At 38.2% G+C, this 72,089-nt stretch overlaps 2 protein-coding genes and 3 pseudogenes across 2 annotated transcripts; 3 read left to right on the top strand and 2 right to left on the bottom strand.

The window, feature by feature from the left end:
• Window positions 1–2,427: 2,427 nt before the first annotated feature.
• On the top strand, window positions 2,428–2,546 carry LOC120596876 (uncharacterized; annotated as a pseudogene).
• A 12,438-nt stretch (window positions 2,547–14,984) lies between these two features.
• LOC120596872 (uncharacterized) lies at window positions 14,985–15,103 on the bottom strand (annotated as a pseudogene).
• Window positions 15,104–16,691: 1,588 nt separating this feature from the next.
• LOC120595263 (putative protein ZNF720) lies at window positions 16,692–39,924 on the top strand. Its single transcript, XM_039853382.1, has 3 exons — window positions 16,692–17,029; window positions 39,213–39,339; window positions 39,707–39,924. Exons 1-3 carry the CDS (start codon window positions 17,015–17,017, stop codon window positions 39,871–39,873), a joined length of 309 nt encoding a protein of 102 aa, XP_039709316.1. The 5' UTR covers window positions 16,692–17,014; the 3' UTR covers window positions 39,874–39,924.
• A 3,942-nt stretch (window positions 39,925–43,866) lies between these two features.
• LOC120596793 (zinc finger protein 678-like) lies at window positions 43,867–46,220 on the top strand. Its single transcript, XM_039855255.1, has 3 exons — window positions 43,867–43,875; window positions 44,684–44,825; window positions 45,328–46,220. Exons 1-3 carry the CDS (start codon window positions 43,867–43,869, stop codon window positions 46,218–46,220), a joined length of 1,044 nt encoding a protein of 347 aa, XP_039711189.1.
• Window positions 46,221–47,164: 944 nt separating this feature from the next.
• On the bottom strand, window positions 47,165–47,452 carry LOC120595247 (60S ribosomal protein L37-like; annotated as a pseudogene).
• Between the last annotated feature and the right edge of the window lie 24,637 nt (window positions 47,453–72,089).

Below are 72,089 nucleotides of genomic sequence, written 5' to 3'. Positions count from 1 at the left end.
TCATATGATATGCTTAATTGTAGATTTTCTTCTATTTCATAGACTTCAATGTGTCTTATTTTATTAGAGGACATTAAATCTAACATAGTATGTTGTCATTTGTTTCATATTGTATCTTATTTTATAGAGATTTTATTTGCATTTTATGTAAGAAAAATAAGTGTTGGGATATTGTTTTCTTCTTGACCTTTTTTCCATATTACATAGTGATGAAATAAATATTAATGTCTTCATGTACTGCATATTGTAAATAATTATATATTTACCCATATGAAATTTGTTTTAGTGCACGTGTGAGTTTGGAGGCTGTTTTCTTTTCACTCCTACTTCATCTGCATCTTGTCTCTCCTTCACCTAACAGCTCTTGTCCTAAGTAGGGAGGGCAGGTTTCATTCTAGTGGATGGAGCCAATTCGATGACATTACAAATCACTTTGAACATTGACATGGCTTCAATATACAGAACAAGTGCCCACAGAAGTACAAAAGTTGCAATAAGCAAGTTATATCGCGAGGGTAAGGATGTAATTATACACAAAAACGAACCAACCTAGTAATGAATCTAACAAAAACGAAGTTTAAATATGAGAAAAAGCATAAAAAATTCCCTTTCGTTCTCTTGAGCCCTGACCCTACTGAGTCCAGGGTCTCTGCATTCTGCCGAAGAAATACACGATTACCTAAAATTTTTGGTTTTTTGAACAACGTGGAGGCATTTATTCATCCATTCTTTAGAGTTTCAGCACTAGAATGAGCAGTCATAAAGAGAAGCTGTGAAAAACAGATCAGCCAGTATCATCTTTAGAATTTACACAGGATACAGAAAAGGAGCTAGTAACTTGCATATTTCAAATAACAAATTATTAAAGGTATAAGTGATGCTATTAAAATGTGAAAAACTAGTTTTACTATGCACTTTTATTGTTCGCATGAAGATCAGACATTTTTATCACTACTCTGAAAATATTTCATGATTAATATTTCACTTTAACAGCAAAGGAAATATCTCTAAAAAGTACACTTTTTACAAGCCTCTTTATCTGCATTTGACACAAAGCAGTAACAGAAAACAAAAAGGTTAAAATATATAATTTGAATTTCAAGTTAAAAATAATTTTCCAAATAACTGAGAATAGTGTTTAAAACTAATATTGAAATTATACTAATGACATCAGCAAATTACAGAATGCCATCCAGTATGTCTCAAATATATTGGGATTTATAATTTATCTCAGAAAGGGTGGTATAGAATGACAAATAAAAATTAATTTATATGTACACAAGCAGAAATTTCTCTTCTTTTAAGGCAGTCTCTGCCCTCTACACTCACAGCCCAGGGCCGGCCCCAGAACGTTCTGGAATCCAGGACACTGTGGCATCTCTGCGTTCAAAGTGAATGGGGAACAGAAGTCAAAAATTATGTTCTGGTGTGTAGTTAGTATAAAGTTGCAGACTCCGCACAAGCAGTTTACATTTCGCATTCCGATTTCCATAGACAACATCGACTCTTGCTTGATTAAATGAGAAGCAGTAACTGGGGCCTCAGCCGCTCTGAGATCAACCACCGCCCCCCACGACCACCGCCGACAAGGACCCGGTCCCCTATCCCCAGGTCCCAGCTCTCTTCCCTTTTTGTCCCCAGGACACGCGCCCCTATCCGATCGCCCAAAAAGTTTTCGCCTAAACCATTTTCACCTCGTTAGGAGGAAATATTTGCGTTTGCAATATAAGCGCCCTAGCCCCTAAAGTGGAGACCAGTTCGGTGGGCAGGAGGACAGACGGAAAAGCGGTCCAGGAGGCGGGCCGAGGCCCAGAGCCCGGGCGTCCAGGCCCCACTCCCACTACGGACACGCCCCCTGACCCCGCAGGCCCCGCCTTTCCGCGCACGCGCGGTTTCCTGCAGTCCCGGAAGCGGATAACGCGGACAACCGGCCACAGTCACGTGTGGGAGTCCATGTTGTTTCTGATTTAGACCTACACGTCGCTATCCTCACGGCCCCATCCTCCACCTCAGGGTTTTGGGGTCTGCCCCGTAATTTAAAGTTCCCGAACCCGCTTGTCCCTCCGGCAGTGAGTTCCTCCTCTCCAGTTTCACCATAAGGCCTCCCAGACCTGTCGCTGCTTGCCACCGGGGAGTCTGCGTCAGTTTCTGGTTAAAGTAGATCTGAGGCAGGTATTGGCAGCAACCTATGTTCCTTAGAGGGGTCCACTTAGAACTGACAGCCTACCTCGTGAATTTTCTTGCTGGAAGCCTTGCTCTCACTCTTGACCCCCTCCTGCAGAAAAACCCGGTGGGGCGAAGTCCTTCCTCAGGAGGGCGATGCATGCCTTTCCCTGGCCCCTCCAGGGACAGAACAGGGAAAACAGGGATGGTGGAGGAAGAGGCACGAAGGTATGGACTTAGAGGCTCATCAGAAAGTTTGGGCTGGTCTATAGCCCTGCTACCCTGAACACGCCCTATCTCCTCTCATCTAGGAAGCTAAGCAGGGTTGGGTGTGGTTAATACTTGGATGGGAGACCACCTGGGAAGACCAGGTGCTGTAGGTGTAAAAGAAAGTTTGTTCTGAAAGAACAGTAAAGATTGAAACAGGTTGCAGCAGGGTGGAGCCTGTGGATGAAAAAGGGGTTTTACTGAAAGTAATCTCTAGGGGTAATCTCACCATAAATTCCTAACTGCAGATTATGGTATATAGTGACATTCCTGTCCTATAACTTCTTTAACGAAAAGCTTATTTTTGCATTAAGCAAGCCTGCCTGTTGTTTGTTTCTGTGCATCTAGGTTAACACGACTTTGAAATGCCTCTCTTCATACCCCTCCTAAAGCTTGAGCACCCTCAAGAGAACACTTAATCTTGTTAACTGTCCTGTAATCCAATCCCCATCTTGGCTTCTCCCACTTTCGTGTAATCTTCCTTTCCCTTCTTAATGCCAAATGCATAAAAGAAACTGAATACTGTCATTTTGGGGAAGCATTTTTCTCAGTCTTGAGATCTTGCTTCCAGGTGTTTCTTCTGTTTGGCTCCAATAACTTTTTATAAAAATTCTCCGCAGGTTTGGAAGTTCTTACGTGGACATAGTGTCATATATGACTAACAGACACAGCATAGCCATAATGAAGATTCAGGGCCCTTCATTGCCACTTAAAGTCATATTCACCGGAATCCCTGAACAAATTCATTACTATTAGTATGAGATTTTAATGTTACTTTTTTCCTACTAAACATTTGTATTTTTTTGACCTTTGCTTGGTGTCATAATCAGTAGTGACCATATTGAACTTTATCTGAGCCTTATCATCCTGGAACACAGCAAAGGTTAAAGGTTAAAATGTTAAAGGTTAAAATGCCTTAAAAATTAAAAGTTAAAATGCCTGTAACAAGTCTTCATCAAAATTAAACTGATCATCTCGGGTTCCTGGACTGTGATCATCCTTGAGCAGAGTAATTGGGAACTGTTCCTCCTCCTAACAGCCCCTCCTAAGACTAGGGGACCTCAGGGACATTTTTTGATGAACTGTAGGTCATGCTACCTGCTCATCTACTCCCCGACCCCCTGCTCTTTTCTAGCCTTGTCAACCCCTCGCTATAAGATAAAAGCCCTTTTCTGTCTGACCTTTGAGACCCTTGTAGATCTTGTGGTCAGAGCATTCTCTCTAGTGGAATAATCTTTTGTATAAACTCGCTTCCAAAGTACAGGGTTTTGTTTTGTTTTGTTTTTGATAGTGCTAATTATTATGTGTTCTGAAAGGAAGCAGAGTTTGCCACCCCAAAATATGCCTTTTGGGTTATTGGTTTTATCCCAAAACCAATAAGCTAGTTATTAAGGAACAAAAGACTCAAGAAGAGCCTTTGCTCCTCCTCCCCCTCTACCTGCCTAAATGAATTTAGACAGAGGAACTGCTCGCAGAAGGGTGATATCCTCAGAGATTACTATAGTGCAATATAAACTAGTGTGTGAGCGAGAGGAACCTAGCAAGGCCCACTTGTTCAAAATCCTGTGTTCAATTCTTAAGATGGCCCAGCAAACATTTATTTACCAAACATTTGCTTTTTCCATCTTCATGTGAATTGCCTTCCTGCCTTTGAATTCCCAAACCACAACCCACCGCTTCTCCTTAGCTCCAAAATGTCATATAAATCTGAAAAATATTAAAACTTCATTTAATTAATCTTAAAGGTGGGAATACGGTAATGCCTTGATCTAAAGGCTGGATCAAGGAAGTTGTATTTTGTGGCAAATACACAACTTTTATATTTGGATGTTCTAAATTATGTGAATGACCAGGTGCATTATCTAAAAGTATTTTAAAAGGAAGACATTTTTCCTTCATATAATTTTCACCTTCTATAGGAAAACATTTGTAAAACCAATCCCCAAAAAAATCACTCATCACCCATGCTTTTTTATTTACCATCCAATGAACGAGAAGATCATTAATAATTGTGTTGGTAAGTATTAGTTCTTTGTATGTTGCTAAGTTAAACTATTGTTTTTTAGAAAGAGTAATTCCCAGTAATGGAATTGAAAAAGAAATTGTTGTAGATTCTCGAACAGAGAAACGGGCCACCCAGGCTATAAGCAGGAAGCAGCATTTATTGATGCTGGCACCAGTTCAGGGGATTCTTACTCAAAGGCTGAGCTCCGATTGTTAACACGTGTTGGCTGGAAGATTACTGCTTAACATTTATTACTTGCTTAGGAAGGTTACTGCTTAAAATTTATTACTTGCTGGAGATTACTGTTTGGCTATTGCCATGAGAAAATAGCCTATTAATTATGGGAACATAAACATTCTAGTAACAAGCTTTCTCCTTCTGTACTCCCGCTTGCACACCCGACCCGTGGGTTGACAGGTAATGAATAAGAGAAAATAGACCTTTGTGTTAAGACAGAATGAGGAATGGGATTTAGGGCTTAAAAACCCTGTACCTCTACATTTCAGGGCTGCTTAATTTGGGGTCTGCGTACCCCTGGCAGACCCAGCTGGCTGAATAAAGAGTGTGTTTCCTATAACTCACTATAACTCATGGTCCGTGTGTCTTTCGGGGGCTGGCGGCTACAAGAATCATGGCGGGCAATTTTATACCATCTTGTACTTCCGCATTCCCACATAGCTATAGATATTCCATATAAGGAAGGAGAACATTGTTTGGCTGCCAGAGTATAAGGAAACCGGCTTAATCGTTTAAGCGGGTTTTCGGACTGCCATGTCAGCTGGAGAGTACTGGGGAAGAGTGGGTGGTGCAGTGAGGAACTAACTAATTCTGGCTGGAAATGGTCAGGCAGGGTCAGCCTGCCACAAAATAACTACATATAATGATACCATCTTAATGTAATATGCATATAAAAAGTCTGCATAAATGGGGGAATATTTACCACAAACTGAAGGATGGATGTACTTTACAGGGTTTATTATCCAACTTTACAGAACATCAGAAGTAGGAAACAAATGATTAAAATATAAACAATTTTCGTTTTAAATTGGTCTTTCTAGTTACTCTTTGATAAATGTAAAGTGATTTTGAAATATTTAGAAGTTTTTGACAAATAAATTATGATGCCACAAAAGTGAGTTTGATGCAGAACAGGGCAAATTTCCCCAAGTGACGTGGAGACCAAGCCCTGTACTGAGAGAAGAGGGCCCTTTGGTGGAGAGTGAAGAAAGAATTCAACATATGCCAATGTTAGAGTTAAAAGGAGTTTATTAGAAAAGTGATAACACTCCACAAAGTGTGGTCTCCTCTCAATTCAGTTTATATATCATTCTTTAGTTCCTGTGAGTTATTGTTTAAAAGACTTTGTCAACTCATTTCCTTTGATATGGACTTACAGTGAGAAAGGGGAAGGGTTTGTAGCATGAAAAGGTAAGATTAAGAGTGACAGGCCTGCTGGCAGTTTCTAGCCTTCAATCCATAGATTCCCTGTGGTTTTAGCCATAGGGAATGACTCTCAGTTCCTGTTTCCCCTTCACAGGTGTGGAGAATGGGTCTTTAGTAATCCAGCAGAAATCTCCCTTTGTTCTGAAGCTGTCCTCCTGGCCTGGCTGCAGGGCTGATTAGCAAATGGCAGTCTCTGAATATTGCTTAACATTTTATTTTAATTTCCTTGCCTCCTCCCTACATTAAGTTTACCATTTACCTCCAGTATAGAATTAAAAATATAAAGAACAACTCGGTTTATATCTCTTTTTTAAGTTATTTTTTTTTAAAAGGAGTGGTTGGTGATGTAAATTGTCACGTGCTTCAAGTAGTTTTGAATATCACATTCAACTTTGCATCCCCTGTACAGACAAATGCATTCCTTGCCTAATTGCTTAAATTCTAATTGCATTTGTTCCTGGATCCAAATGTCGAGGGTAGTCACTTAGGGAAAGCCTGCCGCCAGGGAAGCAAACTTGAGCCATACTTTTCCGGCAATAAAGCACAAATACGTTTGGAACAGTAACCGCAAAAGAGATGTGATCAGATTTAGGGAAAGTTCTCCAAACCGCGCATAGCACCAGTTGAAAGAACTTCTCCAGCGCCACGACAGATTCTGCGCAGCCCATAATACACCAAAATTGGGGGTGGTGACCCAATTCTCAGTAATCCCCAACCCGTTCCAGGATAATTTATGAATATTCCTCCAAGTAAAAGTAACACAGTCCCTGACCCCAAAAGGCCACGAAAAACGATATGCCAATAGGCACATCCATTAGCTCTCCGAGTGTGGATGGCCCTTGGTGCATGAAGCTTTCACTTTAACAAACGTTTCTCGGCAAAACTGTTTCGCCCACTCTTTTGATTTCTAGCATGAGAGGGGCAAGGACGCCTACGCCGGTGACACACCATTGCCCTAGCTAGACTCTCCATCGATTTCCCGGTTTCCAGTTCCCAGACCAAGGAACCCCAGAAGCTTTCTCTCCCAGAAAGTGCGTTTCCACTACTACACAAAAAATTTTAACTAAACCATTTTGAACTCGTTAAAACGTAGACATCTGTGGCCCACAGAACTGTACGCTTTTACCTTAAACTTTTGAAACGTCAACTTAGAATAGGCAGGTTAGCAGACCTCCTTCACAAGACATGAAAGAAAATTACACTTCCATTACGAGGTTCCGAACTATGAAAATGGGGGACCCCCAACCTCGCTCCTGCGCCGGAACTACCCCACCCACCAGCGGCCGTATCACCTTCCCGTTTGCCACACCGTCCCGCTGGCCCCACCCCATCTTTCCGCTCTCAGCTCGGGACCGTCCAGTATTCAGGCCACGCCCATTTCCGGAAGTGCTCTGTCCAGGCCCCGCTCCTTGTCCTTTCTTTCTCTCCGAAAGCGCGCGCGCGCGCGCGCAGTTTCTTGCAGACGTCGGAATCCTGTAAGGTGGAGCGAGTGTCACGCAGCCGTCTGTGACCGTCGGTCTTTCTTGTTTAAACTAGCGGGTCTCAGTCCACAGTCCTCCACGTGAAGCCTGGAGATTGCCACCGGGGTTGAAATCCCCACACGCGCGCCTCCTGAAGCAGTGAGTCTCGGTGTCCGGGTGAGAGGTCCCAAACCCCTACAGCTCCGCTGCGGCGTGGAGTCCGCTTTCATTCCCGGTTGAACTGTTTCTGAGGAGGGTTCCCTGTGGTTTTTCCGCTTTTAGGCCCTTAGACTCTACCTGCTGCGTTTTCCCGCTTAAAACCCTTTACTGGCAAGCCCTTTCACCATGCGCCATTTAAAGTCTTGGGAGGTGATTCCAAACCCTTTGCGTCCCATCCCCCAGCTTCGGCCCATACAGGCCCGGATTCTTCCCTAGATGGGGGTTCTGCAGATGCCCGCCCCACCCCCACCCCCACCCCCGTCCTGAGCCTACCCAGCCCCCCATTTAATATGAGGCCCGAAAGAGCACATGTTTCTGTCCGTGGGATTTAGGAGGGAAGACCACGAGGGAAGGCCACAAGTACACGGGGGGAGTGGCTTTATGGAAGCAGTGACTGCGAAGGGGAGGCCAGGAAAGCGGCAGAACAAGGGTGTGAGGGCGATCCCGAGGAAGAGACGGAGAATGAAAGAGAAATGGACAAGTGAGAAGGCGAAAGATCAGTGAAGGGAGGTCAAAGAGACGGCAAAAAGAGGAGATGTGGGAGGGACTTGTAAAGAGAAAGTGAAAGGGGAAGTCTGGAAAGCACCAAGAGGAGAAAGAAAATAGAGAAATATAGAGGAAAGAGAAGAGCTCCAGAGAGATGGAGGGAAGCAAAAAGGGAGAGGGGGCCTTGGTAGCAGGAGTCGGGGCAACAAAGGACAAGGCACTAAAGACAGAATGATTAGGAGAAAAAGCTTTTAAGAGCCTAGTGCAGGAACAGAAAGTGGGGTAGTGATGCCGGAGCAGAGGAAGAAACAGCACTGAGCTTGGCCGCTGGGGGTGCCAGTGAGTTGGAGCAGAGGGTGTGTAACAGGAAAGGCAGAGTAACGGGGAGCAGAGGGAACGTAGGAATAGAGGGAGAAAGAAGCAGAAATACATGGAGATATATTGGCAGAAACGTTAGGGAGAAAGTGCAACTGGAAGTGAAATGGTTTTAAAGAGTTTCACGGGAAAAGAGGTGGGAAAAGGGATAGGAAAAGAGTAGAGAAATGGAGAAAAAGGGGAGGAGGGTCGGGAAATGCAGGGAGGGAAAATAATGGAAACAGAAGAATGAGACATAGACTGGTAGACAGAAATACATAGTAGTGGAGGAAGAAGGGGAACCCGGATCTGGATGAGTGGTGAATTGATGAGATGTGGATGATTAAATTGTGGTAAGTGGACTTGTGGCTTTAGAATCTGTTTAATTTAAAATTTGCTGAATCGTTTCAGTTATACAGATGAGAATGACAATTGCAAAACACCAGTTTATAAGGCTCGTGCATTTTATAATTGTTTGCATCACCAAATGGCTTCCATTTGCAACCCTTATTCAGCCAGAGGGGAGAGACTTGTCTCAGTCAGTCATGGGTCCCTTCTCATTTCCTGGGTTGGCAAGAGGGAGGTGAACTGGGACAAGAAATGACTGAGTCTATCACTATATGATGCTTTTCCAAGGAATACTAAAAGAGTTGTCCTTTTTTTGGGGGGGGGCTTTTTTCTTTGTGCCTCTTCCATTTAATTCTTTTTTTAAAAAAAGTATTGAGATATTTCTTAGTCTGTTGAATTTCTGCTATTTTGGAATGATTAACTTCTGAAATAAGCTTTGATGACATCTCATAACCAGTTCTATCATTCTTTTCTAAATATAAGGTAGACTTGTTTTTTTTTTTTTAACTTTGAAACATCCACTGGTACTAAAATAACATGCGGCCATGTCAGTGTGTGGATGGTAAGGACGTCTGATCTTAACACTCAGGGCCTAGTTTAGTGAGTCAGTCTAGTATTCAGCAGCTTTGTTCTCTCCTCTGTGATTTGATGAATTAGTGAACTGAGCTACAAGGTAGATGTTCCCCTCAAGTCCCTCTTGTCCGTTCTCTGAAAATGTTGAAGGATGGACTGGATCAAGGTGAAAATTTGTTCCCACAGAGCCCATCTATTCATGGTGAAGTAATTTGATCAGCATATCTCCATAGTTGACCCTTTTTCAAAGTTTCACCAGAGGCTGTGTTTATTATTTTATCCTTTCCTGGAAAAGGGAAAAAAGGAAGATAATACTGGTGTCTCATCATTTGACCTGGCGACAGACAGCTCTGTGGTAGAAGGACTATTATTAGCATCTTTATACAGTTAAGGACACTGACACAGAAGACTGAAAGGCACAGATGCTGGAAATGGAAGGCTCTCTGTGTGGCTTTGGGAAATTATTGACTTCTCAGTGCCTTGGTTTCAGCCTGAGAAATGGGGTAATAATGGTGCCATCTTCTCAATTAAGTGAGTGAATTTGTAGAAAGCCTCAGCAGAAGGCCCATGTCACAGAGGCATTATAAGTGCAAGTGATTATTGCAAAATGTTTTCTTGTAAGAGGCCTCTGGGCCCGTCAGGAACCCACTGGGGCCTCCCTCCTTCCTCTGTCGGAACCACCTGCCTACTGCTTCCACATCTGTTCCTAGGTTCTCTACTCCCTCACAGGCCTCCCTTGGTTTGCTGCTGCCCTGGGCAGGAAGTCCCAGCTCCCTTGCTTGGCCTTTGAGGCCTAGATTTTACTGTGGCATTTTTCAAAACCCCACCCCCTGCAGGCTGACTGGAGTTACTGGAATACCCTGAGCTATTGTGCACTTGGAGGGCTTTGCAGAGGGTCCCCTCCCCAGGCTCTAGAAGGCCACTCTGTCCTGTCTTGCAGATTTCTGCATCCAAATATCTCCCCTGGGGCCCCTCACACCCACAGGTCCTCACTGGACTCATTGTCTTTCCCTAGTTTCCCTCCTTCCCTACGTTCCCTACTGTCCACCCAGTCACTCAGTCAGACCCATGTTCCTCTGTGCCACCTTCCTGCCAGTTCCCCAAACCTATCAGTCCCCAGCCCTGTCCTTTTGTTCCCTGACCTCTGTCTGACGCTGCCCCTCCTCTTCATCCTGTGGTCCCAACCTGGCTCAGCCCTCGTCCTCTTACCCAGCTTCTTCTTTTGCCTTCAGTGTCACTTCTAATCTGTCCCCCTCATGGCCCCAGAGGGGTCTTCCTGCATCCAAACCTGCCCAACCCCATCCCTGTTCACAGCCCTCCTATGGCTCCCCATGTCACCCCTCTTTCTAACAGAGTCCAGCGTTCTCAGTTTGGTGAAGGACTCACCATTGCAAGTCAGTGCTCCACGAGCCACAGGGGTGGCATGTCCTGGAGACTGGAGGTGAGACAACTGCAGCCCCACAGAGTCAGCCACTGGGGTCTCTGTCCACCCTCCTCAGCCCTTCCCACCCCTCTATCCATCCTATGGCTCCCCCACTCACCAGGGTAGGGCGTCTTCCTCCTTGTCTTTCACCAGGCAGCCGCCAGCAGCAGGAGGAGCAGCATGGGGTTTGAGTGGCTGTCAGGGTTGTGGCCGCCAAGACCCCTGGACTCCTTGGGCACAGCAGGGTGGAGGAGTCTGGGGGAGTGAGGAGTGTGCGGACTACAGAGACGAGCTGGGCCAGGGAAGGAAAGAAAGGCCTGCCTGGTGCTGTCTGTGTGGCCTTGGATGGGCTGCTGGCTTCTCCTCCTCGCTGGCTCAGCTGCAGGCACAGGAGCCACCTCACTGTCCTCAGCCATGCTGCCTCAGGGCCTTTGTGCCAGCTGTTCCCTTGTTCCCAGCTTTCAGTGACTTTCCAGCCCTCCAGCTCCGAATACATTCCATCACCCTGTTTCAGTTTTGCCTGTATAGGGCTTTATACACTTAGATTTCTTCTCTTTATTTGTTTACATGTTAATGTCTCTCCTGATTAGCATGTTGACCCCACCTATGCAGATTTGGTCTTGTTTGGTGATGTGTCTCCAAGTGCCAGGCGCCAGGAAATGATTAATAAATTTTGGTTGTGTGAATGAATGGTTATAACTGTAAGTAGAGACGACACACAAAACTAAATATAAATTACAAAATGATTGGAAATGGAAGAAATTGAGAAAAATGTACTTATAGTGAGAGCTTTTTAAAATATTCTTCTTGGACCTTGTCATATCTAGTAGATAAGTATGACAAGGACAGAAAGACTGAATAACACCACAATAAGGTTCAACTTTGATCCTACCAAAAAAAAATTATGATTTTCCTAAAACCATGTTCAGTTACAAAGCTAATTATATACTTGACCACAGAAAACCTTAATAAACTGACAAGGTCAAGTTTTCACAGGGCATAGTGTCTCCTCATATTCCAGTAAAATCATTTCGTGTTCATACATTACTGCTGGCCTGTCCAATATGGCAGCCGCCTGCCCCATGTGACTTTTGAACTTGTGAACTTGCGGGTCTGAATTATGCACTGTCAGGGGAAAGGATGTGGGATACCTTACTAAATAATTTTTAAAATATTGACTCCATTGAAATGGTGCCATTTTGGATTAAAATATATTGGGTTAAATAAAAGATATTGAATAAAACTCAGATTGTGGTTTAAATGATTACTTAAAAGGATAAAATTATTAAAATTAAATTCATTAACATTGTTATACAGAACAGATTAGTGGTTGTCAGGGGTTAGAGATGGGAGTTGTTAGGATGGGATCAAGTCAAGTGTCTTGCTTGTGGTTGTGCTTACACAAAGCTACACGTGTGATGAAATTGCATACACACATTCACACACACGCATTTTTAATGGGTAAAATTGTGTCCCTCAAAAATCATATGTTGAGGTCCTAACCAGCACCTTAGAATGCTACCTTATTTAGAAATACCATCTTTAAAGAGGCAGTCATGTTAAAATCAGGTCTTTAAGGTGGGCCCCACTGCAGTATGACTGGAGTCCTTATTAGGATGGGAAGTCTGGGCGCACAGATATGCACAGTGGGAGAGTGTACTAATTTTTCCCCAGAACACTGGTTATGTCAACCAGAACAGTGTTTCTTTTCAATTTTGTTTCTATTAGAGTTGACATTCAATATTATATCTGTTTCAGTGAGCAACATAGAGGTTAGACATTTCTATAACGGAATGATCCCCCGTAAGTCTGGTAACCATCGACGTCATAAATAGTTATTCCGGTATTATTGACTATTTTCCCTATGCTGTACATCACATCCCTAGGACTATTTTGTAACTGCCATTTTGTCCTCAATCCCTTCACCTTTTCTGGGTGAAAAAGGCCAGAACAATGTTATTGAGAAATAATGGCTTGGGTCTGTTGATCCGTTTATCCGCACCTAAAAGGATAAATTTCACCACGAAGACCCATGGCTCCTTTAAGGTTTTATTGTAGTGAATCTGCGGTGTTCCAGTATTTGTTTTTCAGTTCCTTTCATAATAATTATGTTTGTTAGACGCTGTCACATTTCGGGGCTCATCTGTATTAATTTGATCATATTTCCTCCCTTTAGATTTCATAATGACTGTTACATTTATAGATTTTTAAGCTTATGGGTCATAATAAGTAAGTTTAATGTGTAAACCCTGTATAAATCCAGTTTCAGACACTCAACGATATAGACACACTCACAGGAACAGAGATTAGAATGGTGCTGCCAGAGGCTGGGGATGGGAGAGTTGCTGTTCAGAAGGTACAAACTTTGATTCTACGAGAGGAATGAGCTGTAGAGACCTGCCCGGGCAGCACTGTGCCCGTGGTTAACACTGTTGTATCGTGCACTTAGAAGTCCAGTAGAAGGGTAGACTTCATGTTACCTCCTTACCGCACTAAAACAGTGGTGAGAACCGCAATAAAAATACATTCGTGGGTCATTTGGAGAATGTGGATATGAATGGGCCACTAAGTGATATTAAGTATTTACAAATAATTTTGCATAAGAGTATAGAAGTTTTTGGTGACTTTAAATCTAGGATTATTTATGAGGTGAATTTTTAAGGCGTACCAATAATACATGATTAATGAACAACCTCATATTTCGACAAGCTTCTAGAATATACGTTAAAGTGTTTTGCTCTGTCCCCTGCCCTACCCAAAGAAGGAATCTTGAAACAGATGATATAAGACTGGGAAAATGTTGACAACTTTTGAAGTTGTTTTAAGGGGACTTAGAAATGCATTTTACTTCATTTTATAAATGCCAAAATTTTTCATTTCAAAATACTTAGAGGAAAGAAGGCAATCATGCATTACTGGGAAAGTATGTTTACCATAAATTAATTTAACTCATTGTTGGTTACATATTGATTAAAATTTAAAATCTGGCTCTTATTTCTATAGGTAAATGTACTTGTCAATTGTCCTTCGGGGAAAAAGAGGTGTACCAGATCCCAGGCAGCGTCATCTTTTTTGTCAGGGGAGGAGCCACTGAGTAAAGGGCACCCTTGGTTAATGGTTCTCATCTGGAGAGATGAAATGTACACTTATTCTTTTAAATTTAATTTCTCTTTGGCTTTATGAAATTATCTGAAGGAAGCTATCATTTAATTTTCACTTATTTTTTTGAGCTTTTTACTTTTAAATTACACTGGGCTTTAAAATATTTTTTTTCTCATTTTAATAGTGTTGATATTGACATATAACATGGAGTAAGTTTAAGGTATATAACAATGATTTGATATCTGTATATTGTGAAATGATTGCCACCTTAAATTTAGTTAACATCTATTGCCTCACATAGTTACAGTATCTTTCCTAGTAATGAGAGTTTTAAAAATCTAGTCTCTTAGCAACTTTGAAATAGACAATACAGTAGTCCCCCCTTATCAGCAGGGAATTTGTTCCAAGACCCCCAGTGGATGCCTGAAACTGCAGATAGTAATCAAGCCTCTATATACTCTTCTTTCCCTATACTTACATATCTGCAATAAAATTTAATTTCTAAATTAGGTGCAGTAAGAGAGTAACAATAACTGCTAATAGAATAGAGCAGTTCTAACAATATAGTGTAATTAAAGTTGTGTGAATGTAGTCTCTCAAAATATCTTTTAAATTGTTTCTCAGATATTTCATTTAATATTTTCAGACCTCGGTTTCAGGGCGTGTAACGAATGTCATGGAAAGAAAAACCAAAGCTGAGGGGGAATAAAGTACAGTGTTGATAAGTATAGTAGTCATGTAGTACATTGCAACCCTGGCACTTATTTATCTTACAACTGGAAGTTTGTACCTTTTGACCCCTGTCACCCAGTTGACCCCTGCACCTCCCCCTCACCCTTATCAGGGTACCACAAATCAGATCTCTGTTTCTGAGGTGGTTGTTTTAGATTCCAGATATGGCATATAGTATGTCTTTTTCCATGTGACTTATTTAACGTAGCATAATGCCCTCAAGGTCCATTTTTTGTTGCAAACAGAAGCCTTTCCTTCTTTTATTGCTGAATAGTATTCCAGTGTGTGTTGGTGTGTGTGTGTACTCACACATATGCATATATCTCATTTCTTTTTTTTTTTTTTTTTAAAGCAAGGCATCCCTTGGTTGACCTCACAGATTGCAAGGATCTTGTCAGCTTATTTTTTACGCCTATAGCACTTGGTCTTCCTAGGTGATCTCCCATCCAAGTACTAACCAGTCCCGACCTTGCTTAGCTTCCGGGATCAGATAGGATCGGGCTTGTTCAGGGTGGCCTGGCCATAGACCCCATTTCTCTATTCATCAGGTGAGAGACACTTAGATCATATCCATGTCTCGGCCGTTGTCAGTAATGCAGTGAACGTGGTAGTGCACGTCTCTCGGGATAGTGATTTTAGTTCTGAAAGAAGTGATTTCATAAAAGTGTACTGCATTTCACTGTGATTAGTCAGTGTAACCTTTGTGGTTCAACCCTTTTTGGAGCTCACACTTGTCATTTCATGGCAGAGGAAGAAGCAGAACCTCGGGCATATTGGTGGAAAGTGGCAGTTGTTTACCTTTCCTCAGAATAATAGGGCAAGAGGCCACCTGAAGCAGACCCTGACTTCGGAGTGGTGGGAAGTAACTTAGTCCCAGGACTTACTAGGACAGAGAAAGTGTGACTTTGTACAGTGGGACAGAGATGGACTGTACTGGAGAGAGTTCTTATTGCTTGGTCGTCCACCCTGTCCAAGTTGCCCACCTGGTGGGGAAAACTGGCAGTGGTTTTTCTGTCTCAGAATCTCTGCCCTTCATTTGCTTGTAATTTCTCTGACCCATTGTGTGCTCTGCAGTGGACACAGGAGCGCTCCCCAGCCTACTCTCCTTGGAGAAGTACAGGCACAGAAAGGTCCTGGCAGAGACTAGAGAGGGTAGAGGGGCCAGGAAGTTTGTCCCTCTCATACTTTGCCTCAGGTGGCATCTAAATTGGGGCTGTGTCTTTGTCGAGATGATGCCCTTGGTTGCTGGGATCCAGGAATCTTCCCCCCCCTCCCCGACCCTGTAGTTAATTAGTGTATGTAAAAATTCTGTTAGAAAGATTCTGCTATATTGTGGAAAGATTTACTTTGAGAAATATCTGCTTCGGAAAGATTTTACTCTCAATTTTGCTGTGAACCTATAATACTATTAAAAAGGTCTTAAAAAATTGGTATTACAGTGGTACGTGGATCATCAAAAATGTTAAATGATTCAAGCCGTTCGAAGAATGTTTAAAAAATAAACAGGCTTGAAAAAGTGTACGTTAAAGATGCAAGAAAACACAGGTACCTAAATTGGAGGCAGGGGACATCCATCTGTGTCACCTCAGTTCATAAAAATACACACACACACACACCCCCCACCCTCTTCCTGCACCTGAGCCCTACCTAACACCAGCCATGCTTGTTCCTGGATGAGCCCCGCCCCTTGGAATCCGCCCAGGGAGCCTGGTCTTCTAGAAGTGCCTTTCCCAGTCTCTTACACTGCTCAGAGGTCTCAGGTGTGCTGGTCTGGCATCTGATCCTGGCACTACTGAAGACAGCCTGGGGGGGACTAACTGCAGCACCACCAGGAATTAGTTAAAGATGCCATTTCATGGGCCGCACTGCAGACCTAGGGAATCGTAACTTAAGTGGGGTCCTGATCCCCAAGGGATCTGTATGCACATTAAAGCTTCAGAAGAGACCTTTAGCTAAATGGTTCCCTTCTGGTTTCCTGTCAGATCACATGAGGCGTTTTAAGAATTAACATCACCTGCACCCTCCCCACAGCGTTGGTCATCTGGTCTGGGTGGAGCGTCATTAACAGGTGTTCTAGGTGATTCTGAAGTGAGGCCAGGGCGTAGTGGGGCTGGAGAATACTTTTGTGAGAGTTGAGGGCAGACTGTTGGAGGGGAGTAGCTGGGTGCTCTGTTGGGGTTGTGAGGGGTAGGAGAGCAGCCCACATTCTTGTTGCTGTGGCGGAATTTGTGCATGTGGTGGCGGGGAGCAGGGAGCATGGAGACAGGAAAAAACTCACATTTCGGTCTTCATGTAGGAGTTCATTATTCCTGAATCTTTCCTGTGACACAGGACTGGAGAGGGTGGCCTTTTCAGCAGTTCAAGGTCCTTCTGCCTGTGAGTGTGGTGGAAGCAGACACAGCCTGAGAAAACAGCCCAGAGCTGGAGGACGCAGACACAATGGCTGCTTCACAGGTAACCGTTCTGTCCCGGGTCAGAGGTTGGAAACCTTTAATTCTGGATTTCTGATGTTCCTCTTTAGCGAGGTTGCTTTTAAGTGCTTGTTTTTTATTCCTTTTCTTCTTATGATTGTCAGGGTCAGCTCTGTAGAGTAATCTCTCCTTCGTCCCAGAGCCCTCTCTCTGTTCTTTCCATCCAGGCTCCCTGCAGCACACAAAGAATTCTCACTATGAATTTTTGACCTTTTGAGGAGAGCAAGAAACTTTCTTCTACCTTCAAGGTTCTTTCAGCTAATCTAATGATCAGATAGACTTGAGACAGATTAGCAAGAGAAAATATCCAAATTTATCACATTCATACATATGAGAACCCCACATGCGGGAGAAGTTCATGGGTAGGAACATGGGAAGGGAAGGAACATGGGTAGATGAGACTTTCTGAGCCTGGGATGAGGTAATGCACCCGTGGCTTCAGTAGGTCGTTGCAGGGAGGGCCTGTGCTCAGTAATCATTAGTTTGTCCGCTCATGTAGATGGATAGACAGCCATTTCTGCTTTTAACCGAGCATAGGCCAGGCTCCTGATTTAAATTCTTCTAGACAGTAGAGGGAGCGAGGGGAACGGAAGTTTCTCTTGAGCCCACAGGGTCTGAGTTGCCTTTAGCTTAAAATAATCCACATACCATTGAGTCACATCTTGGGTTGTCTCTTTCTGAACCCCTACACCTTCAACTATTGAAACATTTCTTTGTGACAGATCAACATGGGAAGGCATTGATACCCAAGATTCCTGTTGGATGAGGTCAGACGCTAGGATATCCGTGAAGAAGGGAAATATAGGTTTTAGATTCATCTGGATGCAACATCAGCTCTGTAGAACAGGGTTGAGAAAATGCGTTTAAGCAGCATGACATTAATCAGAATAGCTCAGAAAGTTCCGAAAGAGAAGAATAATTAGAAGAGACTCGCTCACTACATTGGCAAGAAAGAACTATTACACTGTCAGATTTACAGAATATGGAAGGTATATGTGGATTGAAATATGTGTAAAACTGATGTTAGCAGAGATGATGCTTCAGTCAGCCAATGTCACTTCCATTACACCTGATTTTCACTTGGTTCAGGTGCTCTCTTCACTATAAAGTTTATATTTTTTTTTCTTTCCCACTAATAAGAGTCTTGGAGGGATTTATTGAGAGAAAAGCATAAACCATCACATTTCGTCCGGAAACTTATCTTCTTAGTTTTTGTTTTTAGTTGCTTTGCAAAATGAAGGCTCTCACTTTTGTTTACTGTGGAAATGGGCCTTTGGAAGTTGGCACCTTAATCAGTCGGGTGTCAGACCTGTAAGTTTTCATTACATTCCCCGCCATGTCACAGACAGACTCTTCTTTACTGCTTCTTTGTATTTGCAAAAAATTTACAAGAATTATTACTAATGGATGTTCAACTGTGTTAAATTTCTAAAATATTGCCACAGAGGATAAGGAAAAAGTTTCAAAGCCATAAAAGACTAAAACAATAGATAGCTTGAACTGATATCGTATATGTTCATCGCCCTTGTGAGTTTATCTACAAAGAGATTTTTGAGACACACTTGAAAATAATCTTTATCACTCAAGTAAAATTTTCTGTATGACATTTAATATATACATAGTTCCCATTTTTGACTGTCTTTGTGCATAAATGTTAACACTGAGGTTCTTTTTCTTATTTCTATTCTTAGTTACAGAAACAGCATTCATGAAGTCTTTCTCTGTATTGGTCTGTGTTTTGAAAAATTCTATAAAGTTTGGCGTAAAACTAGGCTATACTATATACTGGATGTTTCACAGAAGAAAAAAGAGGAAGAATAATATCATTATTCTTAGGTCACCTGTGTGTATTATGAATTAACATAAAAACTGTTAGAACAATATCTATCGTATATTTTAATTTCTTTTTTAAAATAATTTTTATTTTTAAATTGCAGTTGACATATAATATTTTACTTATTTTAGGTGTACAACATAGTGAATAGAGATTTAAATAACTTAAAAAGTGATCACCCCAATGAGTTGAGTACTCACCTTACACCATACAGTTATTACAATATTAAGTATATTCCCTATGCTATACTTTATATCTCTGTGACTGTTTGTAGCTACCAATTTGTACTTCTTAATCCCTTCACCCTTTTTACTCATCAGCCCAGCCCCTCTCCCATCCGGCAATCACTAGTTTGTTCTCTGTGTCTGTGCATTTGTTTCTGTTTTTGTTTGTTCACATATTTTGTTTTTTAGATTCTTCATAGAAGTGAGATTATATGGTATTTGTATTTCTCGGTTCTGTACTTTCTTTTAATTTTGAAGTGGTTGTCGGTTGAGGCAAGTGCAGCGTTTTCCTACTCAGCCATGTTGACTGCCATATATTAAAATTTTAAAAAAGATTGTGGTTGCTATGCTTACTATTACTTGAGACCTGTGAATTCCGTTAAACTCAATGAATTCTAAGGCCTGTATGAATCTTCTGTTTTCTTCCGTTGTGATATACAAAATTGTGGTACACGGACGAGAGTCATTGGTGTCAGTCGTTAAAAGTGAGATTGTTAAAAATGTGGAAAACCCTACCCCACCACTCCTGAATCAGAATCTGCATTTTTACAAGATCTCCAGTTTATTCCTATACATTAAATTTTGAGAAATACTTTATCCTTCTAACTCACCATGACTTTTCCATCTAAGATACATGTACCCTTTATCCTCTGTGTAACAGATAGAACACTCAACTGGATATACATATGCTAATGTCTTAATTTTTAAAATTTATCTTTCAGAAAAGTGAAGCCTTTACATTTGTTTTATAGATCATATGTCGTCCTGTTTTCTCAGAGTTAGAAAATATACTAGGCAGTATTACTGTGTCAGTAATGATCTTACTGGATAATTCAGGATACTCTCCTGGGTCAAACTGGTTCTCTTAACTCCGTTTTCATATTGGGTCACTTTATGAACTCTGCCTATGGCCACTTGGTAAATCTGTCTTTTATTTCAGAGACTGTTGACATTCACGGATGTGGCCATAGAATTCTCTCAGGAGGAGTGGGAATGCCTGGACTCAGCTCAGCAGGAATTGTACATGGATGTGATGTTGGAGAACTATAAGAACCTGGTCTTCCTGGGTGAGGTTGACTTCGTTACAGAATTTCTACTTCACCAACAGAGTTTTGTTTCCTTCATTAGTACAGTGTCTCCAGGGAGCTTCAGCTTTGTATGACAGTTTCAGGTCCCTGCTCTCAAGGAACAAATTGGAGTTTGCTGGTTTAGAAAAAAAGACTTGATAATGTACTTGGAAGTGAAACTCAGGATGTGAAAACTTTAAATGTTGTCTAGTATAATAAAGGTGCTGTCAGAAACAGTATTTTGAGAAATCATTTCTAGAATATTCTAATATTCTGCATAGTTCTCTCTTTTCACTTCAGCACAATATTGGATTAGATATTGGAGAATCTCTGCCAAGACTTATGTTTCTTTTCCTAATAAACAGGTCTTGCTGTTTTTAAACCAGACCTTGTCACCTATTTAAAGCAAATGAAGGAGCCCTGGGATTTGAAGAGAAAAAAGACAATATCCGTCCACCCAGGTAGGTGGGAATGAAGGACGCAGGTGACACAGAGGAGAGGGCCAAGGTCACTGAGGAAGCCAGACCTTGATGTATGGTGGAGGAGGCTCTGCTTCAGTGGAAATGAGTTTCGAGAGGATGAGGTTTGCTTCCGATGCTGCCACAGACGGACGGCTCCTCTCTGGCACTGACCGTGCACTTCTGGTGTCTAAAGCAATGGTCCCCAACCTTTTTGGCACCAGGGACCAGTGCTCCTAAGAGAATCTAACACCTGATGATCTGAGGTGGAGCTGAGGTGGTGATGCTAGCACTGGGGAGCGGCTGTAAATACAGACGAAGCTTTGCTCGCTTGCCCGCAGCTCACCTGCTGCTGTGCGGCCTGGTTTCTAACAGGCCATGGACGTGGTTCGTGGTCCAGGGATAGAGGACCCCTGCTCTAAGGACTCTCCTGCCCCAGTAATCTTCCATCACATGTGCAGTGAGAACCAAAGTCCTGCCCTTGGACTGTGAGGGCCGGCGTGGTCTGGCTACTCTTCGTTGCTCTGGGGGCCTGGGAAAGTTTGTGCACGTTGCTGAGGAATTCTATTAACAATCTTTGAAGTTCTGTTTTTGCCTCATGTAAGTCGTGTGCGAAGGGTGTCGTTGAGATAGCGGAGTTTGGTTCAGAAATCGCAGGAACACTGGCTACAGATGTCTTATGTTCTGCTGTATGAATTCTCATCCTGTGGAGGCTTCAAGCTTGACCCTACAAGGTAGACTCAGAAATGTCATCAGAGCACAGTGCACCTCCCTTAAATGAGGAATCTACTTCTGTTTCACTTCACAATGTCCTTTTGCTTTGTATGAAGTGACATTAAGTAATTTTAAGTCTCAGTGTTAGAATAGTTAATGTATCCAGTTATCTCATGGAATTCTTAAATATGCCAATGCCATAGAGGAGCACAGATCAATGTCCACCGTGACGTAAAGGCGCCTTTGTTGCCTTATTTCTTGATCGCTTCATTTTATAATTCTGTCTTGTTTAGTGCATAGCTTCCTGGGGATGTGTCCTATATGTTTTTCCTTTTCGATTAGATCTGTGTTGACTTTGTGCCTTTAAATTAAAAAATGCTGATACAACATTCTTAAATGTAATCCTTCAGTAAGAAATGAGTTCTAGAATTATTAGCCACTGTATATTTGGGAAAATGTTTGGTTCCTCCATTTAAGTCTACTTCAGGCAAAAAAGTAATCTTTAGATTTTTCATCTCCTTTCTTCAACATGTCTCTTAATCTTGTTATGCTTTAATCTCAAATGTTTATTTTATAAATCATAGATTCTCATGATCTCTGCGTATGTTATAACTTTCTCATTGTTTGTTTAGAAAAGGACTTTTGCACTGTAAGATGGTTTACAGCCTACACTTTTTGTGTAAGAATAGCAAAAATATATTGATAATAAATTTCTCTAGTTTTAGTGAAAAGCTTATTTAAATTAATTAGTGTCATTTATGCACGATTCTAATGCATTTTCTGTGACATTTTCCTCCTGTACACAACATGGCAATGATTCAAAATGCTTACTATTCATCGGTACAGAGTCACAATTCAAAACTACAGTTATACAAGGTGATTTTTTTTAAAAATTTGTTTTTCAATTAGAGTTAACATTCAATATTTTATGTTCAATTCAGGTATTCAGCATGCTCGTTAGACATTTGTATAATTTACAAAATGATTCATGTGATTATTCTGGTACCCACCTGGCACTACACATTGTCATTACAATATATTGACTGTATTCCCTGTGCTGTGCTTCACATCCCCGTGGCTATTTTGTAACAGCCAATTTGTACTTCTTAATCCCTTCACCATTTTTAACCAGCCGCCCCAACCCTTTATTCCATCTGTCAGTCACCAGTTTGTTTTTTTGTATCTATCTATAGGTCTCTTTTCAGTTTGCTTTTTCATTTATTCTGTTCCTTAGATTCCGTGTATACATGGGATCATATGGTATCTGTCTTTCTCTATGTAACTTATTTCACTTAGTACATACCTTCTACGTCCATCTTTGTCATTGCAAATAGTAAGATTTTATTTTTTTATGGCTGAATAATCCATCGTGCATGTGTTTCATAACTTCTTTATCCATTCGTCTATTGATGAGCACTTAAGTTGCTTCCATATATCTTGGCTATTGTAAATAGCTGCAGTGAACATAGGGGTGCATATATCTATTTGAATTAGTGTTTTAGTTTTCTTTGGATAATACCCAGAAGTGAGATTGTTGGTTCATAAAGTCATTCTATTTTTAATTTTTTGATGAACTTTTAAACTGTTTTCCACAGTGGCTGTACCAATCGGCAATCCTCCAATTGTGCATGAGGGTTTCCTTTTCCCTACACCCTTGTCAACCTTGTTGTTGTTTGATTTATTGATAGCCATTCTGATAGATGTGATACACATAGTGGTTTTAATTTGCATTTTTCTGATGATTAGTGAAGTTAAGCATATTTCATATATCTATTGGTTGTCTGTGTGTCCTCTTTGGAGAAATGCCTATTCAGGTCCTCTGCCCAGTTTTCAATTTTTTTTTTGTTTTTGTTTTAAGTTGTAGGATTTCTTTCCTGTTATTAATAAAAGAACCTGAATTCAAATTACATATGCTAGATTAATGATTAAGGTATTGGTGGGTAGGAGAAAAGAACTCTTGAAATTTATGTACTTGATTAAAACATAAGCATTTAGTAAAACTATTACCATAACACTATATATCATAATGAAAAATACATGTCAGGAAAATAATGAATTTAGGGCTTAAAATTTTACTTTATAACAAGGCACTTAACACATTGAAATAGTAAATTTCCGAAAGAATGCAATTGGTTACCTCTCAAACCTAACAATATTTCTTATGTGAATATACTATAATGTAACCATACATTCATTTTGCAGTATTAATCATTACATTGATGGTAAATTAGATAATAAATTCCAGCTTGGCAACCAAATAAGCTTGTTTATAGTTTCTTTTTCTTTTTTAAAGGACAGATTTAAATAATTATATAATAAAGAGCTCTGATTCACTTAGAACACGACATAGTTAGATTAGTGAATAATAAAATAAAGCACAACTTACAAGGTGTGTATCTATGTAAAAACTTATCTTTGGGTACGTTTAACATGGTTTTCAGTGTTTAGGTATCGAAGTCAAGAGCACTTCTTAATAAATGATATATTTTTAGCAAGTAAGTCAAATGAGTTAAATTATTGCAACACAATGACGTTAAAAATATACAAGGAATCTTTATACATACAAACAGAAAAGCCTTCAACACATGGCATATTACTTATAATATTCTTGTCTTAAACTTATAAACCTTTATTAAAAACCTTCTTACACATCCTTACAGAATTGTATTAAGACTGGCTTAAAGTTTTAATCAGTTTTACAGTGCAGAACAAAAAATAACAAAAATAATTTAAAAATAAATATTCAAAACATTCAAATTAGAAGATGTGAACCTTTAAAAACTGCATGAGTCCTGGCATATTTTTAAAAAAGGCAGCTAACTTGGTGTTTCACAGTAAACAAACTGTCAGTAGTTAAAGATAGAAACATACATTAATAATTATGACTGTGAGAGGTAAACATAGTCTGCCAGTTTTCTCAGATCAAATGGATGAAAGATTAGAATTGTACCTCCCTGTCATCTAAGTAAATTTTCCCTTCCAGGAAAGGTTTAAAATGACATTAAAATTCTTTCTGCATTATGTTTTCAGATTATTGGCAAAAACATTGGTTGATACAGTTATATAATTTTCAGGTGTACATTATAATTTGGCATCTATACTATTGTGTTTGCCACCCAAAGTCCATTTCCTTCAGCTACCATATATTTGATCCCCTTTACCCACTTCACCCTCCCTGTAGCCCCCTAAATTTGACCCCTTTACCCCATCTACCTCCTCCATCCTCCACCACCCCCTACCCTCTAGTAACCACTAGTCCATTGTCCATGTCCATAAGTCTCCATTTGTTTGTCCTGTTTCTTTGTTGCTTTTAGGTTTATATCCCACATATGTGATAGAATGTGATTTTCAACTTTTTCTATCTGGTGCATTTCGCTTAGCATAATTCTCTCGAGATCCATCCATGTTGTCACAAATGGCAGTATTTCATCTCTTCTTATGGCTGAGTAATAATATTTCATTGTATATATGTACCACAGCTTCTTTAGCCAATCATCTATCATAGGACACTTTGGTTGCTTCGATGTCCTGTGAATAATGCTGCTATGAACATCGGTGTGCAAATATCTTTTTGAATATGGCTTTTCAAGTCTTGAGGTAAATACCCAGTAGAGGGATTGCTGGGTCATATGGTAGATCAATTCTTAGTTTTTTTGAGGACGCACCATACTGTTCTCCATAGTGGCTGTACTAATTTGCAGTCCCACCAGCAGTGTATGAGGGTTCCTTTTTCTCCACATCCTCTCCAAAATTTGTTATTATTTGTTATTACTTTGTTACTTATAGCTGTTGATGACAGCTATTCTAAGAGGTATGAGACGGTATCTCATTGTGGTTTTGATTTGCATTTCCCTAATAGCTAGTGATGTTGAGCATCTTTTCATATATCTGTTGGCCATTTCTTTGTCTTCTAGGGAGAAGTGTCTGTTCAGGTCCACTGGCCATTTTTTGATTGGATCGTTTGTTTCTTTGTTGTTATTGAGTCGTATGAGTTCTTTATATATTTTGGATATTAGGCCCTTATTGGAGGTGTTGCTTGCAAATATATTTTCCCATTCTGATGGTTGTCTCTTTACCTTGTTGACGGTTTCTTTTGCTGAGCAGAAGCCTTTTAGTTTGATGTAGTCCCGTTCATTTTTTTTTTTGCTTTTACTTCCCTTTCCTTTGAGGTCAAATTCATAAAGTCCTCTTTAAGTCCAAGGTCCTTGAGTTTAGTTCCTATGTTTTCTTCTATGGAATTTATTGTTTCAGGGCTTATATTCAGATCCTTAATCCATTTTGAGTTAATTTTGGTGTGTGGTCATAGCAGTCTAGTTTCATTCTTTTGCAGGTGGCCTTCCAGTTTTCCTAGCAATTGAAGAGACTTTCCGATCTCCGCTGTATGTTTTTGGCTTTTTTGTCGAAAATTATTTGCCCGTGTAAATATGGGTTTACTTCATGACTCTCAATTCCAGTGGTCTGTGTGTCTGTTTTGCTGCCAATACCATGTTGTTTTGATTACTGTTGCTTTGTAGTATAATTTGAAGTCAAGCAGAGTGATGCCTCCAGCCTCATTCTTTTTTCTCAGGATGGCTTTGGCAATTCGAGGTCTTTGGTGCTTCCATATGAATCTGATGATTTTTTGTTCTATTTCTTTAAAAACTGCCATGCGATTTTGATGGAGATTGCATTAAATCTGTAATATGCTTTAGGTAATACGGTCATATTAACTATCTTGATTCTTCCAATCCAAGAACACGGAGTATCTTTCCATTTCTTTTTTCTTTTTTCTTTTTGTATTTCTTTTAATAGGGTCTTGTAGTTTTCATTATATAGGTCCTTCACATGTTTTACTAAATTTATTCCTAGGTATTTTATTCTTTTTGATGCAATTGCAAAAGGAATTATTTTTTCCACTTTTTCTGACACTTCGTTGTTAGAGTATAGGAACACTATGGATTTTTGAATGTTGCTTTTGTATCCAGATACTTTCCTGTATTTGCTTATTGTTTCTAGTAGTGTTCTTGTGGAGTCTTTAGGGTTTTCTATATAGAGAATCATGTCATCCACAAATACTGACAGTTTGACTTATTCGTTTTCTATTTGGATGCCTTTTATATCTTTCTCTTGTCTGATTGCACTTGCTGTGACCTCTAATGTTATATTGAATAACAGTGCTGATAGTGAACAGCCTTACCTTGTTCCTAATCTTACAGGGAAAGTTTTTGGTTTTTCACCATTAAGCATAATATTGGCTGAGGGTTTGTCATATATGGCCTTTATTATGTTAAGGTACTTTCCTTCTAAACAGATTTTGTTAAGTGTTTTGATCATAAATGGGTGCTGTATCTTGTCAAAACTTTTTCTACATCTATGGATATGATCATAAGATTTCTTATTTTTAATTTGTTTATGCGGTATATCAAATAATTCGATTTGCATATGTTGAACCATCCCTGTGCCCTTGGATGAAACCCACTTGATGGTGGTGTATAATCTTTTTAATATGTTGCTGTATTCGATTCACTAGTATCTTATTTAGGATTTTTGCATCTGTGTTCATGAGAGATATTGGTCTGTAGTTTCTTTTCATGTGTCTTCTTTACCAGGTTTTGGTATCAAAGTGATGTTGGCCTCATAAAATGAGCTGGGAAGTATTGCCTCCTCTTTGATTTTTTTGGAAGAGTTTGAGGAGAATGGGTATTAAATCTTCTTTGAATGTTTGGTAGAATTCACTGGTGAAGCCATCTGGTCTTGGACTTTTACTTTTTGGTAGGTTTTTGATGATTGTTTCAATTTCCATACTGCTGATCGGTCTATTTAGATTTTCCAGTTCTTCTTGATTCAGTATAAGAAGATTGTATTTTTCTAAGTACTGGTCCATTTCTTCTAGATTATTAAATTTGGTGTTATATACTTTTTCATAGTATTCTTGGATAATCCTTTGTATTTCTGTGGTATCAGTCGTAATTTCTCCTCTTTCATACCTGATTTTATTTGTGTCCTTTCTCTCTTTTCTTTAGTGAGTCTATCCAGGGGTTTGTCAATTTTATTAACCTCAAAGAACCAGCTCTTCGTTGTATTATTTTTTCTATTGATTTTTGTCTTCAATTTCACTTATTTCTGCTCTATTTTTAATTATTTCTTTCCTTCGGCTTTAGGCCTCATTTGTTCTTCCTTTTCTAGTTTTTTAAAATAAGCATTAGGTTGTTTATTTAGGCTCATTCTTGTTTTTGGTGATAGGCCTGTAATGGTATAAACCTTCCCTTTATGACCGCTTTTGCCGTGTCCCAAAAGTTTTGATATGTTGTACTATCATTATCATTCGTTTCTATGTATCTCTTGATCTCTCTTTTTATTTCTTCCCTGACTCAGTTGGTATGATTTCAACCCTCTTATATTTGTTGAGGCTATCTCTGTCTCAGTATGTGGTCGATTCTTGAGAATGTTCCATGTGCATTAGAGAAGAATGTATAAGCAGCTGTTTTGGGGTTTTGAACTGCGGTAGCTCTTATGGGCGATCCCACGCTCAGACCTGCTGGTATGCAATTTGGGTGTGTTTTGTTGAGTTTTATATGTTCAACTTATTGTTGTTTCAAAGGTAGAGATCTGGGGACATCTCTCACTTCGCCATGTTTCCCAGAATCCTCCCAATTGTCTTTTAAAAAGTAGAAAATACACTTTAAAATGCGGCGTTTGTGTTCCAAGTCATACAACACACTTCCACAAGGGGGCGCTGGTATACAGCAAAGAATCTGAGGCGATGTCATCCATAAACCAGACTGGAGACACCCTCCCTCAAAACATTCTTGTTTCCAAAGATGCCAGGTAATTAAATAACAAATTAAAAATTACGTCTGGCGGAATTGGGGAAGAGTGCTTTATTTTCCGAGTTAATGGAGGAACTCAAAAAATAGACTCTGGGAGGAATTTATTTCAATTTTTAAAAATTTAGGGGAAAAGTATCATAATCTATAGAAATTTTAGTTATTGCACAGAAGAACTAAATTATAGGAGAAGCTTCAAAGGGGAGTGCAAGTTTACGAAAACAATAACTGAGACAATCTTGTATCTTGATTAGCAAGAAAAAGGAGCTCCAAAAAATTGTTCACAGTCAAGATTGTAGTTTTTAAAAATTGAGACATAATTGACATCATTATATTAGTTTTAGATGTACAACATAATGATTCACTAATTCTATATACTGTGAAAGGATCATCACAAGAAGTCTAGTAATTGTTTTATATCCCAAAGTGTCATGTTGAGTTAAACCTCAAGTTTGCTTTCTTAAATGTAAGTTTCACTATTTTATTTTCCCATCTTGAAACTTTGATATTCCTGCCCCGCTCCCCTTATTTTGATGCCACATGCTTCCACAGCATCTATGCTAGCGCTGTGACATGTGCTGTAAAGAACACGGGAGCAGCAGTGTTCACATGTGAGGTCATAGACATTTTTAAAGTTCTTTCAAAGGTGATGGTATTATATTTTAGAAAACTGGATTACCTGACTGAAATGTAAGATTTACTGTTTTCAGGGTCTCCAACAATCAATACACCATGATTTTAAAAGTTTAAATGTGCTTCCTTATTTAATTTGAAGAAAAGTGGGTTATCTAAATCAGAGGCTCAAGGAATGTACCAGTGGAAAGAGAGCAAAACCCGGACTTCAGTGTCAGATACTTTTCCTCACAGTCAGCAGGAGTTTAAAATCATTGAAGCAGAGCACTGCTATCACAAGTGTTGATAGTTAATAAGTGAAAATAAGTGAAATTATGTAGAATTATGGTTAAACACATTAGGGAAGCTATACATATGTTTCTTGTTGTTTTAATGATAAATGCTGGGAAAACTTGCATTTCAGAGCGAGCCAAAGGAGGTTTAGGGTTTCATTTCTTATTTTAAATAATCAGATTAGTGAACCCTCCTTTCTGGCTTTTGAAGTCAACTACCTTTCCTTTAGTGGGTTTTAATACAGAGGAAGAGCTTACTGAAAACATTTATGGAATTTATTTCAAAGGCTGATGACTCTTCTTAGTAGATTTAAATTCGTAATGTGCTTCTCACAAGCAATTTATTTATTTTTGTTTTTTAATATTTTTTAAATTTTAATTAATTTTTTTGTCAAGTAATTTAAAAGCCAATTTTGTATATAAAAAGGGATTTTTTTTTCATTCTAAGTGGAAGGAAATTTTTACCTTCAATATAAATAAGCTATCTCTTTCCACCTCAATTGGCCTCTCTGCCCTCTGACCTAGTGTTGCTGATTTTATGACCTTAAACCTTTTTCAAAGGTTACTAGAAGTCTTAAGCCAAGAATTATCCAAAGGATGTTGAATTAAACAATGTAATAAATCTGATAGCATTAAAACTGATCAGATTTTCAAAAGTTCAGGTTTTCTTGCATCACCGGAAAGAACTTTAGAAACGATGACCTCCCCGCTCTTTATTGAGTGGTTGTAACTGTAACACTCCGATTTCAACAGCACATTATCGTGCGGACCGTGGTATAATTTCAGGGTCAGAGTAAAATGACTCACTTGTGGTCCATGTCCTTAGTCCTTCTTATAAACACCCAGTTTATGGGAAGCTGGATCTCTTCCTAAAAGGCATGACTCCATCTTGGTTTTTCAGTAAAGCACAGTGTAACTGGAAAGAAATAGTTTTCAGTGAAATGTGACCAGGTGTATTTCTGAGTTTCAGTTAGCAGCTCTAAAACATGTCACACAGGGTGAGACCGGGGAGAGACGCAGACTTGCTGTCCATGTGGCAGGAACATCGGTTCAGGTAGTCCCCTGTGTTGTAGGAATGAGGTGCAAATTCCCCAGGCAGACAGCGGGTAGGTGTGCACACGAGGACCACTCATTAGCAGAAACAGACCTGTTTTCTGTGTATCTGTCGTAGAGATCTTAAAATGAAATATTGACACATGTAAAATCTGTGGAATAAACAATTTTCATGTGTTGATATCGTATCCTACATTTTGCCACATTTGTTTAGAATTTGTATGTGTGTATGAGTGTATTCTTTAGGATTTTCTAATATAAAATTCTGTCTTCTGTCGCCAGATAACATTTTACTATTTTGTGTGTGTGTGTGGCAGGGGAGTTACCATGAGGGTTACTTACTATATTTTAAAGTTATAACGCTATATTTTAAACTGATAGTGTCAGCTGTATACAGAAACTCTACTCTTATCATTCATGATAGTTTAATTATAATGCGTGTATTGTTATTTTTACATCTTTACCTGTACCCATTTGTGATATTGTTTGCACAGTATATCATTTATGTTTTGCTTTTTATGATAAATTTAAGATTCTTTTGCTTTTAAAAAATTTTAAAGAAGAGATAAAATGATTTGTGTTTTCTTCATTACACTACCACAGATTTCAATATTCATGTGTATAATTTACCTTTACTTTTATATTTTTCACATAGTTTTATATTGTTTAGAATTCTTTTATTTCATTTAGAAGGACATTCATTAATATTTTTCATATGGCAGATCTAATAGTGAGAAACTCGTTAGGGTTTTTCATCTGGGAAGGTACTTATTTCTCCTTTGATGAAAGACAGCTTTGCCAGATGTAGTATTCATGGTTGATAGTTTTTGTATTTTAAGCACTTTGAATATTTTATCTTAAATGCTCTTCTTATGAGGTTTCTGCTGAGAATCCGACTGATAATCTTAGAGGAACTTTTATGTAACAACTTGGACAACTTGTTTCTTTTTTTAAATTTTTTATTTTTATTATTATTATTTTTTGCTGCTTTCAAAACTTAGTTTTTGGCTGTGATTCATGATAGTTTGATTATAATGTGTGTCTTTTAGTGTTTTTACATTCATCCTACTTAGAATTTGTATGTTTCTTCAAATGTGGAAATTTTTAAGCCATTAATCTTTCATACAAGCTGTCTGCCCTTTTTCACTTTCATCTTTTCATGGGTTCCACTTAATGTGTATGTTGGTCCACTCGTTTGTGTCTCATGAGTCACTTCACTATTTGACTTTTTTTTTTTTTTTCCGTACATTGACAATTTAAAATAAACTGTGTTTAAGTTGTCTGATCCTTTCTTCTGCTTGATCAATTCTGTTTTGGATGCTTTGACTGTATTTTCAAATTCAGGTATTGTAGCTCCCTGTTTTCCAGCTCCCAACTTTTTGTGGTTCTTTTTTGTATTTTGTCTCTTTGTATTTTCAGTTTGGTTATGCATAGTTTTTTCTCTTTTTTTTTTTAATATTTAGTTATCTGTTTTCTGTTTCCTAATTGAGCAACTTTAAGACAGTTATTTTGAATTTTTTGTCAGATAATTAATAGATCATTAATTTAGGGCCATTTTCTAGACATTCATTTTGTGCCTCTGGACCATGTTTTCCTGTTTCCTTGTCTGTCTTGTGATCTTGCTTTGACATTGGCATATTTAAGAGAGCCCTGTTCCAAGACTTTATGAATGGTTTTGTACAGGAGAACACACATTACAATAAGCCGTGCTCAAGATTCGGAGGGCTGCCTAACCTCTCCTGGGGTGTGTATTCTGTTTTCTCTGTGTAATTTTCAGTTTTAAATGTTTTCTGGTTCTTCCTTAGATCCCGTGATCCATTCCTATCCCTGACGTCTGCCATCACTACTGCAGTCTCTGGTCTTTGAACAATTACCATTTTCTCCGCATCCACATGCATTCTCAGTGTACTGCCATTTCATTAGCAAATGGGTCATGCAAAACAGAAACAAATCCCTCGGCAGTTGCAAAATAGCCAGATCATCAGACATAATTCACTCATTTATTTCTCTCCTGAGAGGAAACTGGGAATTAAGTTTTCCCACAGTCATTTTATAGTGTGCCAGGGAGGGTGAGAACTCCATTTTCAGAGAACCATTGTAAATGTCAGTCTTTACTTGTGGGTGAAGGTAAGCAATTTCTTTTCCTTCCTTTGATGTGACTCTTCCTCATTTTGTGCTTTCCTGGGGGTGGCTTCTGGGGTACTCGAAAAGGCAGTTATGTCAGTAGTTGTTGGTAAGTTCTCATTTCCATGGCAGAGGGAACTTTTGGTGCTTCTTACTCTGCCATGGTACTATAGTCATCTGATCGGTATTTATTTTGTGCATTAGAATGTAAACTGTATTTACCGGAGTGTAATATGTGTGATAATTTATGTGGTATCTTTCAGCTATGTCTTCTCAAAAAACCCAGGGCTCGTCACCACAGCCGGGCTTAGAAGATTCATTCCACAAAATGCTGCCGGTAAGATGTGGGAGGTATGGCCTTGAGAATTTACACTTAATGAAAGACTGGGTAAGTGAAGGGGAGTGTGAAGGGCAGAAGGGGTGTTATGATGGACTTAACCAAACTGGGATGATTACCCATATTAAAATCGTTGCCAAAAGAGATCAGGGATATGAAACATCTTGAGAAAATTCCCACTTTAAGTCATTTACATTTCTAGAACAATGAGAAAAAATTTTTTTAAATAGATATTCTGTGAAAGGAAATTTGACAATTAGGGAAGTCACCTTGTTCATGGTACATGTAATCGTTTGAATCATTTACTATATTGGATATTTAAGAAACGGTCACCGCTCCCAGGCTTTATGGACTTTGTATAGGAGAACACAAGTAACCATCAGCTGTGCTAGAAATTCTAAGGCCTGCCAAACCTCTTCTGGGGGTACATAATGGATGAAACATTAAATCATAAATTTCTATAAATAACATATTTGAAAATCAAGATAGAAATCCTAAATGTGATGAGTTTGACAATCCCTTAACTAAGGATTCATTATTCTTCCATGGCAAAATAATTCCTACTTTTTTCAGTCTGTAGTTTTCATAAACTTTTGGAGGGTCTTTATACAATCATCATGGTTCAGTAGATAGCAGAATATTTAATTGGAAGCAACTTTACATGTGTAATGAAATGAGAGCCTGCACTAAAAAGGTTTTTCTATTTTCATCGATTACCAGAGTATATATAGTGGAGAGAGAAGTTATCAGTGCAGTGAATCTGGGAAAACCTTTAACCACAGGTCATATCCTAATAACCATCAGAGAACTCCATTTTCAGAGAACCATTGTAAATGTCAGTCTTTACTCAAAGCTCAATGATATTAGAATATTCCTACTGGGAAGGAACCTTACAAATGTAATCAGTGTGGAAGAGTCTTTATTCAGTTAACCAATCGACATACACATAAAATTTATATTGGAGAGAAACCTTACAAATGTAAAGAATGCGGTATATCTTTTAAGTAGTGTTCAAGTCTTATTCAATATCAGAGAATTCACTCTGGAGAGGTTTATCAATGTAGAGAATGTGACAAAGCCTTTAATAATTGTTCAAACCTTACTCAACATCAGAAAATTCATACCAGTGAGAAGGCTTATAATTGTAGAGAATGTGGTAAAACCTTTACCCTGTGTTCAAAACTTAGCATCAGAGGATTCATACTGGATAGAAGCCTTATGAGTGTAGAGAATGTGGCAAAGCTTTTACTCAGTGCCTAAAACTTGCTCAACATCAGATAATTCACACTGGAGAGAAGCCTTACAGATATAGAGAATGTGGCAAAGCCTTTAAGCGGTCCTCACACCTTACTGAACATCAGAGAACTCATAGTGGAGAGAAGCCTTATATATGAAGAGAATAGGGTAAAAAATTTAAACAGTACTCAAAACTTTCTCAACATCGAGGACTCATAGTGGTGGAAACCTTACACATGTAGAGAATGTGGCAAAACCTTTACCAGGTCTTAGTTTTTACTCAGTGTCAGAAATTGTATGTAAGAGAAGCCTTTAAATGCAGCTAATTTTGCAAAGCCTGTAATCGGCGTTCGTCTCTTACTTGACATTAGACAATTCATAACTGGAGAGAAACAGTACAAATGTAAGGGTGTGGCAAAACCTTTAGCCAATGTCGAAGCCCCAATAAATATGAGAGAATTCATACAAGAGACAGGCCTTACGAATGTAAAGAATGGGGCAAACCCTTTACCTAGTGCTCAGACTTTACCCAACATCAGAGAATTCATGCTGCAGAGAAACAGTACAAATGTGAAGAGCATGGCACAACCTTTAACCGTTGCTCAAGCCTCACTAAACATCAGAGAATTCATACTGGAAAGAAGACCTACAAATGTAAAGTGTGGCAAAGCCGTTATTGAGCATATGCTCCTTAAACGGCATGTGAGAACTCATGCTGAGCAGAACAGTAACACTGTAAATAATGTGTCGGACCATTTAGCTGGATTTAAAGCCTCGGCATCAGAGAATGCATCCCAGAGAGATTCTCCATTCGTAATAAATAGTGAAAGAGACTTGTACAAAATATACGCTTCAAAAATGCCCACGGAATTCTTATGTGAAAGTGACTTTAAAGATGTAAAACATGTAGGAATGTATATCATCGAAAATGAAACCTAAAATACCAAAATTCACAGTAGAAAATAATAAGTCAATAACACTTTTCAGAAATTAAATCAGAATAGTTAGAGAACAGGTCCAAAAAGATAACTAACTTGTTAATGTGCTTCGAAATACCAAGTAGATAGATGTTTGGAAAGGTGTGTTACTTACAATGTGTCCTTTATATTGACAGTATTCAAAAATTTCTGGAAAGGAAATATTAATGTGCTTCAACTCTTAAACCACTTGTGCTTTGCTTCTACTTCTTGTGTGTATGTGAAGTCACTGGGTTGATTGTTGCTCCTCAAAGATCTGAGTGCCCTAGTTATATAGGTGAGGTTTATTTATATCTACTTTGCAATGGAAGATTAAGGACAATGTATTATATAATTTTTGAGGAAAGGCTAAATGAAGTTGCTGATTTTTAGAACCGGATATGAGTCGCCATGAAGTAGGTGTTCAGGGCATCATCGTTGCATTAGTGTAAGATGGGGAAACAGTTTGAATTTTAACTAGTGTTTCCAATTTCTCTTGAAGAGAAAAAGGTAGCATTTCATTAAAATCCTGATGTAACTTCATAGTAGCTATAGATTGAAGTCATGAATATGATTCCATGTTGTTTAAATAAAGAGTTCTTGAGCAACATCTGAGAAAAGTATAGATAACATCCCTAAGTGCAAAAAGTTATTGTACATCTGTGTTTACTAAATAATCACCTACCCCCTTGAAAACCGTAGAAGGCACAGCTCTCAGATCATTGTATCGGGAGAATAGGAATGCTGCTTTTGAATGCTCGTAATGTGTATTTTAACCAGTGATCATACAGTAGGTTTGTAATTATTTAGAATATGTGTAAACTTGATGTTTTCCTTAATAAAGATGAGTGTATTTGAATGTGTTAATGCTGCTGTATAACGAATGAAGTGTTATCCTGCTCTGAGTATCAACCTGTCCCACCATATTCAAGGTTGTGAGGAGCAATGTCCTATCTGGTCACGCGGTGGAATGACATCATTAGCGATCGCTGTCTCCTGTGCCCTTCAGCCTTCAATAATATGGAAAGATTTCTCCTATAACTTTTACATTATATTTTTCTTCTCATTGTAGATATCGGGGCACTATGATGGTTACAATAAAGATGACACAGGAGTATTTTTGAGAGTTTAGCCAAACTACTTTATGATATTACCGCCTTGACGTTTATTTTGTGTTGCTACGGAGTTTTGAACGGACACTGCCCTCTTCCACTAGTGCACATACTAGAGACCAGCTTACAGAGTCACAAGTAAACGTGAGCTGATGTGTCTTATCCAGCAGCTCCAGTGAGCAGTAGTCTTCTTGCACCTCAGGGCCTTCACCTTGTATGTCCCTTAGATAGGCTCTTCACAGAGTTTCCTAAAACCTTGCTATTTTTGGTTTCAATTGAACAATCTGGACCTAGCCTGAGATCCCCAAAGCATTCCATGTAGGGACCTTAATAACGGCATATACCCTGGATCCTGCCACGTTCTGCCTCCTTCCTGTCTTGGCCTCTTCGTGTAACGCATCCAGGCATGCTGTCTACTTCTTTAGGGCCTGTGAGTTGTCAACTTGTCTTTCTGAATTTCCCTTGTGGTCTTTGTGTAATTGCTGCTCATCATCCAATACTAGCGGGCTTTGCTTAACAAATGTGTTAATTTGACAGAATCCAAAGAAGTATAATTAAAAGCCCTATTTTTATAATTCTGAATCACTATAAAATTTTACCTCATATTTTTCTTTGCATGTTTTTTTCCTGAGCCTCTGTAATATGGATTTTCATGGTTTTGATATACACTGAATGCAGTAGGTAAATAAGGATGTAATTTAGGAATAAGAGGACTTATGAGGAAGGAATGTGTGTGTGTGTTGTCTTCAGAAAGAAAGGGAAATAATGGATCAAAATTGGTAATTTAAAATATTAGATGATTTATTAGTAGGCTGAAACCTTACAGGTTTATAATGCGAATAATTCTCTGTACATTACATTGAATTTATTTCTCCCACATATCATGACTCTTGGTTTGGGAGTTTTCCATTGGAGTTCTGTCTTGTTTTACTTTCCTGTGTCTCATGTAAAACCTACCATATGGTTTCCTTGTTCCATACTTAGTGAAATGTTGCTTATATGACCTGCTCAGGGATTTTAAGTGTGGTTTTCAAGGAATTTAATGGTGTACAAAAATCATGTAGAAAATGGAGGTGATTCCACAGTGAGCATATTAAGTTGGAGTTCATTTGGTACATTTCATTTCTTCTATTAGAGAAAAACTATTTCAATAGTTCTTTAGTTATTGTTTTTGATTTTTATAAGCGATATCACCAAAGTTATTTATTCTTCTTTGCCAATTAGTTCAGGTGACAGCTTGGCAATGTCAAAAGTCATTGGGTTGTTTGGACTTTTATATGAAGTGAACAAACACATGTGACAGCACTGTGTGTGTCATAGATATTCTATAATTAGGCAGAATATATTTCAATAGGAGTGATGTTGTAGCCCTGGGTAAGAGCTAGAAAATATCCAGGATGAGGTTGATATGGATTCTGCATGCGGAGAGAGGTCACCTGTTTCAGGCTGCACTATTGACTCCCTGAATTTATTAAGATAAATTCTACATGTTTAATTTCTGAATTATTTCCAGTTCATCAATTTCTTTTAATTTTCATTTCTAGCTACATATATGTCACAACCATTCTCATTTGAAGTGTGATGGCTACTGTGTCTCAGTGCTCTCCCCACCCCACATATTTCTTGCAGGCCATTTTAAGTTCTGATCTATAGTTTGGAATTTTTCTAGCACAAGGACACATCAGTTATCAGTGAAGATTTTGGATCTCTTTTTTTGAACAAGGGAGCCCCTGATTCACGTTTTCATGCTGAGTCCTCTATTTCTGAATGTGGATATTGAATGCTAGGAAAATAAACAGAATGGCATCTGTGTAGTTGAAAATTGAAATGTTCTTCCTGATCCTGATTTTCTTTGGAATTCTGAAGAATTTCTGTTATATCATCTCTACTGCAGTGGAACCATCACAAGTTCAACAGGTTTTATTCTGAGTCATCTGCATGTAGCCACTATTTGTCATTCTTTCTCGAGGAATCCCAGGGACCATGGCAAATTTTGATTTGAAACATTTTCATCATGATTTTGGTTGCAAACTTATTGTCTGTTTACATCATGGCCCTAAGTGTATTCATTGGCACTTACTTTAATCAGTCAGGCCTTGGACCTGTAAATTTTCATTGTATTTCAGTCATATGACAGACATACTCTTTACCACCTCTTTGTATTTTTTTAAAAAGTTCACATTATATTAATGGATGTCCAAGTGTTAAATTTATAAAATATAACTCAGCACAAATGAGAAGCAAAATATTTCAAAGAAATAAAAATAAGAAAGAATAGCTCTTTTTTTTTATGTCATTGTATGTGTTTATCTCCCCTCTGTGTTCATAAAACACAAAGAGTATCATCCACAAACAGATTTATGAGATTAACACAGTTGAAAATAATCTCGATTTCATTTCAGGTAAATTTCATTAACATTAAAACTTTCTTGTCATTTCTAACGTATACATAGTTTCCATTTTTATATCTGCATATTATTCGAGTCACTTCATCTTGTTTCTATTCATCTCAGTTACAGAAATTGCTATGAACGTTCATGACAGTTTGCATATTGGTCTGTCCTTTTTGATAAATTCAAAGTAAAGTTTGGAGTAAAACCCAGGCTCATCCACTAACTGGATGTTTCACAATATTCTCATTAAAAAAGGAAGAATAGCATCATTATTTTGAGATTACTTATGTGTTTAATGAATTAAGATATAAAAACTATTGTTAGAACACAAGTACATAGTAAGTATTAAAGGATTATGGTTGCTATGCTTACTTCTCTGAGACCCGTAAATTCCATAAAACTCTTCAAAGTACTGTATGAATTTTTCCCTGTGTTTTCTTCCTCTTTGTTAGTTAAAGGTGTGACACATGGACCTGAGACACTGGTGTCCCTAGTTAAAAGTGAACTTGTTAAACATGGAAACTCAGGCCCCACCCCAGGAATCCTAAATCAGAATGCATTTTTTGATCTCCAGTTCAATGTTGTACACATTAAAATTTGAGAACTGCTGTACAATTCTCACTCATCGTGACTTTTCCTCCTTAGAAATAGACAGTTTATCCTGTGTGATATAAATACAGCACTGAAAATTGGAAATGCCTATGTTGATGTCTTCATTTTCAAAATGTATCTTCCAGAAAAGTGAAGTCTATAGTGATTTTGTGGATCATATGCCATCCTTCTTTCTCAGAGTTAGAAAATACATTAGAGAGTATTAGCATCGAAATAATCGTTATTGGATAATTCAGGATACTCCGCTGGTTAAAACGACTTCTTTAACTCTTTTTTATTAGGTCAAATTATGAACTCTGCCCATGGCCATTTCGTATACATGTCTTTTATTTCAGGGACTGTTGATATTCAGGGACGTGGCCATAGAATTCTCTCAGGAGGAGTGGGAATGCCTGGACACTGCTCAGAGGGCCTTGTACAGGGACGTGATGTCGGAGAACTACAGGAACCTGGTCTTCCTAGGTGAGGCTGACTTCCTTCCAGAATTCTTATTCCACCTACAGGGTTTTGTTTCTTTCATTAGTACAGAGTCTCTCGGGAGCTTCTGCTTCGTGTGGTAGTTGTACATTCCTGCTCTCAAGGAACAAATTGGGGGTTTACTGATAGAAAAGAAAGGCTTTATGATGTCCTTGGAAGTGGAACTCAGGATCTGAAATTTTTCAATGCTGTTTAGTATAGCAAAGGTGCTATCTGAAAATAGTATTTTGGGAAATCATTTTCTAGAATATTCTAATATTCTATAGTGTCCTCCCTTCTCACTTGAGTACAATACTGGATTGGAAATTGGAGAATCTCCTTCAAAATTCATGTTCTTTTTTCTGATAAACAGGTCTTGCTGTCTCTAAGCCGGACCTGATCACCTTTTTGGAGCAAATGAAGGAGTACTGCGTTTTGAAGAGAAAAAAGACAATATCCATCCACCCAGGTACGTGGGAATGTCAGAAGCAGATGACACAGGTGAGAGGGCCAAAGGTCACCGAGGAAGCCAGACCTTAATGTATGGTTGAGGAGGCTCTGCTTCAGTGGAAATGAGTTTGAGAGGGCGAGGTTTGCTTCTGATATCGCCAGAGGGATGGCTACCCTTTGGCACTGACCATGGTCTTCCACCCTCTAATGACTCTCCTGCCCCAGCGGTCTCCCATCACATTCGCAGTGAGAGCCAGAGTCCTGCCCTTGGACTGAGATGGGCCGACGTGGTCTGGCTACTTTTCGTTGCTTTCGGGGCCCAGGAAAGTCTGTGTACGATGCTGAGGAATGATGTGTTAAGCCAGTTTTAAGTTCTGTTTTGCCTCATGTAAGTAGTTTGTGAGGGAAGTGGTTGTGATCCACCCTTGCCAGTGCTTGTTATTTGTTGCCCTTTTGATAATGGCCATATTGACAGGTGTGAGGTGATGTGTCATTGTGACGGCAGTTTGCATTTCCTAGATGAGTAATGATGTTAAGCATCTCTCAAGTGTATGTTGGTAATCTGCTTGTCATCTTTGGAGAAATGCCTATTCAGGTTCTCTGCCCATTTTATATTTAGATTTTTATTTTATTTGATGTTGAGTTGTATGGGTTCTTTATATGTTTTTGAAAGTAGCCTGTTACTGGATAGAACATTTTCAAATGTTTTCCCTCATTCAGCTGGCTGACTTTTTCTTTTGTTGATGGTTTCCTGTGCTGTGAAAAGGCTTTGTAGTTTGATATAGTCATATTTGTTTATTTTTGCATTTGCTGTCCTTGCCCTAGGAAACATCCCAAAAAATATTCTAGAGAATGATGTAAAGAAGTTTACTGCCTAGGTTTTCTTCTAGGGGTTTTGTATTTTCAATCCATTTATATTTAAGGTAATTATTGATAGATATGCAGTTATTGTCATTTTATTAAGTCATATTTATGTTCCTCACCCACACTCCCACCCACTTCTTAAAGAAGTTCCTGTAACTTTTTTTGTAATAATGGTTTGTGGTTGATGAACTCTTTCAGCTTTTCCTTGTCTGGGAAGCTCTTTATCTGTCCTTCCATTCTAAATGATAGCCTTGTTTGGTAGAGTAATCTTGGTTGTAGGTCCTTACTTTTAATTACTTTGAATATACATGCCAAGCCCTCCTGGCTTTCAAAGTTTCTGTTGAGAAATCAGCTGACAGTCTTATGGGAGTTCCCTTGTGTGTGACTAACTGCTTTTCTCTTGCTGCTTTTAACACTCTCTCTTTGTGTTAAACCTTTGGCCAGGTTAGGAAAATTTTCAGTTATTATTTCCTCAAATAAGTTTTCAATTCCTCTTTTCTCCTTCTGGTACCCCTCTGGTGTGAATGTTTTGCTTTTTGCTGTTCCAATTCGATGTTTTCTGCCACCCTGTCTTTGAGATCTCTTATTCTATCCTCTGCTTTATCTAACCTGTCGAGTTCCTTTAATGTGTTCATTTCAGTTATTGTATTCTTTGTTTCTGACTGGTTCTTTTTTTGGTTTCTGTCTCTGTGTAAGGTCTCATTGAAGTCATCTGTTATTCCCCTAAATTCATTGAGCATCCTTATAACCAGTGTTTTGAACTCTGTATCTGGTAGATCGCTTGTGTCTATTTTGTTTAGTTCTTATTTTGAAGTTTTGTCCTGTTCTTTCATTTGGGATATGTTTCTTTGTCTCCTATTTTGGCTGCCTTCCTGCGTTTGTATGTATTAAGTAGATCTGCTATGACTCCCAGGCTTGGCAGAGTAGAATCATGTAGTAGGTGTCCCGTGGGGCCCAGTGGTGCAGACTTTATGGTCATCTCTGCTGTGTGCACCAGGGATGTCCCTTGTGTCACTCCTGTGTGGCCTCCTATTGTAGTTGAACCTTGGTTGCTGTTAGCACATCATTACATGGGATTGACCTTTAGGCTGATGAGCTGTGAGGACTGGCCGTGACTAAGATGAATTATTCTGTGGAGACTGACCTCACAGCACACGGTGTATTTTAGCAGTGTTCTGGTGCTTGCCTACTCTTTTTTTGTGTTGTTTGTGTATCTGGTTAGGTATTGCTCTGGTGTGGTCTGATCCTGGGCACTGGGTGTATTGGTTCTTGGGCCTCCAGGGTGGGGACTCTGGTTCACATCAAGGTCAACTGCTGCCTTTGCCCATCCTGGGGCCACCTCATAGTAGCTTCAAGGTGATCTGTAGTTGGCCGCCGCCAGTGTTGAGCTTAGAGGTGCCTGGTAGGGGCTATGCTCTTAACTGAGGCCATCTGCCACTATTGGCAGGCTTGGGGTCACTCAGCAAGAGGTAGGGGGTTTGGCGAGGCTGGTTCCTGCTTCTTTTGGGTTTGAGAGTTCTTTTGTGAGTTGAGCAGGTGTTTGTATGGAGCAGCTGCTGAAAGAGGTTCACATTTGGCACAGAAGTTGAGTATGGTGGAGTCTTATGGAATCACCAGGTGGAACAAATGGTGGTTAATGGAGTATTCAAAGTTGGTGCCAACTTGCACTTGCAGGCTGGGCCAGGGGGAAAGCTCAAAAAAATAACAATGGGACTTGCCAGCACTTCTCTCTGGAGAGAGCTGCCCTGACCCCTGTCCCTACAACCCTTGCCCTGACGTAAGTCAATTCAGTTTTTTCCATATGTTCCTGGTGCTCTTTCAGCTGCTTCCTTTGTTCTGGGGCTCTGAGCTGGTGAATGTGTGCATGGCCTTTTTAAGACCTGCAGTGCTAAGGTCTCTAGAAGAGACCTTGGACACTAACCCTGCTGGTTTTCACTGCCAGATATTTTGGGGACTTTTGTTTTCTATATTGATGTCTCACACTGGGGAGCCCCATGCGGGCTGGAAACCCTTTCCCCTCAGTGGAGACCTTTGCATCTGATACTGCCCTCCTGTTTCTTAGCCACCACACTGTGGAGGTAGGATCAGCCTGCTCTGTGTCTCTGCCCCTCCTAGACTAAGTATGTCATCATTTTTATAGCCGTAGCTATAGGATTTCTTCTATTCAGCTTGGCTTCAGGTATTTCTCAATGATGGTTCCTCTAAAATTTAGTTGTGCCTTGGGAGGAGGTGAACATAGCGTCTACCTACTCTGTAGTGTTGACCAGCAGTCTCTTCTGTACTTTCTTGATGACAGTAGCTTTGGAATATGTTTTAAAATCAGAAAGTGTGATTAAATTTGAATTTATACTTATTGATGTTAGATTAAGTTTTTCTATTATAGCTAACAGCATCATTTAGGATTTTGATAGCGATTGTTTTGAATCTGTTGATCATCTTGGACAATACTGGCAGCTTGTAGTATTAATCATTTAATCCAGGTCCATGGGATGTGTTGTATTTATTGCTCCTTTAATTACATCCAACAGTATTCTATAATTTTTATTACATATGTCTTTCACCTCTTTCATTAATTCCTTAGTATTCTTGATGCTACTGTTAATATAATTATATTCTTAATTTGGGGGGTTTTTTTGGATCATTTTCTGTTAATCTGTAGAAACAACTAATATTTATGTTTTAATTTTGTAGACTGCAATTTGCTACATTTTTTGAATTCTGTTGGGTGCATTCCTTTTCTGTTATACGATTCTGACACCTCTTCGAATGTGTTTTATTTTTTTCTTCTGTAGTTCTTCTGGTAAGGACATCTGGTACAGTGTGAAATCAAAGTGGTAGGAGTGGGCATTCTGACCTTTTCTGTGATTATAGAGGAAGGATTTCAGTTTTTCACCATTGAGTATGATGTTACTGGACTTTTCCCAAATGACCTTCATTACATTTAGTTTGTTTCCTTTGATTCCTGGTTTGTTGAATGCTTTATCATAAAAGGTAGTTTAATATTTTCTGTTTATTTTTCTCCACCATTTGAAAGTAAATGCATGGTTTTGACCTTTATTCTGTTAATGTGCTCTTATATTTTTCAATTTCCATACTTTGAAAAGTATATTTACCTGAGTGTAGTAAGTGTGATCATTTCTTTGGCATCTTCCAGATGGGTCTTCTCAAGATACCCAGGGCTTGTTGCCAAAGCCAGGCATAGAAGATTCGTTCCACAACATGTTTCTGGTAAGATAAGGAAGATGTAGTTCGAACGTGAGGGGGTGTGCAATGGGCACAAAGGATGTTATGGACATAAGCAAACCGGAACAATTACCCATAATAAAATCCTTCTCGCCAAAATAGATCAAAGACATAATCATCTTAGGAAAACTTCCGCTTTAAGTCAGTTACATTTGCAGAACAAGGTAGTCTGTAAACAATTTTTTAAACAGATAGTGTCTGAAAGGAAATTTGGTTAATCGTGGAAGTCACTTAGTTCACGGTACAAATAATCATTTGAGTTATTTAAAATGTCGAATTGGATTAAACATTTAGTTAAATATTTCTAAAAATCAGAGATCGAAAAATGAAAATAGAAATTCTAAATGTGATGAACTTGAGAGTCCCTTAACCAAGGATTCATTATTCTTCCATTGAGAAATAATCCTTCCTTGTTTCAAAGGATAATTTTTATAAACTTGGGGGAGAGTCTTTGTATAACCATCGTGGTTCAATAGGTATCAGAATATTTAATTGGGAAAACCTTTACATGTGTAATCTCACTAAATGCCTTTTTATCTTCACTGATTACTAGAGTACATGTAATGGAAAGAGAAGTTATCAATTCAACAAATCTTGGAAAAACTTTAACCAAGGATCAGATCTTAAAAAACATAAGAGAACTCATCTCACAGAGAACAAATATAAATGTAGCAAAGACTTTGATCAAAGCTCAAATCTTATACATCAGGATATTTATATTGCAAAGAAGATTGACAAATGTAGTGAAAGTGGCAAATCTTTGAACCAGTCTTTAAATCTTACTAAACATCAGAATAGTCATTCTGGGGAGGAATCTTACAAATGTAGAGAATGTGGCAAAACCTTTAACCAGCGCTCCAGACTTACTGAACATGAGAGAATTCATACTGGAGAGAAGCCTTACAAATGTCGAGAATGTGGCAAAGCCTTTAACCAGCGCTAGACTTACTGAACATGAGAGAAGAGTCATACTGGAGAAGCCTTACAAATAATAGAGAATGGCAAAGCAACAAGCGCTCAGACTTACTGAAGACATGAGAGAATTCATGCTTACTGGAGAAGCCCTTACAAATGTCGAGAATGTGGCCAGAAGCCTTTAACCAGCACTCAAACCTTACTGAACATGAGAGGGAATTCATACTGGAGAGAAGCCTTACAAATGTAATAGGGACTGCAGCCAAGAAACCTTTAACCCCAGCAACTCAGACTTAACATGGTCAATTCATGCTGGAGAAGCCTTACAAATGTCAGGGAACTGTGGCAAAGCCTTTAACCAGCGCTCAGACTTACTGAGCAGAGAATTCATACTGGAGGAAAGCCTTATAAATGTAGAAGGCAGCAAAAACCTTTGCTCAAGCTCAGACACTGAACATGGAGGAGGAATTCATACTGGAGAGAAAGCCCCACAAATGTCAAGAATGTAATAAAAAGCCTTTAACCAACTCAGACTTACTGAACATGAGAGAATTCATGCTGGAGAGAAGCCTTACAAATGTCGAGAATGTGGCAAAGCCTTTAACCAGTATTCAAGCCTTACTCGCCATCAGAAAATTCATAGTGGAGAAAAGCCTTACACGTGTAAAGAATGTGGCAAAGCCTTTAACCGGTACTCAAACCTTACTCAGCACGAGAAAATTCATGCTGGAGAGAAACAATACAAATGTGAAGAATGTGGCAAAGCTTTTCACCAATACTCAGTCCTTAGTCAGCATCAGAGAATTCATGCTGGAGAGAAGTCTTATAAATGTAGAGAATGTGACAAAGCCTTTAAGCAGTGGTCAAGCCTTACTCGACATCGAAGAATTCACACTGGAGTGAAACCTTACAAATGTAAAGAATGTGGCAAAGCCTTTAACCAGTGCTCAAACCTTACTCAGCATCAGAGAATTCATGTTGTAGAGAAAACTTACAAATGTCGAGAATGTGGCAAAGCTTTTAAGCGGTACTCAAACCTTATTCAGCATGAGAGCATTCATACTGGAGAGAAACAATACAAATGTGAAGAATGTGGCAAAGCCTTTAACCGATACTCAGTTCTTACTCAGCATCAGAGAATTCATGGCAGAGAGAAGCCTTACCAATGTAAAGAGTGTGACAGAGCCTTTAAGCAGTGCTCAAACCTTACTCGACATCAGAGAATTCACACTGGAGAGAAACGTTACAAATGTAAAGAATGTGGGAAAGCCTTTAATCAGTGGTCAACCCTTACTCGACATCATAGAATTCATACTGGAGAGAAACCTTATGAATGTAGAGAGTGTGGCAAAGCCTTTACCCAGCGCTCACACCTTACTCAACATCATAAAATTCATGCTGGAAAGAGGCCTTAAAAATGTAGAAAATGTGGCAAAATCTTTAACCTGTGCTCAATCTTTACTTGCTATTAGAAAATTCATAGTAAAGAAAAGTCTTACAAATGTAAAGAATGTGGCAAAGCTTTTAACCCTTCCCCATTTAGAAAAAAGTGTAGCTTGCTGTTAGCGTTAATTTAACATCACACGTAGGAATGCTGCATTTTCTAGGATTTGACATTTTCAGTGATTGAGAATTATTATATTTTGTAAATGGGATACCACTAAAAATAATACTATAAATAGAATGATGTTATTTGTTTCCAAAGACTACCGATATACTAGAACAAATGGAAAAATAATAATAAAAGTGAGATATTTTGTGCAAACATTGGGGGTAAGGTTAAGACTGTAATCCACGGGTTATCGCGGGGTAAACTCTACAGCCGCAAGTGCCGCTGGCAAATATTCTTTGGGCTAATGGGAAATGGGTTAACCAGTGCTTAAAGCTTACTGATAATGAGAAAATTAATACTGGACAGAAGCCTTACAAATGTAGATTGTGGGAAAGCCTTTACCCAGTGCTCAAACATGACATCTAAGAATTCATGCTGTAAAGAAGCCTTAAAAATGTAGACAATGTGGCAAAGCCTTTAAATAGTGTTTATATCTTACTGAACAGAGAAAACATGCTGGAGACAAACAGTATAAATGTAAAAAAAAAGAAAAGAAACCTTGCAAAGCCTTTCTTCAGCATTCACATCTTAACACGCTATAATTCATAATGTTGAGAAACCTTTTAGCTGGATTGACAGCCTTACTCAATATCAGAGAATGCATAGTGGAGAGAAATGGCTATGCTTGTAATAAGTGATGAAATAACTTTGTTCAAAATACTTCAGAAAGTTTAAGCTGGAAAGTGACTTTAAAGAATTTTTTTTTTTTAAACAGAATGTTTATTGTGTTTCTAATCATTGAAATCATTAAGATGAACTGGATGCTGCAACAGCTGCCCTCTTGTGTTTAGGTGTTCCTTCATGGAATCCATTCCTCAATCTGCAGTATGCAATTTTTAGGTGCCTCATTCTACCAGTCGCAGCGGTATTTCATCTTTTAGCCTTGGCCTTCCACTTATACTTTCTATTCCGTTTGGCAGGGTAGCCACATTTGCCACAGGTAGACTTCTAAAGGTGGTAGGCTTTGGAGCCACAGTGGTGGCATAATGTGTGTGTCTTATTGTGATGCTTTCTGAATGATGTTCCCTTTGTCATCTCATTTCTATGGCCAAGACCAAAGAGTGAAGGTATTTTTAAAAAGTGCAAAAGTGGTCAAAAATCAAACCTAAAATATTGGACAATCCATAGGTGAAAGTAGTGAGTCAATTACACTTTTGAGATAGTATTCTAAAAGAGAATACTTACAAAAATTAATCCAAAGTTTAGTGAATTTTAGATAACTTTACTGTTTAGTATGCTTCAAAGTATCAAGGACACGGATGTCAGGACAGGTGTATCTATTTAGAGAATATCTTATTTTTGGCAGTATTTGAGATTTTCAAAAACGTATTGTAATTCAACTATCAAATCACTTCTTGCTATGCCTTTATTTTTGCATGTATGTGAATTATGGGGTTGATTGTTGCTGCCTCCTTTGAAGCAAATCTGAGAGCCCTTGTGTATTAGCTGGGATTCACTCATATCTACTTTTCAAGGATGGCTGAAGACGATGTAATGTACAATGTATGAAGAAAATCTAAATGAAGATGCTGATTGTGGTTGACTTAGAACATTGATATAAGTCACCATGAAATGGGTGTTCAGGGCATCATTATTTGCATTAGTGTAAGACAGAGGAACATTGTGAATTTTAACTAGTTTTACCAAGTACTTTTTAAGGGAAAAAGGGTGACAGTTCATAAAACTCTGGCTGTATCTTCATAGTAGCCATAGATAGAAGTCATGAATACTATTTGATTTGTTTGAAATAAGTCTTCACAAATATCTCAACAGTATAGATGATTCATCCCTAAGTGCATAAAATTATTGTATGTCTTTGTTCACTAAATAACTTGCCTCAGTTTTGAAAACCAGAGAATACACTGCTCTCTCAGAGAATACACTTCTAAATGATCTCACAGATCATTATATTAGAACAGTATTGCTTCTTGAATACTTGTAATAGTAATATGATTTTGCAAATGGTCACACTGTGGGAATTACCATCCTTTATTTAGACTATATGTGAACTTAATATTTACATTTATAAAGCTGATTGATTTTTAATGTGTCAACACTGATGTATAATGAATGATTTGTTATCTTCCACTAATGTTAACCTGTCCAATTTTATTCAAGATTGTAGGTAATATGCTATTTGGAAACAGTGAAATGTTATCTGTAGTTATTTTTTTTTCCCAGTGGCTTTAAGTTTCAAATAATGTGGGACCATCTGCCCTATAACTTATATGTTTTTTCCTCCTTACTGTAACTACAGGAATATTGTGATGGTTACAGTAAAGATATTACAAGAGTATTGTTGAGAGTTTAGCTAAACTACTCCATGATATTGTTGCCTTGGCATTCATTTTGTGTAGCTAAGGAGGCTTGAACTGACATTAGCCCCACTTCTAGCACATAGACTAGACATCAGCTCACAGAGTCAAAAGTAAATATAAGTTCCTTATATGACCTCTAGCAGTCCCTGTGGGTAAGTCTCCCTTGCCTCTCAGGGTTTCACCTTGTATGCCACTTAAGTAATATCTCTGCAGGCGTTACCAAAACTTTCTTTATTATGGTTTGAATTAACCCATCTGAATTTAGTTAACTCGTGAACTCCAAGGGACTCCTCCCAATGATCCTAATAAAAGCATGTACCCTGGGTCGTGCCACTCTGCCTGCATCCTGCCTTGGCCTCCCCATGTAGCCCCGTGAAGCATGCTGTGTATTTTTTTCAGGGCCTGTGAGTTATAAACTTGTCAATTTCAATTTCTCTTGGGGTCTTGTCTAACTGCTGCTCATGATTCAGTATCAGGGTGCTCTGTTTAACAAATGCTCATCTAACAGTCATAATGAGAAAAATTAGGAGCTATCCTTTTCGAATTCTGAATCACTATAACATTTTACCCTATATTTTTCTTTGAACTTTTTCTGAGCTTCAATGACAGATTTTCATTGTTTCGCTATACACTGAATGCAATACGTGAATGTATTAAGCTAACTATACAACTTAGGAGGAAGGAGTGAGTGTATATTTTTGTATATATATCTTCAGAAGGAAAAGTAGTTGCTTCAAATTGGTAATTTCAAAGTACTTTATTTTTTATGCCATTGTAAATGGGACTATGTTTAATTTCTCTTTCTGATCATTATTGGTGTATAAAAATGCAACTAACTTCTGAACATTAATTTTGTATACAACTACTTGACCAAAATCAGTTGTAAGTTCTAACAGTTCTTTTGTTGAATTTCTGGAGTTCTCTCTACATAGTATGTCATCTGCAAATAATGACAGTTTTAATTCTTTTCCAATTTGGATGCCTTTTAAATACCTATGAATAAATTTAACCAAGGAGGTAAACTCAGAAATTTATAAAGACATTGTAGATAGAAAATGAAGAAGACAAATAAATGTAAGAATATACTGTGTTCATGAATGAGAAGAATTAATGTCATTAAAATGTTCATACTATCCAAAGCTATCTATAGACTCAGTGCAATTCATATCAAAGTGCCAATGGTATTTTTCTTAGAACTAGAACAAATAATCCAAAGATATATATGTAACCAGAAAAGACCCCAAATAGCCACAGCATTCTTGAGAAAGAAGAACAAAGTTGGAGATATCATGTTACTTTATACTACAAGGCTATAGTAATCGAAACAGCATGGTACTGGTGTAAAAACAGACACATCAATCAATGGAACAGAATAGAGTCCAGAAATAAACCCACGCCCATATGGTCATTTAACCTATAATAAAGGAGGCAACAGTATGGCGTGGCATAGAGACAGTCTATTTAATAAATGCTGTTGGGAAAACTGGACAGATACATGCAAAAAAGAAACAACCACCTTTTTACACCATATACAAGAATAAACTCAAAATGGATAAAAGATTCAAACCCATCTACTATATATATATATATATATATATATATATATATATATATATAGGCAGAGAGATGTTTGGAATTATACCCCACCTGCTATATATATATATGTAGTTTGATGTAGTCCAATTTATTTCCCTTGCCCACAAATATTGAGCTGACAAGTGCAATAACATGAAGAATGAAATAGTGTAGGAAATACAGCTGACAAGATGAAGGAAAGAGTGATATCAAGGACAAATCTGGAAATGATGCAGATAGAAGTGAGGCTTGAGAATGAAAAAAAAAAATACTAGATCTGACACCATCAGAAAAGGAACAATGTAAGAATAATAGACATACCAGAACGAAGAGGGGGAAGGGAACAGAGAGCCTATTCAAACAGTTGACGAGAACTTCCTAAATCTATAGAAAGAACTGAGTCCTTGAGTCCAAGAGGCAAACAGAACACCTAATTATTTCAATCCAAAAAAGTCTCCAAGACGCACTAAAACTATGAACATAAAAATATTACATAATGGTTAGAGTCGGTAAAACATTTTTAAAAGACAATAGATACAGCACCTCAAACTCACTAGATAATTTGAGAGCAAAAACAAGGGGAGGGATTAAAGGTCTGAATCTGCAAAGGAGAATGGAGATAAGACATGCAGATAATAAAGGACTACTGTGTTTATGAAACTTTTTAAAATAAATTTGGTGGTAACCACACACCGAAAATCCAGAACTGAGACAATGTAAATCAAAACGGAACAGGAAAAATTTGTAAGATACTGTCAAATTGAAATAACAGAACCACAGGACAAAGAAACAATTGACATTTCAAGCTACCAGAAAACAAATGATAAAATGGCTGTAGGAAAACCTTGTATTTTAATAATCATTCTTAATGTAAATGGACTGAACTCACCAGTAAGAAAGCACAGAGTAGAAGATTGGATCAAAAAACCCAACCATATGCTGCCTTCAAGACACAGCTCAGCTGCAAGGACAAGTACAGACTCAAAGGGGTGAAAGAAAAATAAGCAAATGCCATCCAAAGAAAAGTGGGTATAGCCATACTTGTATTTGATGAAACAGACTTCAAGGTTAAAAAAACGTAATGAGAGACAAAGATGGGACACTTCATAATGATAAAGGGGACCATATATCAAGAAAACAATAATATATATGCTCCCAATCAAGAAGACCAAAATATATAAAGCAATTAACAGAAGTAAAGGGGGAAACAAAAAAACATGAATATACTAGGAGATCAAAATACCCCTATGGATAGATCATCCAAATAAAGTTAGTAAAGAAATAACCTTAAATGACACATTTGACCAACTGGACATAATTGACATTTACAGAGCCTTTCATTCTAAATCACATTATGCATTCTTTAGTGCACATGGAACATTCTCAAGGATAGACCATATGTTGAGACACAAAAGAAGCCTCAACAAATTTAAGAATTAAAACCATACCAAGCAGATTCTCTGATCGTAATGCTTTGAAGTTGAAGAATAACTAAAAAGAAACAAAAAATCATACATGGAGGTTAAAAAATGTGCTATTGAAAAATGTCTTGTTCAGAAGTCTGTCTTGGAGTCTAGAAAAACGTATGAAAATGCGACATGTTAAAACTGGAATAGAGCAAAGGTGATAATTTCCTACAGGAATGTTCATATCGTTACAGGTCTAGCTCAATAAACAAGCAAAATTCATAATTTACAGTCTAATGTTTCATTTTTTAAAAACAGGAAAAAGTATAAATGAAGCCCAAAGTCAGCAGAACGAAGGAAATAATCAAAATTAGAGCCGAATTGAATGGAACTGAGAACAAAAAGATAATAGGAAAAATTAATGCAACAAAGAGATGGTTCATTGAAAAGAATAAAATTGGCAAACCCCTGGGTAGATGCAGTAAGGAAAAAAGAGGACACAATCAGGTGAAAGAGAAGTTCAGACAGATACCGCCAAAATACAAAATATTATACAAGAATACTATGAACAATTATATGCCACTAAATTCAATAGCCTAGAAAAAATGGACAAATTTTTGGAGACATACAGTCACCCTAGACTGAACCATAGGTAACTGGAAAATCTAAATAGACCAATCAACAGTATGGAAATTGGAACATGAAGTTTTTACTTTTAAAAAAGTAAAAGTCCAGTACCAGACGACTTCACTAGTGAATTCTACCAAACATTCAGATTTAATACCTATTCTCAAACTTTTTCCCAAAATTGAAGAAGAGGCAATACTTTCTAGCTCATTTTATGAAACCAACATTACCCACATACCAGAACCTGGTAAAGATAACACACAAAAAGGAAACTATAGATCAATATCTCTGATGACTACAGATGCAAAAATCCTAAATGAAATGCTGGCAAATCTAATACAACAATGCATTTAAAAAGATTATACATCATGGTCAAGTTGGCTTCATTCTAGGGGCACAAGGATGGTTTAACATGCAAATTGATTAATGTGGTACACCACATAAACATGAAGGATAAAAACCGTATGATCATGTTAATAGATACAGAAAAGCATTTGACAAGATATACCATCCATTTATGATTAAACACTGAAATGTGTATAGAAGGAAAGTACCTCAACATAAAGGCCATATACAACAAACAAGCAGCTTACATACTTAATGGTGAAAAAGTAAAAACCTTCCCTCTAAGATCTGGAACATGGCATGTCTTTTATCACCACTGGTCAATATAGTGTTGGAATTCCTCACTTGAGCAATATGCAAAACAAAAGGCATCCAAATTGGGAATGAGGTAAAATTGTCACTATCTGCAAATGACATGATTTTCTATATAGTAATCCCTAAAGACTCCACTAAAAAATTATTAGAAACAAACAGTAAAGTTTTAGGATACTGAATCAACATACAAAAATCCATAACACCTGAAACAAACTACATAGAAGAAAACAGTTATTAAACTCATAGACCTTGGATTTAGAGAGGATTTTATGAATTTGAGCTCAAAAGCAAGGAAAGTAAATGCAAAAACAAATGAATGGGACTATATCAAACTAATGTGGAGCAAAAGAAAACATCAACAAGAGTCAGCCATCAGAATGGGAGAAGATATTTGCTAACGACGCCTCCAATAAGGGGCTAATATCCAAAATATACAAAGAACTCATATAACCCAACAATAAAAAAACAGTCCAATTAAAAAATGGGCAGAGGACCTGACAGACACTTCTCCCAAGAAGACATACAAATGGCCAACAGACATGAAAAGATGCTCAATTGCACTAGCTGTTAGAAAAATACAAGTAAAAGCCACAATGAGACACCACTTCGCGCCTCTTAGAATGGCCATCATCAGCATGACAAGTAACAAGTGTTGGAGAGGTTGTGGGGAAGAGCGAACCCTCCACTGCTGGTGGACATGTAAATTGGAAAACAGTACGGAGGTTCTTCAAAAAATTAAGAATAGAATTATTATATGACTCAGCAATCTCTTTTCTGGGAATTTACCCTCCATCCTCAATTTAAAAACACCTCAAAAGATATTTACACCCTGATGTTCATAGCAGCATTATTTACAGTGGCCAAGACATAGAAACAACTGAAATGTCCTTTGATAGATGATTGGATAAAGATGTATTGCATATACACAATGGACTAAGAAAAGATATACAATGGCCATTAAAAAAAGATTGAATATTGACATTTGCAACAACATGGATGGATCTTGATTATCATGCTAAGCAAAATAAGATTGAAAAATTTGAGAACCATATATGATTTCACTTATATGTGATACATAAAACTGAAAGCAACAAATGAACAAGGCAAACAGTCTCATGGACATGGGCAACAGTTTTTGGTTATCTGAGGGAAACGGGACGAGGGAGACAATGGTAAATGGTAAAATACTTGGTGATGGAAGGCAATTTAGGTGGTGAACAATGCAATATGACATTGACATTACTGAATTGTACACTTGAAACATATAATCTTATTAACCAATATTACCCCAATAAATTTAATTTAAAAAAAATGAAATGAGAAGTGGGCTTAAGTTGTAAATGGTGTCTGATTGCTATCTGTGTACATATTTATTGGGATGGCTATTTTTTATATTGGAATAAAATTTTCCATAGATTTTGTAACAGTAAATATTCTAAGTTGTCTCACTTTTAGGTCATGGCTTCTGTCTTGGAAACTTTAGAAGATAACCTAAGATGGGAGCTGTGTGACTTCAAGAAGAGGAAATGTGTAATATATGGTTCTTGTTTCCTCTTAGCTGTCAGTGTACAGTTTTTTTCTTTCTTTGATGGCAGTAGAAAGACCTCATTTTCATAACATACTACTTTTAATAACTTATTTTTTGATATTTTTCATTAAAGATTCTTTCACAAAGTATTTAACTGAAATTTGGGAGGCTTAGGTGCTTCGGTTCTGGCTCTTCAGTGAATTTACCTGTCTGACCTTGGGCAAGTCACTTAACCAATGTGCTTCAGTCTCTCTATCTTGTAAAACTAGTGATACCTCACAGGGTTATTATAAGGATTAATTAGAATGTCTGTAAAGCATCTAAGGTTCTTGAAGAAGGTACTATATAAATAGAAAATATCTATTAAAATTGGTTTATTTGTGAAAAAATAACGCACAATCATGATGGTGCAACAATCTCATGACTCAAAATGACCCAGATAATTCACACGTACACAATACAAAGGTCCACTTTCCATGAGTTTTATAGCAGAAGACACATTCAACTCTGTAAATATGTAAACAGTGTTTCATTCACAATTACCATGGAATATGAGGTCATGTTTTAGAGACTGCAGTAGTTTTATTTCTACTGGTGTGAAAACGTTACCATCATGTATCATTGGTTAAGGAAAGCAATTTGGTTGACAGTAAGTTTGATATGAAAGTATTTATATAAATATTGAGCCGAATGCAAAATATTTTAATGCTCGTGTGTGTTAATACAATGTCATACATATTCTGAAATTTCTTTAAGAGGATACATTTAAAGCTGATGAAAACTTACATGTGGAAGTCAAACTTATTGATTGAGGGGATAATTAACGGTGATTTTAACTTTATTTTCTAGTTTCATATTTTATAATGTTTATTATTTTATAATTAAGTTTGTTACTGTGTATAGTGGTTTTCTATCACTGCCATAACAAATTACCATGCATTTAGCAGCCTAAAAACACATTCCATGATTCATAAGTCAGAATTCCAGCAGGCTTCACTGGACTCTCTGCTTAGTGTCTCACAAAGTAAAAAAATCCAAGTTTCATCGGGCATGGACTCTTATCTGCAGCCTGTGGGGGAGAATCACTCCCAGGCCCATTCAGGTTGTTGGCAGAATTAATTTGTTCCTCAGGGTTTCCACATGACCCCCTCCATGGTCACATCTTTCACCTGGTATCCCCAAAGAAAGGAGAATTTTGTACTTCATCATTCACTCAAACTTTTACCTGTGGTCTTCTACAACATACTCAGTTGAAGGGTTTATCACAGGTATATTATGTAAGTAGGATTTTTGCCTGATGGGCTCACATTAGAAAGTGTTCATAGTTAAGTCATGAATGGAATGCAAATCAGGTAATTGATGAATAGAAGAGTGTACTAGTGACGTCCAGTCCACCCCTACAACCTCCATCATGCCTCCTTCCATCTCTTCCTCCATCTCTATCCTCCATTGTGGCATCCATCCCTCCACTCCAGTGACCTTTAGATATTCATGAAACCTAAATCCCTTTCTCCAAATGACCTTTATAGGCTTCTTTATTGCTCTCCAATGTTCATCCTGTGCATTTTAGACCTCCATGCCTATGAAACCCTTCTCTTCCTAATTTGAGTGCCCTCACTCCAACCCTCCTCTCCTGTTACCTCCAGCCTTTTCAACCTTCACACCTCTTTTGCCCTTTATCTTCTCTCCATCTCAATGACTTCAGCCCATATCTTGTGTCTTCTGTCCTCAAATGACCCAGTCATTGATTCTCAGGTGTCCTTAGTTTCCTTATGACCCCGCACCCATTCCTCTAAGGGCACATGATAAGGAATCTCTGACTCCTAGCCTACTGGTGCCCCCTCTCTTCTCAGTTCCCTTGATCCCACTCCACATACTTTAACCCGGTGTCCATTATGTTCCCCAGGCTCCATCTTTCCTTCTCATGCCTTATGTCTGGACCATTAAATACCCCCAGTACCTTCATTCACAACCCAGTATCCTTTCTACCCTTACGTTCTTCAACCCTTTATAGGCAATAACATTCCTGAACCTTTAACCAACCTTGCCTTTTAACTTCCTTTTGTGAATTAACTCCCCATCTCCATTGTTCCCTTCACTCCTGTGATTCCTTTCACTCTCATTTCATCAGCTGACAAAATAGCCCTCATGTATTAACTTTATTTCACACTCTTCCCCCTCATATCCTTAAAATCCACAGTGTACTTCTCAGAGACATTTAACTGCCTCGTGCCTGATAGCACTGGTGTGGGTTGAATTGTTTCTCAATACGATAAAGTCCTAACTACAGTACCTGTAAATGTAACCTTATTGAGCAGTAGAATGTTTGCAGGTATAAATAAGGTAAGATGAGGTTATGATGGATTTGGATAGTCCCTAATCCAATGACTGGTATCCTTTTTTTCTTAATTTTTAAAAATTATTTTAGTTATTTATTTTTTTATAGCAACATTGCTTAACGAAATCCAACAGGTTTCAGCTGTACACTTTAACAGCAAGGCATATATATATTTACACTGTGTGTTCACCTCCCATAGATTTCTTTCACCACATATTTGATCCCCTTTTACTCTGTCTACCCCACTTCCACCACCCCTCTGGTAACCACTAGTCTATTACCCAAGTCCATAAGTCTGTCCTGTTCATTTGTTGCATTTAGGTTTATATCCCAAATATAAGTGATATCATGTGATTTTCAACTTTTTCTATCTGGCTTCTTTTGCTTAGCATGACTATCTTGAGGTCCATCCATGTTGTCGCAAATGGCAGTATTTCATCTCTTCTTGGGGCTGAGTAGTATTCCATTGTATAAATGTTCCACAGCTTCTTTAGCCCATCATCTGTCGTACAACACTTTGGTTGCTTCCCTGTCCCAGTCAGAGTGAATAATGCTGCTATGAACATCGGTGTGCAAATATCTTTTCAGATATGGGTTTTCAAGCCTTTAGGGTAAATACCCAGTAGAAGGATTGCTGGATCATATGGGAGATCAATTCTTAGATTTTGAGGAACTTCCATACTGTTTTCCATAGCGGCTGTACCAGTTTGCAGTCCCACCAGCAGTGTATGAGGCTTCCTTTTTCTCTGCATCCTCTTCAACATTTGTTATTACTTGTTCTGTTGATTATAGCTATTCTAACAGATATGAGATGATATCTCATTGTGATTTTGATTTGCATTTCCCTAATAGCGAGGGATGTTGAACATCTTTTCATGTGGCCATTTGTCAGCTTTTTGTATGTCCTCTAGGGAGAAATGTCTGTTCAGGTCCTCTGCCCATTTTTTGATTGGATCATTTGGTTTTTTGTTGTTATTGAGTCATATGAGTTCTTTGTATATTTTGGATATTAGGCTCTTATCGGAGGCATTGCTTGCAAATATATTCTCCCATTCAGATGGTTGTCTCTTTACCTTGTTGATGGTTTCTTTTGCTGAGCAGAAGCTTTTTAGTTTGATGTAGTACCATTAATTTATTTTATATTTTACTTCTCTTGCCTTTGAGGTCAAATTCATAAAATCCTCTTAAGTCTAAGGTCCTTGAGTTTAGTTACTGTTTTCTTCTATGCATTTTATTGTTTCAGGTCTTATATTCAGGTCCTTAATCCATTTTGAGTTACTTTTGGTGTGTGGTGATGGACAACTGTATAGTTTCATTTTTTTGCAGGTGGCTTTCCAGTTTTCCCAGAATCATTTATTAAGAGTCTTTTCTTTATCCACTGTATATTTTTGACTTTTTTGTTGAAAATTATTTGCCCATATAAATATGGGTTTACTTCTGGACTCTCAATTCTGTTTCACTGGTCCGTGTATCTGTTTTTCTGCCAATAAATACCATGCCATTTTGATTACTGTCACTTTGTAGTATAATTTGAAGTCAGGCAGAGTGATGCCTCCAGCCTTGTTCTTTTTTCTCAGAATGACTTTGGCAGTTCAGAGTATTTTGTGTTTTCATAAGAATCTGATGATTTTTTGTTCTATTTTTTTAAAAAATGCCAATGGGATTTTGATGGGGATTGCATTAAATCTGTATAATGCTTTAGGTAATATGGTCATTTTAACTATGTTGATTCTTCCAATCCGAGAACACAGAACATCTTTCCATTTCTTTGTATCTTCTTTGATTTCTTTTAATAGGGTCTTAAAGTTTCCATTATATAAGTCCTTCGCTTGTTTCGTTAGATTTATTCCTAGGTGTTTTATTCTTTTTGTTGCAATTGCAAGAGGAATTATTTTTTCCACTTCTTTCTCTGACACTTTGTTGTTAGAGTATAGGAACACTATGGATTTTTTAATGTTGATTTTGTATCCAGAGATGTTACTATATTTGTTTATTGTGTCTAGTAGTGTTCTAGTGGAGTCTTTAGGGTTTTCTATATAGAGAAGAATCATGTCATTTGCAAATACTGACAGTTTGACTTCTTCATTTCCTATTTGGATGCCTTTTATATCTTTCTCTTGCCTGATTGCACTTGCTAGGATCTCCAATGTTATAATGAATAACAGTGGCAGTAGTGGACAGCCTTGCCTTGTTCCTGATCTTAGAGGGAAGATTTTTAGTTTTTCACCATTAAGTATAATGTTGGCTGAGGGTTTGTCATAGATAGCCTTTATTATGTTAAGATACTTTCCTTCTATACCAATTTTGTTAAGTGTTTTGATCAAAAATGGGTGCTGTATCTCGTTGAAGGTTTTTTTTTTTTTGCATTATTGATATGATCATATGATTCTTATTTTTTAATTTGTTTATGTGGTGTATCACATTAATCGATTTACAAATTTTGAGCCATTTCTGTGCCTCTGGGATGAAGCCCACTTGATCGTGGTGCATAATCCTTTTAATATGTTGCTGTATTCAGTTCGCAGTATCCTTTTAGGAAGATGGAAATTTGGACACAGAACATGATGTGCCCATAGAAGCAGAGATTAGAGTGATACATCTACAAGCCAAGGAAGGGCAAAGACTGCCAACAACTATCACGAGCTGGAAAGATAGAAGGAATGACTTTAAATAACGTATGACCCCGCCAACAACTTGATTTCAGACTTCTAGGCACCTCCAGAACTGAAAGAATCAATTTCTGTTTGTTTAGCTACCTACTTTGTTTAGCCACCTAGTGATTAGTTGCAGAGCCATCAGAAACACCCACAGATCCTCCGTCTTCTCCCTTCTGCACTCTTTGTTTCCCTGGGCCCGCCGGCTCTCTGCAGTCCTATCTAATCCCTTTCCTCTCTTTTTTCTGTGTTCTCTTACTCTACTGTACCATCACCAATGCACTATCACTTTTCCAAACTCTCCAGCCTTCACTCCATGCACCTCGATCTAAAGTAGCAATGTTTGCATGCTCATTAAGTACTGCATATTGTAAATATAGTCCTGTGGAGTTTTCTGTGTTGGAAGGAGTATAAGACAGAAATAGCTACTGTTTTCAGGCCTTCAGAAAACAGTAGTTATTACTGTTTTTGCACATATAAACTTTATTGAGGTATGCTCTCTCATGTGACTGAAATTTTATGAACTTGAGTGTGACTACGTGACCTCATGTCATTGTGTTTCATTGTGTGTGTATGAATGTGACTGTGAGTCTGTATGTGGTGTGTGTGTGGTGTGACAGAGTATGTAAGTTTCTGTGTGTGTGAGTACCTGTGATTATGTATTCAGATGTTTGAGTGTTAATGCATGTATGGGTTTTCATCTGTTAGTGTGTAGATGTGGTCTTTGTATGTGTATTTGTATGTGTGTATATAGAATATGAGTTGTCCACTTTTAGAATTCTAATGTGTGAGTTGGAATATGTGATGGCATTGGATAGTGACCTCGGGCCAAACGTGGATTTGTATGTTTAAAAGGTGAGAGGGTCTAAGTCATTTTATACTACTTTAATAATTACAAAATTAATGCTTACTAAAAAAAAAGTAAGTGTGAATACTGTGTCAACCATTCAATGCTCTTGGACTATTAGGTAGAACTACCTTATCTGTTATTTTTTTGAAATGATAGAATCTGCTTATTCAGCCTTTTATTCTTGGTCCTTTTTTTGTGACAGGCTCTTTTATAACAATCTCTGTCTTTATGTATATTTTTCTCTTTAGAAATTTTATTCTAGGATTAATATTGTTTGATTATATTTTTCCACCAAATGTTCATGTTATTCCCTAGTTATTTGCATTGAGTTTTGCAAAGTAGCCTAATGACAATATTGTCATCTACTCATTGTAATTGTATCACTGAAAATACTTCTCAAGTTGTTTGATTATTTTCTTTGCTCATAAATTATGTTGAAACTCAGTGGTCTGAAGACTAGAAAATAACTCAATTTGAATTTCTCATGGAAACATAGAAACCAGCATAGCACACGAGTTTTGCTGCCATTGCTCACGTGTCAGACTCAGCATTGTCTGCTCCCCTCTGTGAGAGACTTAGCCTCCAGAGATGATGATGAAAAAAAAAAAACATAACAGTCTCCCTTTGGAGTTGTACATACACAAGACAACTGAAATTTTCTATTATGACCTCATAATAGAAACTTGTCATTGTTTTTGGAAATTAGCAACTAAGAAAGATATAAGGAATTCTCAGCTCCCCAAGCCTGCAACCTCCTTGTGTGCCTTTATTCTTATTGCACAGAGTTCAGTATATGTATATTCTCAATATATGATGACATATATAAGTATCATTAAGCCAAAGTAATTGTTTCATTTATTTTTTAGTGCTTAATATTTTGAATCAGGTTTGTAATGTACTTATAGAGAGAGCTAGATTGAAATATTTCTGAAGATTAGGGGAATATCCATTCTGTTCCTATAGAAATCCAGAAGTCACAAATTCCCTATAAACAATAACAACAAAACTTCCTCTTTTCAAATGATTATTCATAATCTCTGAGTTTATTGACAAGCTTTACCATAAACCTACTTACTCACTTTGAAGACTGAAGACATAAGAGTACAACTCCCCAAACTCATTTTACCCATATGGTCAGTTGGCATATCTAAATAAAGAAAAAATCACCTGTTACAGATTCCAAATTTATGCTATTTGATCCAAGACACTATTTTAAGGTTTTTGACACACTTGATATCTTTAAAAATCAGTAGGCACACCTTTTTGTGCTCTCCTTTGAAAGAATCAAGTTTATATATGGCCATTTTCACATTATCATAATTTTAATATGCTTAGGTTTCTCCATAACTTTATATTTCAGATAAATAACCATCCTTCTAAGATGGAATATGCAAAATTTGTTACTTGGCCAACAGTTTCTCTGCTACCTGAAACTGAATTTGCTGTCCACCTTGACCCCGTGTCACTTTATTTTTTCATGAGTTCATTTTTGTCAATCAGTTTCTTAAACAGCCATACAATATCAGCCTCTTTTTTTTTTTTGATAGAATTTTCCCTAAATTCCTTTGCCAATTGAATTTTGGAAAGCTTTAATTTGTCATATCAAAAGTTACACGCTCAAATATTTTTTATCTCCAGATTGTTTTAGTACTTAAGGTTTTATTAGTGCAGAGATTCTGAACCTTTCAACTAAAACATTAATAAAAATTTAATTTTTATTAAATTTTTGATATATAGCATTTTATTTAAAATTGCCGTTCTAGTTTTTTAGTATCCAAATTAATTTTGTGGAAAATTTCAGTTGTCTTGGTCACTACTTGCCCATAACATGACTTTAATAATAGCACTAGGATTCTAAGAGAGATGAGTGAATAAACACTATTGTGAAAAATAACTTACATTTTTCTAATTAGGGGAATTGATATTCCTTATCCAGTCACAGCAGAGCTCTGATAGACTAGAGTAATGGCTCATCTTTGTGTGTCTCTGGTGTCTTTCAAGCTGCTTCCCAATACTGGAACTCAGAGCAAGTGAGTTTGTCAGTAAGTTTGTGTGTGGGCCCCTTAAGAGGAAAGTCTGTGACACTATCCGCCCTCCTCACTTGGCCACAGGCTCTGCTGGTTTTCACAGAGGATGTGGGAACTTCTCTTCCCAGCACTAGAGCCCTGGGCTCGTGAGCCTGGTGTGGGCCTGAGATCCCTTGTTCCTCAGGCGGGACCTCTGCAGCCAAGATATCCCTCCTGATTCTCAACCACCAAACATGGGTGTCGGGCAAGTCCATTCTGCCTCTCTGACCCCGCCTCTCCCTACCAGTCTCGAGCTGGCCTCTTTTGTATATCCCCAGTTCAGTTGTAGCACTTGTGTTCAGCTAGATATCAGGTGATTCCCAATGATGGATTTTCTGTAGTTTAGTTGTAACTTTGATGTGGTTATGAGAAGAGGCAAGCACAACATTTTCCTACTCTGCCATCTTGATTGAAAGACCATATTAACTTTTAAATAACAGTTTGTATGAATCATTGGCATGAACACTACACAATAGTAAGTTTTTACTATTCATAACTCATGCACTTATTTTTATTTTTCAGAGGAAAACAGGTACAGAGTTAGTCAATTTGTCAAAATACACACACTGCATAGGAGCAGAGTGGGCTTGTAGCAAGGACAGTGCTCATAACCACTTTGCTACACTCAAATCAAAACAGCTGGATGTTCAAATAGTTCATATACATGCTTTGATTTGTTTCTTATACCTTGCTATTTTGAGATTGATGGTATTTTATAATAATTTTGGTTTTCACAAGTTTCTTTTTATGTATAAACATTTATAGGTCAACATTGATAATGAATGAAGATTTTAGAGTTCCTAATAAAATTGGGTCAACTTACTGCAGTATAATACTAAAAGAATCTGTCTTATGACATACTTGGACTTAATGAATGCAAAGTTGACTCAATATTAGGAAAGACTTTTACTTTTATGCCAGAGTCACAAGTGCAATGTCACAGTAAATGGACAGTTATTTCCCATTATGAAACAATCTGTGATACCCTATGAGATATCAAACTTTATCTTTGATAAAAATACTGTAGAAATAAAGTGATTTCTATTTTCAGATCACTTACCTATTCACTTACCTATACATTACTTAAAGTATTAACAAAGATAAAATTTGTACATGGTATAAAGTAGAGAAAGGTTTGTTGATCTTGGGATTGATAAACTTTTTAAACTGGAGAAAATATCACAAAATGAATTTGAGCATGAAAACTGCTGTCTGAAACATACAATGTTACCTTTCCTTAAACTTTTTCTAACTTCAAGAGTCTCACTATAGTCATCAGACCACAGATGTTCCCAATAGAGAGAGAATTGATGTTTCCTTTAAGTGCATCATAACCATAGATAGAAGAAAAACATTTCCAGAAACTGCCATTCAGACACTTTTGGAAAGAATTACATGATTCCAATGAATCCATCCTGCTCTTTATTACAAGCGTGGATGTATTACAGGCACTCGCCCAATAATCCTGAAATGTTAATTTGTGATTTCTGGAAGATATACTGAGAAGATGGATTTAAGAACTATAATCCTTCAGCATCTTAAAAAATCAGATTTCATTATCACTTGGATTAAAAACTGTCAGTAAGGACTATATTAAATGACACTAAGAGCCACCACGGATTGGTGTAGGCCTAGAAGCCCCATTTTCTCTACTAGGTCTGCTCTTGCCTCAGGACTTCTACATTCCTGTGTAGCTTTGGAAGTCGAGCTCTTTCCACTCCAGAGAATTTCCTTCACTGACATAACCACCTACCCAGACTCCTAATATGCCTCCTTCCCTTAGAGACTCTGTCTCTCAGACTGAAACAAAATATGTAATGCTTTTCTACTGCCAGTAAGGAAGACTCAGTGTGCAGGTTCCAATAGCTGCTGCATATATGAAAGGGAGGCAGCCAAACCCTGAGATAGAGGTTTGTGATTCTATGGCCTCACTTCCCTTTGGAAGTGCAATTATAATTTCATGTGTACTGGTTATGACAGCGCAGGCTCCGGGACATAAGAAAATTAATTTTCAAAATAACTTTATTTAAATTAGTTTCATCTATACAGTACATTAGTTAGACATCTATAATGTTCATAAAATGATACCCCCCAATTTTTCCTTCCCTCCCCTGGCCCTCCACATAGCCATCATATTAATGCTAACTACATTCCCTCTGCCATGCTCCCCGTGCTCAACTATCAACTATTAATTTGTACTTCTTTAACCCTTCACCCCATTCTCACAGCCTGCCAACCTCCCTTCCCTCTGTCACCAAATTGTCCACTATATTTGTGAATCTGTTTTTGATTACTTTGTTCTTTTTGTTCCTTAGATACCACATATAAGTGAAATATGGTATTTATCTTTCTCTGACTTATTTCACTCAGCATAACAACCTCTAGGTCCATCCATGTCATTGCAAATGGTAGGATTTTATATTTTTATATTTTTAATCGCTGTATATATGAACCATAATTTGTATATATGAACCATAATTTCTTTATCTAATTGTCTGTTGATGGGCATTTAGGTTGCTTCCATATCTTGGCTATTGTAAATTATGCTGCCATGAATATAGGGGTGCATAGATCTTTATGACTTATTGTTTTAGTTTTCTTGGATAAATACCCAGAAGTACAATTGCTGGGTCAAAAGGTATATCCATTTTTAATCTTTTGAGGAGCCTTCATACTGTTTTCCATAGCAGCTGTACCAATTTGCAATCTCACCAACAATATATGAGAGTTCCCTTTCCTCCACACCCTTGCCAACACTTGCTGTTTTTTTATTTATTGATGATAGCCATTCTGACAGGTGTGAGGTGACATCTCATTGTGGTTTTAATTTGCATTTATCTGATGATTAGTGACTTTGAGCATCTTTTTATATGTCTGTTAGCCATCTGGATTTATTTCTGGGCTCTATTCTGTTCCATGGATCAATGTATCTGTTTTTATGCCAGTACCATGCTGTTTTGATTACTGTAGCTTTGTAATATAGTTTGCTATCAGGTAGTGTGATACCTCCAACTTTGTTTTCTGTCTCAAGATTGCCATGGCTATTTGGGGTTTTTTCTGGCTCCATATAAATTTTAGGATTATTCGTTCTAGCTCTCTGAAAAATGCCATTGGTATTTTGATAGGGATTGCACTGAATCTATAGATTGCTTTGGGTAGTATAGCCATTTTAATGCTGTTGATTCTTCCTACCCATGAACAGGGTATATGCTTCCATTTATTTGTATCTTCTTCAATTTCTTTTTTCAATGACTTATAATTTTCTGAGAACAGGTCTTCTACCTTCTTGGTTAATTTGATTCCCAGGTATTTTATAGTTTTCAACACAATTGTAAATGGGATTGTTTTCTTAATTTCTCTTTCTGAAAGTTCATTATTGGTGTATTAAATGCCACTGACTTCTGAATATTTATTTTGTAACCTGCTACTTTACTGAATTCATTGATCGGTTCTAACAGTTTTTTGATGGAATCTTTAGGGTTCTCTCTATATAATATCATGTCATCAGCAAATAGCAAGCGAGAGTTTTACTTCTTCCTTTCCAATTTAGATGCCTTTTATTTCTCTTTCTTGTCTGATTGCTGTGGCTAAGACTTCCAATACAATGTTGAAGAGGAGTGGTGAAAGTAGGCATCCTTGTCTTGTTCCTAATCTTAAGGAGAATGCTTTTAGCCTTTCCCCATTGAGTATGATGTTAGCTGTAGGTTTGTCATATATGGCCTTTATTATGTTGAGGTATGTTCCTTCTATTCCCACTTTGCTGAGAGTTTTTATCATAAATGCATGCTGGATTTTGTTGAATATTTTTTCTGCATTTATTGATATGATCATATGATATTATCTTTTGATTTATTAATGTGATTTTATAATTTATAAATCACATCAATTGATTTGCAGATATTGAACGAAGCTTGCATCCCAGGAATAAATCCAACTTGATCATGATGTATGATATTTTTAATGTATTGCTGAATTTGGTTTGTTAATATTTTGTGGAAGATTTTTACATTCATGTTCATAAGAGATACTGGCCTATAGTTTTATTTTTGTAATGTCTTTGCCTGGTTTTGGAATCAAGGTAATGATGGACTCATAAAAGGAGTTAGGGAGCCTTTCCTCTTGAATTTTTTGGAATAGTTTGAGAAGAATAGGTGATAATTCTTCTTTGATAATTCTTCTCTAAAATTCGCCTATAAAGCCATCTGGTCCAGGACTTTTGTTTTTGGGTAGGTTTTTGATTACTGATTCTATTTCATTGGTGGTAATCGGTTGGTTCAGATTTTCTGTTTCTTTCCTCAGTCTTGAGAGATTGTATGTTTCTAGGAATGTGTCTATTTCTTCCACATTGTCCAATTTGTTGGTATATAATTGCTCATAGTATTTTCTTATGATCCATTGTATTTCTGTGGAGTCTGTAGTTATTTCTCTTCTTTCATTTCTGATTTTATTAATTTGAGTCCTCTCTGTTTTTTCCTTGATGAGTCTGGCTAAGGATCTGTCAATTTTGTTTATCCTTTCAAAGAACCAGCTCTTGGTTTCATTAATCTTTTGTATTGTTTTTCTAGACTCTATTTCATTTATTTCCCCTCTGATCTTTATTATTTCCTTCCTTCTATTCACTTTGGGCTTTGTTTGTTGTTCTTTTTCTAGTTCTTTTAAGGGTAAGGTTATATTGTTTATTTGAGCTTTTTCTTGTTTCTTGAGGTAAGCCTGTATTGCTATGAATTTCCCTCTTAAGACTGCTTTTGCTCTATCCCATAGATTTTGAGTCGCTGTGTTTTCATTTCTATTTATCTCTAGGTATCTTTTGATTTCTTCCTTGATCTCTCTGATAACCCATTCATTGTTTAGTAGCATGTTATTTAGCCTCCATGTGTTTGTGTATTTTCCAATTTGTTTCTTGTTGATTTCTAGTTTCATACCATTGTGATCAGAGAAGACAGTTGATATGATTTCAGTCTTCTTAAATTGATTGAGACTTGATTTGTGTCCCAAACTGTGGTTTATCCTTGAAAATGTTCCATGTGCACTTGATAAGAATGTATATTTTGCTGCTTTGGGGTAAAATGCTCTGAAAATATCTATTAAGTCCATCTGTTCCAGTGTATCTTTTAGGCTCATTATTTCCTTGTTGATTCTTTGCCTGGAAGATCTGTCCATTGATGTCAATGGGGTGTTAAAGTCTCCTACTATGAGTGTATTACTATTGATCTCTCCTTTTATGTCAGCCAATAATTGCTTTATGTATGTAGGTGCTCCTATTTTAGGTTCATATATGTTTACTAGTGTTATGTCCTCTTGATTTATCGATCCCTTTATTATTATGTAATGCACTTTTTATCTCTTATTATGGCCTTTGTTTTAAAGTCTATTTTATCTGATATAAGTATTGCTACCCCAGCTTTTTTTTTTTTTTTTCATTTCCGGTTGCGCGAAATATCTTTTTCCATCCCTTTACTTTCAGTCTGTGAGTGTCGTTCGATCTGAAGGGGGTCTCTTGTAGACAGCATATGTATGAGTCTTGTTTTCTTATCCATTCGATTATCTTATGCCTTTTGATTGGAGCATTTAATCCATTTACATTTAAAGAGATTACTGATAGGTACATTGTTACTGTCATTTTATTATTCATATTTGTTATTTCTACTTTCTTTTTTACCCCTTCTCTTTTTAACAAAAGACTCTTTAACATTTCTTGTAATGCTAGCTTGTTGGTGATGAGTTCCTTAAGCTTTTTTTTTTTTGTCCGGGAAGCTCTTTATCTCACCTTCCATTTTAATCGAAAGCTTTGCTGGGTAGAGTATCCGTGGTTGCAGATTCTTGTTTTTCATAACTTTGAATATTTCTTGCCATTCTCTTTTGGCCTGCAAAGTTTCCATTGAAACATCAGCAGACATTCTTATGGGAGTACGCTTGTAAATAACCAGCTTCCTTTCTCTTGCTGCTTTTAAGATTCTCTCTTTGTCTTTGGCATTTTAATTATGATGTGTCTTGGTGTACGTCTGTTTGAATTCCTCTTGTTTGGAACTCTTTGTGCTTCCTGAGCGTATATGTCTAATTTGTTTGCCAGGTTAGGGAAGTTTTCTGTCATTATTACTTCAAATAGAGTCTCAATCTCTTGTTCTCTCTCTTCCTCCTCAGGTACTCCTATTATTCAGATATTTTTACGCTTCTTGTTGTCCCAGAGGGCTCTTAAACTATCCTCATTTAAAAAAATTTTTTTTCTTTTTATTGTCCTGATTGGGTGAATTCAGCTACCTTGTTTTCCAATTTGCTGATTCAGTCTTCTGCTTCGTCCAGTCTACTGTTGAATCCTTCTAGTGTATTCTTTATTTCCATTATCGTATTCCTCATTTCTGTCTGGTTCTTTTTTATGGTTTCTGTGTCCTTTTTTATGCTCTTATTGTGCTCATCCATTCTCCTCATAAGTTCATTGAGCATTCTTGTAACCATTATTTTGAACTCTGACTCTGGTAGATTGTTTACCTCCATGTCATTTAGCTTATTTTGTGGAGTATTCTCTTGTTGTCTCATTTGTGGCATGTTTCTTTGTTTTCTCATTTTATTAGCCTCTCTGTGTTCTTTTCTATGTGTCAGGCATATTTGTTTCATCTCTCAGCCTTGGCAAGATGGCTTAATGTGGAAGGTGTCCTGTGTGGTCCAGTGGCGTACTCTCCCTGATACCTTGTGCCAGGAGCTCTAGTGGTGTAGGTTTCGTGTGATCTTCTGTTGTCGCCAAGGCTTTATTGTTGTTAGTAGATCAGTGGGTGGGATTAACATTCGGGCTAATTGTGAGAATTGGCTGCACCCTCAGGATAAGAGTTGTGTGTGGGCTGACTCCCTGACTGGGATTTTCCCTAGCTGGCTTGCGTACTTGTTGCAACCACCCTTTGTGTGTATCACTACTGGAACTAATCAGGAGTTGCTCTGTGTGGTCTGGTGCCAGCTTCCAGATGTGCTGGTTTTATGGCCCCTTGGGAGGGGCTCCCTCATAGGCCAAAGTCATCTGCTGCTTTTAATTGCTAAGGGTTACCTGGGAGAAATACAGAGCTATCCGGTGATGGTTGTTGCCAATGCTGGATCTATAGGTAAGTGGAAGAGACAACGCTATAGGCAGCTCTTCGTTATCCCTCATCCCTGACCTATGGCAGTTCAGCAGAGGGACTGGTGCTCCTCAACGCCTGATACTGCCTATCAGTTGCCTGTTAGTCTCTGAAACTGGATGAGCCTCTGGGTGATATGTGTGTTGAATGGCGCAGGGACCCTGGGAGTCTCCTGGGTCTAATGAGTAAATTTCCCCCTGCCACTGCAGTGTCAGTTTACTTGCCCACGCTGTCTCCGTGGCTCACTGTACAAGTTTCCACTTGTAGCAAGGTCAACTGCTGCCCATCCTGGGCCTAAGTGTGCTACCCTAGAGCAGGGATAGCTACCTATCAAGATGCAGCGGGCATCTTATGTACTGGATGGGGCAGGAGCTCAGGGAGTTAAGGGCTGTTAGGCCAATACAGACCCCTGCAATCCCCTTAAGAGATATTGCAGCTTGTACGAGCTACAGTGGTCTGTCCACAACTGTTTCCTTCAAAATGCGCTTACTGCGCTAGCCAAGGTCTGTTGCCTGCACTAACTGCTCAACCCCAGAGCCAAGTAGGACACAAGAGACTGCTTGTCAGTGGGCTGCAGGCACTTTGTAGCTTGGGAGATCTCAAGGCAACAAGGTCCATTCGGCCAATATAGCTTCAGTTTTGCTGCAACTTCTGTGCCTGGGTGTTCCCGCTATAGGCCCAGATCACAGTGAGACCAGCTGCCATCAGGGGCATTCCCCTGTGCTCCCCAGACACAGTATTGCAACTCTTGCAGGCAGCAAAGTTCTGCCTGCCATTGATTTTCATGCAGCGACGACCCATTGCCAGCCAAAGTGTGTTGCCTGTGTGGATTAGGTGATTGTAAGGGGGGGTGGGGCAGGGGAAGGGAAGGGCAGGGCTGTGGTGGTAGTTCACTGTTAATGGGCCACCTGGGGCAATTTGTGGGTAGGGTGGGGCGGGGTTTCATAGAGACAATGGCAATCAGATCAATACAGCCTCAGTCTTGCTTCAAATTTGGTAACTGTTGTGAGTTCCTGCAGAAGACCCATATTACAGCAAGACCAGCTGTTGTCTGAGACTGGCCCACAGGTCCCTGATCTCTGCCCAAGTTTGTATTGGCAGCGGCGATCTGCCTAACTCTACTGTTGAAATGCGGCTCACAGCACTGGTCGCCCACTGGGAATGGAAATGTAGCTTACAGGGCTGGCTGCTTTTGCTGGGATTGGAAAGGCCTCTCACAACAATGGCTGCCCCCCTGTGAATACTTGGCTCTGAATCAGTCAGATCAGGGCTTGGCAGCCATCCAGGAACAACTAACTCCGGCAGTCTGCAGGTTAGGTGGGGCAGGCAGATCCCCTCAGACCAGTGCTTCCTAATGGCTCTGTGGGAGGGGTCTGCACAATCAAGCTGGCTTAGTCTGTAGGTTACCCTATAGGGGATCCGGACTAAGGCACAATGGTGGCTGCCTTTCCAGCCCTTGTTCTGACTCCAGGTAATGGAAACTTTTTCAGGATGAATCCCGTGTGAGCCTCTGTCCCTGGTGAGTGTCCGCAGGTCAGAAAGCCTTTGCGCGGGTCCTTCAAAGGGATGTCTAGAGGCTCAGTCGCCTTCTGTCTCACCCAGATGGCCAGAATCCCCTCAAATTTCTATAGTCAGAGTTATTAAAATCTCCTCTTCCCTGGGCTGGAACCCTCTGTTAGAGAGCCCCTAGATAAAACCAGGATGCCCCTCCTCTCCTTCAGGAGAGCCTCTGCATCCTCGCTCTCCCTCCTGGTGATCCTCCACCATCCACAGGTGCAGGTCCAGCCCAATTCGCGACTTTGCCCTCCTACCAGGTTTGATGTGGCTCTTTTATATTATCAGATGTAGGTGTTATGATCAGCAGGACTCCAGGTGATTCTCCATGTTGATTATTTTATAATTTGGCTGTAATTTCAATGTGGTCCTGGGAGGAGGCGAATCCTGCTTTTACCTAGTCCACCATCTTCCCTTGACCAGACAGTTAATTTTTTAAAAAAATCTCACTTGCTGTTGGTGGTATTGCAAATTGGTATAACCACTATGGAAAACAGTCTGGAGGTTTCTCAAAAGATTAAAAATGGATATACCTTTTGACCTAGCAATTGCACTTCTGGGTATTTATCTGACAAAAATCAAAACAATAATTCGTAAAGATCTATGCACGCCTATATTCATGGCAGCACAATTTACAATAGCCAAGATATAGAAGCAACCTAAATGCCCACCAACAGATGATTGGATAAAGAAGTTACTGTCCATATGTAGAATGGAATATTACTCAGGCATTAATAAAAATGAAATCCTACCATTTGCAATGACATGGATAGACCTAGAGGTTATTATGCTGAGCGAAATAAGTCAGAGAAAGATAAATACCATATGATTTCACATATATGTGGAATCTAACAAAAAAAAGAACAAAGTAATCAAAAATAGACTCACAAATACAGGAGACAATCTGGTGACAGAGGGCATGGGGGTTGGGGATGTGGGAGAATGGGGTGAAGTAGTACAAAATAGTACAAAAATACTAGTTGATAGATAAAG

Source organism: Pteropus medius, unplaced genomic scaffold, assembly GCF_902729225.1.
Source record: "Pteropus medius unplaced genomic scaffold, Ma_sr-lr_union100, whole genome shotgun sequence".
NCBI lineage: Eukaryota > Metazoa > Chordata > Mammalia > Chiroptera > Pteropodidae > Pteropus > Pteropus medius.
The sequence above is the reverse complement of the archived record's forward strand: the minus strand, read 5'-3'. Positions and strand labels throughout refer to the sequence as shown.

Coding starts and splice junctions, on each gene's coding strand:
- LOC120595263 (XM_039853382.1), top strand. Junction 39,340..39,706: donor CAGGAACCTGGTCTTCCTAG/GTGAGGCTGACT, acceptor TCTGATAAACAG/GTCTTGCTGTCTCTAAGCCG.
- LOC120596793 (XM_039855255.1), top strand. Junction 44,826..45,327: donor ATGTGGCAAAGCCTTTAACC/AGCGCTAGACTT, acceptor AAAAAGCCTTTA/ACCAACTCAGACTTACTGAA.